General features: G+C 36.4%; 4 protein-coding genes across 6 annotated transcripts in view; all 4 read left to right on the forward strand.

The window, feature by feature from the left end:
• Positions 1-8261, forward strand: part of LOC132641023 (FRIGIDA-like protein 5) — a 10075-nt gene extending 1814 nt beyond the window's left edge. Inside the window, exons 1-5 of one of the 3 annotated variants that reach the window (XM_060357873.1) lie at positions 1-280; positions 5152-5817; positions 5916-6389; positions 7499-7674; positions 7752-8261. The exon at positions 1-280 is cut by the window's left edge and continues 1814 nt beyond it. In XM_060357873.1, the coding sequence (XP_060213856.1) occupies positions 1-280; positions 5152-5817; positions 5916-6389; positions 7499-7674; positions 7752-8126 (1971 nt within the window). In that variant the 3' untranslated portion in view covers positions 8127-8261. Of the gene's footprint in view, positions 281-5151; positions 5818-5915; positions 6390-7498; positions 7675-7751 lie in introns of those variants that run through there. The other 2 variants (XM_060357874.1, XM_060357875.1) reach the window with 2 other exon arrangements.
• Positions 8262-22524: 14263 nt separating this feature from the next.
• On the forward strand, positions 22525-23156 carry LOC132639534 (F-box/kelch-repeat protein At3g23880-like). Its single transcript, XM_060355977.1, has 2 exons — positions 22525-22682; positions 22781-23156. Exons 1-2 carry the CDS (start codon positions 22525-22527, stop codon positions 23154-23156), a joined length of 534 nt encoding a protein of 177 aa, XP_060211960.1.
• Positions 23157-33994: 10838 nt separating this feature from the next.
• On the forward strand, positions 33995-36915 carry LOC132642547 (uncharacterized). The gene is made up of 3 exons (XM_060359684.1): positions 33995-34159; positions 34772-35695; positions 36134-36915. The coding sequence occupies exons 2-3, from the start codon at positions 34814-34816 to the stop codon at positions 36806-36808; spliced, it is 1557 nt and encodes a 518-aa protein (XP_060215667.1). The 5' UTR covers positions 33995-34159; positions 34772-34813; the 3' UTR covers positions 36809-36915.
• A 10306-nt stretch (positions 36916-47221) lies between these two features.
• LOC132641024 (uncharacterized) lies at positions 47222-53151 on the forward strand. Its single transcript, XM_060357877.1, has 2 exons — positions 47222-47777; positions 51625-53151. The coding sequence occupies exon 2, from the start codon at positions 51626-51628 to the stop codon at positions 52805-52807; it is 1182 nt and encodes a 393-aa protein (XP_060213860.1). The 5' UTR covers positions 47222-47777; position 51625; the 3' UTR covers positions 52808-53151.
• The last annotated feature ends 18938 nt before the right edge of the window (positions 53152-72089 follow it).

The raw sequence follows: 72089 nt of genomic DNA on the forward strand, positions 1-72089 counted from the left end.
GCCAGGAAGACCTGCATTCTTCTGTTAGAGCAGTTAATTAGAGTCTCACCAAAGATTCAACCTACTGTGAGTGAAAGAGCAATGAAACTGGCAAGTGAGTGGAAGTTTAAAATGACTGGGAATCAATTAGAGATCTTGGGCTTCTTGTATCTGTTGGCTTCTTTTAATCTGGTCTTTGCTTTTGATGCGGATGAGCTTATGAACCTGCTCGCTGTCGTAGCTGAGCATAACAAGTCAAAGGAGTTGTGTCGCCTTCTTGGTTTCACAGAGAATATTCCTTGTAAGTATAGATTATATTCATATGTTATTCTTTTTGTAGCATTCCCTCTACATCTTCTCTTGCCGAACCTAGGCTACCACGAGGTAAGAAAATTAATGTATTATCTATTATGCATTCATTATTCACATAAATATAGGAAATATGGTGAAAGGATAAGGTCTAGTACGTCGTCAGATGGATATTGATGATCAATTAGATTTTGTTTTGGCAATCTCAATCACTTAGCTATTGATGCAACCGGAATTTGAATTACTAGCATCTAAGGCACACGTGATTTGCAGCTTAAACTCTTGATTGAAAAGTATGACTTTATTAACAAAATGCTATTTTATTGAAACAAAACTGAAGTATCATAATTTAGTACAATATTCCACAAGTAGGGTATGGGGAGGGTAGGATGTATGCAGACCTTACCCCTACCTCTTCAACGAAAAAAATAATAATTTTAGTACAATATTTTTCTTGTCGAAAATGCAAATTTGATGTAGATAAGTAGCTATGCCTGGAAAATTATGTTTGGGACAACACCATGTAATTATTAGAATAGTAATTATCAGTGTTTTAAAAGGCAATTTCAGGACTCGCCTCGGGGCTCGCCCCAAGGCGGGGCACTGCCAAAACGCCTTGGGGCTCACGTGTGGGGCTTAGTTCCTGTGAGACTTACGCCCTAAGCGCCCGACTGTACGCCCTAAACACTCCTAACGCCCAACGCTCGGGGCTCGCCTAACAATTCTTACACAAATTATATGTTAAATTCTTTAATTATAATCGTTGACCCTCATAATTCTTTAACAAATGAATGATACTTAATAGTTTTTCATCTATAGAAATAAGAAAATTAGGTGTAACTCAAATAACAAGTCGTAATATTACATATTTACTGTTTGAGAACGTCGTGAGGGTGAATATCACTTAATATTTCTTTTAAAAATACATAGCCGAATTGTACATTTTCACTTATCTTTGGTCTTTTGTCCTATGTATCAAAATTGTCATATTTTATTATTTCTCTATTTGAAAGTAATTTTATTTTATTCATGAAGGAGTTACATTTTAATTATAATACTGATAAAGCTTTATTGATTGTTTGCTTATAGGGAGATAAAACGGATAGTTTGATAGTAATATTGTTTCAAGAAATTGTGATTTTTCATTGTTTGAAAGTTAAGAAGTTAGAGTTAATTTGCATTTCATAATAGCTTTTATTTCATTGTATTGTTTATACTTGTAAAGTTATGTTATATATAAATACAAATTGTAAGTGGTGTATAATCGATTGCTTTAATTAGTATTTTGTGATCAGGATCAAACACATCTATATATATAATATATATTATTTTTTCATTTATTTACAGTTTTCTTTTATTTTTTATGTAATTTTACCTATTTAAAAATATTTATTGTAATTATATTATTTTATGAAATACTAAAAATTAAATACCCATGAGGCTTACGCCCCGTGCCTTGGGGCTTACGCCTCGTCGAGGCATATGTAAAACGTCCCGCCTTACGCCCCCGCCTCTTAAAACACTGGTAATTATACTATCATTTAATTACATAGTATAGTAAATTCAAGGTTCTACTTTATTTTCCATAAGGTATTACATAATTATTATGTAAGCATCATGTTTGGTTGTACAATTTGAAATTACATAGTTAGATATTTTTTAAATTTAAAATAAATATTAAAAATTGTCATAGAAATTAAATAAGCCTTTTGTTTACATAAAAAGTAAATAAGCTTTAATGGATTATGATTGTAAAGGAATGATTTTGCATTGCCCAACGCTGATTAGTGATTGGCATTTGATTAATGAATATACTTTTGCCTACTAGTCTGAAGTAAAAAGATATTCAATTTGATCAGACAGTCCCATGTTAGGTATCTGATTACGAGATCATAGGGTAATCAAGGGATGCATTGCATTCATTTGTGAAAGTGTACTAGTTTCGTGCAGATCTACCAGAATCAGCCTCTCTATCTCCCAAGGTAGGGTTAAGGAGTAAGGTTCACGTACACTCTACCCTCCCCGTACCCCACTTGTGGGATTCCACTTGGTATGTTGTTGTTGTTGTAGTACTATTTTGGTACAGCTTGTATTGCTCTGTAGCATGAAAAGACAGGGCAGAATGCAGATATCCGTGTAACATTTGGTGTGCAAACTGCCATAGTAGGAGTGTGACGAGGTTTCTTTTACTATTAGCATTGATCTGGGGTCACTAAAGCTTGTTCCAAAATGGTGAGGAACTAATAGATTATGTTGTAACTGGGAAAAAGAAATGCTTGTCTTAATCGAAAAAAGAAAGGAATGGTTTGTCTGAGATTTGACTTTAAGTGGCCAATTCCTCTGGAGGTGTTGAAGTCTCTTAACATCGTACTTTTTTTATTATCTTCAAACAATAGATGCCTTTTTTGATAAATACTGATTGGAGAGCAATAGGAGATGTTTTGATGAATAGTCAACTTCTTTAGGTAGTTTGAAGGCAAGGTGTATTGCCAATCTGTTTAGTTGGTCCAATTTGTATCCTGCCGTTAGTGCAGAACATCTTCAGGACCTTATTAAGTCACTAGTTCTGGCTTAGAGAGTTTGTATAGTCAGCCAAAGATTTTTTGTAAGCTCAAATGCCACATCTTGTAATTCTTGCATCTTCTTGATGCCGTTTATTAATAGCACTTGCTTTATTAAAAATAAAACAGAAAAGGTCCAAAAATATCCCTAACGTATGGGAAATGGCTCACAAATACCCTCCATCCATCTATTGGTCCAAAAATACTCCATCCACCTATTTGGTAAAAAATACCCCCAACCTATTTTTTTGGCTCAAGAATACACCTCAAACTAACACCCTAATTTTGATGGTATTTTTTCAATTTTTAAATGCCACGTGGCTTGTTTTGATTGGCCACATATATTATTTAATTTAAAAATTAATCCTCACCCATTTAATCTAACCCATTTTGTAACTTAACCCTGGGGTCGATCATCCAAGGGAATGGCGAGATTAACGATGATGTCACACATCGTATTGGAGCGGGATGGATGAAATGGAAGCTCGCTTCGGGGGTGTTGTGCGATAAAAAGGTGCCGCCTATACTAAAGGGAAAGTTCTACAAAGCGGTGGTTAGACCGACTATGTTGTATGGGACGGAATGCTGGCCAGTTAAGAAAGCTCATGTCCAGAAGATGAAGGTAGCAGAGATGCGGATGCTGAGATGGATGTGCGGGCATACCAGGAGAGATAGGATTCGGAATGAAGTGATTCAGGACAAGGTGGGTGTGGCCCTTGTGGTGGATAAGATGTGGGAAGGGAGGTTGAGATGGTTCGGCCATGTGTAGCGGAGATGCGTTGATGCACCAGTGAGGAGGTGTGAGAGGCAGGCAGTGGTGGGCTTGAAGAGAGGGAGGGGTAGGCCAAAGAAGGCCTGGGGAGAGGTGATTCGGCAGGATATGGCGCTACTTCAGCTTACCGAGGACATGACCGGTAATAGGAGAGAGTGGAGGTTGAGTATCAGGGTAGAGGGCTAGTGGGGGGCCGCAAGGATTTCTTTCCCGTCTTAGGAGTATTATTATCCTGCTTTTTATGCGTTGGGTCTTGCCTATCCATGCTGTTTTATCATGACTTCTTTGCTTTTGTTATTTCTCATTTTCGCATTGCTTTAATTTGCTTGTCTGTATCTGACTCTTTTCCCTTGTTTTCCTTTGAGCCGATGGTCTTTCGGAAATAGCCTCCCTACCTTCCAAGGTGGGGGTAAGGTCTGCGTACACTTTACCCTCCCCAGACCCCACATTGTGGGATTCAACTCGGTATGTTGTTGTTGATTTAGAGAGTTTGAAGCAATTACAAACAATTGATTGAAAATAATCCTAAAAAATGAAATCACAGGCAATCACTACAATACTGAAGTCGATTCAAAACTACAATACTGAAGTCGATTATTTCATCAAAGATAGTAACTATTAGTAATAAGATATTAACAATTGGTGTTAGTAAAACTAACATGATTTAGCGAGTTTGAAGCAATTAGCAGCTCTATCGAATAAATTTAAAATAAGCATTCTTAATCAGCTCAAACTAGAAAATCTAAAAACAAAAAAAAATAAGTAGAATATTTCATCGAAATAACAATAAAAATAAAAATAACACCAGCAATCGATTATCAATTTAGCTAATAACTTTATCAAACAAATCTAAAGCATCATCGTTTTGAGACAAACTGTCCCCAACCATTGAGTTTTTTCTCTGCTTTTTAAATTTTTTTCTCTGCTTTTTTAACGAATTCTTCTCCTCTAGCCATCTGATCCCCCATTGTGTTTTGTTTTTTGTGTGTTTTTTGTTTGCTTAGCTGAAGAGGATTCTGTAATGGAAAAAGAAGAAGAAAGAATCAAATTAAGGTGGTTGAGATGGTGTTGGGAGTTGATTTTTTAATTAAATGGGTGGGGATTAATTTTTAAATTAAATAATATATGTGGCCAATCAAAATAAGCCACGTAGCATTTTAAAATTGAAAAAATACCATCAAAATTAGGGTGTTAGTTTGTGGGGTATTATTGAGCCAAAAAAATAGGCTGGGGGTATTGTTTTTACCAAATAGGTGGATGGAGGAGTATTTTTGGACCAATAGGTGGATGGAGGGTATTTGTGAGCCATTTCCTATACGTTAGGGGTATTTTTGGACCTTTTCCGTTTAAAAAATACTGAAAAGTTTGATCAAAATACGCTTTCCTTGCACGTTCTTAGCATTCTCAACTATTTTATGGCTGCATTGTGGATATTCATAGAATGGTATGTTGTCGGTGATAGATTAAATGTGAGCAGGTTACTGTCATTCCATTTATTCAAAGGCAGAAAGGATTTTGACAACTAAATAGTTTTGATGACAGGTTTCAAGGCAGATGTAACTGCATCTGTCATTTCTGAGGCTCAAAAACCACAGCAGACTCAGCTGAAACACAAGGAATCAACTAGTCCATCTGGTCGAGCTGATATCAAGGCCCTCAGCTATACCTCATCCACTGGAAAGGCCTCCACTTGCATGTTAGGTCATTCCAATGCTATGGCTGCCATCCTTGTGAGTATGGGCGGAAAGAACTTGCAGACTTTTCTGAACAATCATTGGAAAGAACAGGAGTTGTTGCGGATTGAAATCTCTAGAGCTCTCAAATTGTCATCTGACTCGGGGATGCTTGTGTTGGAAGCACTTGAAGGATTTTATCCTCCAGAACCTCATAATGAAGAAATTTTATTTGATCGTAGTGTCATCCGGAAAAGTTGCATCTTTCTACTGGAACAATTGATGATACTCTCACCAAAACTTAAACCAGAAGCCAAACTGGAAGCTCGCAAGCTTGCATTTGACTGGAAAGAAAAGATGAAAGCTGAAACAGAAGACCATCTGGGAATCTTGGGTTTTCTGCTTCTAGTGGGTGCCTACGGCTTGGCATCTGCCTTCGATAAAGACGAGCTTGAGAGTTTGTGCCACACTGCAGCACAGGATGATAATGCATATCCGATTTTTCATGTACTTGGTATTGCAGGTAAGACTTCTTGTAAGAATTAAAATTTGGTCAGTCTTATGTGTTATTTATTGTTGTGGAATATTAATGACATCGTGTGTTCTATTTAACCTTCTCAGGAGAACATCCCTCTAAAACTGAACCTCTTTCCAACAATGTGGAGATGAAATGCAAGGGATGTGATTTAACCTCTGGTTGTTCATTAAGTTTTATTCATTGTTTATCAGATCCTGCAAAGGTTGTCTTGGATGCATTGCGGAAGTGTCGTTCTACCAATTTGGGGAAGTATAAATATGGCCCATTAGTTATGAAGAGTTTCTCTGATTTGTTGGAACATCTGAGAGAAGTTTCTCCAGAAATAACACCACAGGTTAAAATAGATGCAATTGTGCTTGCTGTTGAGTGGCAAAAAACATTTACCGGATCGCAGCTGAATCCTTCAGAGGTCCTAGGCTTTTTGCAACTTCTAGCTACTTTTGAATTATCATCATCTTTTGATTCAGATGAGCTTCTACCTCTATTGAAGATTGTTTACAATTCTAAAAGAGCAATTAATCTGTTCAAAATCCTAGAGTTAGCAGATAAGATCCCATGTATGCTCTCATTCTCTCTCTCTCTCTCTCTCTCTCTCTCTCTTTTATGCATATGCACATACTGACCAAGCATGATATCAGGTACTGGTTATATGTTGGGTTTCCATTTTTCAACTTTATTCAGCTCTCACATGCATGATGTTATCTTTTGATTGACCAATTCATGTTGTTATGGCCTTTTTGGATGTTTTGTCTATGGTAAATAGTTTAATCATCTTTTGTTCCTTCTCCAAGAGACTTATTAGTTGCAATGCTTTCTAATTTTATTGGGAGAGAAAGTTGGTAATTTCATCAAAGGTATTGGATTAGCATTTGAGCCTGTTTGGATGGGCTTAAAAAAAGCAGCTTATAAGCTGAAAACAGCTTATAAGTTGCTTGATAAGTTAAGCCAAACGGGTTCACTTATTTTTTTGGGCTTATTTTAAGCACAAAATGACTTTAAGCTGGCCAGCCAAACACTCAAAAAAGCTGAAAACAGCTTATAAGCCAATCCGAACGGGCTCTTTATGTTCTACTTGAGTTGTGAAGTATGTTTTCTCTCTGTGAAAATATGCACAATTATGGTTTTATTTATTTGGCAGGACGAAGTGATATTTTTTGACTGGATCTTTAAACAGTAACCTTTTTAGTTGTCTGTTATTGTCCTTTCCATTCTTTCCTTGCAGCATACTTGGCAACTTTCTGAAGTTCTAATCAGAGTGCATAAAGTATAGTTACTTGATATCAACTTTATAGGTGATGAATCTTGTTTGTTTTTGTATGTGTGTGTATATGTATTATTTTTTATTTTACAATCTTTGATTATTGTGAGACTTTGGGGTGCTAGACTGCTAGTATAATTACATCTTCTATTAGTATTCATTATTTTGGATGGAGGGTCATTAGCTACTGTTGATACATGGGTCTTTGTGCTGAAACTTATTTCATCTAATATGTCATTCCTGCACACTGAAGCAGAAAATTTCCACCTATATGCTACAACTAATTATTTTCCATCTCATTCTACTTGACACTTAAATTAATGTCGGAGATTATCTTTCTCTGCCAGTGTCATTCTTCTTATCCTAACTATTCTTTACAACTGACTTCTCTATATTTTTGTTTTATAGGCTTTATTGAAAATCTGATTAAGAGAAAACAGTGGCTGCTGGCAATTAGGTACATCTATGTGTATGAACTTGTTGACTTGTTTCCACCTGTGCCTCTCCTTAAAGACTATGTGCTCTACTCAAAAGAGCAAGCCAAGAAAATACGTGATAATGGACTCGGTTCTCGTGAAGCCCAAGTAAGTACTCATCTCTTTTATCTCTTGAACAGTCAAATTTTGGTTCTGTGCTCATAATGTACCAAACTTGATCACAGGAAAAGGCTATAAATTGTGAAATATCTGTGTTGAGAGCTGCAATTAAATGCATTTTGTCTCGCAACCTTCAATCAGAATACTCACCTGACATTCTTCGAGCTCGTATTGCAAAGCTTCAAAGGCAGATGGCAGACCTAAGGATCCCGAACCAACACTCCGGCAATGACAGAGATGAAGGAACTCTCTGTGCTCCAGCTTCTCAAGTGCAAAAAGCGGCCACAAAGAAACGTCTTGCCTCAGCTACTGAGGGTGTTTCTGTACATGAGTCCCGACTGCAACACTGCGGCGACGACAGAGGTGAAGGAACTCTCTGTGCTCCAATTTGTCAAAGTGCAAAAAGCTGCCACACAAAAACGCCTTGCTTCAGCTACTGAGGGTGTTACTGTACATGAGTCCCGACAGCAACACTCCGGCAACGACAGAGATGAAGGAACTCTCTGTGCTCCAATTTGTCAAGTGCAAAAAGCTGCCACACAAAAACGCCTTGCTTCAGCTACCGAGGGTGTTACTGTACATGAGTCCCGACAGCAACACTCCGGCGATGACAGATGTGAAGGAACTCTTCGTGCTCCAATTTCTCAAGTGCAAAAAGCTGTCACAAAAGAACATCTTGCTTCAGGTACCGAGGATGTTCCTGTACATGAGTCCCGACAGCAACACTCCGGCGACGACAGAGGTGAAGGAGCTCTCTGTGCTCCAATTTGTCAAGTGCAAAAAGCTGCCACAAATAAACGTCGTGCTTCAGCAACTGAGGGTGTTACTGTACATGAGTCCCGACAGCAACACTCCGGCGATGACAGAGGTGAAGGAGCTCTCTGTGCTCCAATTTCTCAAGTGCAAAAAGCTGCCACAAAAGAACTTCTTGCTTCAGCTACTGAGGGTGTTACGGTACCTTACTCTCGGCAGCAACACTCCGGCAACAACAGAGATGAAGGAACTCTCTGTGCTCCAATGTCTCAAGTGCAAAAAGCTGCCACAAATAAACGTCGTGCTTCAGCAACTGAGGATGTTACTGTACATGAGTCCCGACAGCAACACTCCGGCAACGACAGAGATGAAGGAACTCGCTGTGCTCCCATCTCTCAAGTGCAAAAAGCTGCCACAAATAAACGTCGTGCTTCAGCAACTGAGGGTGTTACTGTACATGAGTCCCGACAGCAACACTCCGGCAACAACAGAGATGAAGGAACTCGCTGTGCTCCAATCTCTCAAGGGCAAAAAGCTGCCACAAATAAACGTCGTGCTTCAGCAACTGAGGGTGTGACTGTACATGAGTCCCGACAGCAACACTCTGCCCACGACAGAGATGAAGGAACTCTCTGTGCTCCAATTTCTCTAGTGCAAAAAGCTGCCACAAGAAAACGTCTTGCCTCAGCTACTGAGGGTGTTACTGCACACGAGTCCCGACAGCAACAGCGAAAACATAAGCGCGTCTGCCAGTTACCAATGCAGACAGAAGTTTGTCCAGATTCTATCATTTGCAATGCTTCTCTGTCATCTTCTCAACCCACATCTACAGATGCTCAATTTCGTACTGTGACACCAAACTACTCAAAAGAAGTATTTTCTCAGCCCTTAGAGGGCTACTCTGCAGATGACCAGATTTGTGATTCTGGACAAGCATCTTCCCATCTAATTGGTGGTTCACATGCTTACGATGATGCTAACGTTGAAACTGGAAAACTGGTTCTTCCAGTACAAGCATCGTGTCATACTAATCATAGTGACCACTCCGTGATTACTTCTAGTGTGCCACAATCCTTATCGCTGCCTATATGCCCATTTTATGATCCTGGGGAAAATCTGATGCCAAAACTTGAGGAGCTACTGAGTAAGCTCCAGAATGCTTGTCCAGCTCAGGGAAGACTGAAATGAAATGAACTGAAGATCATGAGAGGACCTAGTGAGAAGACTGCCTAGCAACTGAATTCAATCCTTCTCTGTAAATGTTAGGTATATACATGTATGCATACAAAAAGATACAGTAACTAATATCAACCAGTGGACTAGCTAAGCTAGCTAACTACAGGACCTAACTAGCCATTTCATCAGTTAAACTGATGCTAATTAAAATGCAAGCTAGCTCTTTTTGGCTCGTTATTCACCTGTTGTAAGCGTCCCACAATGTTTGTTGCAGATAAACCCTTATTATTCTACGTCCAAAATCCTTATAACTGATAAATAAGGGTGTACAATGAAAACTGACAAACAACACCAAATTATAATTCGAGTCAAAATCGGACTAGTGATTTGGTTTGATATTGGGAAAAAAAAATCCAATCATAGTTGGTTTTGTTAAGTTTTAACTAAAAGAAGTCAAACCAAATCAACCCAACATTATGTTTATATAATTTTTTAAAATATTTTATAAATAAAAATATTTATTGTAATATAATTTATAAATATTTTTTTTTTATAGTTTTTGAGATAATTTCAGAGTCCTCCCTTCAACGCTTTATTACTCTGACCTCCCTCGTGATTTAATATTATGCGTACCTCCTTTATTTTGATTTTATTGTAACAATTCTTTTTATCTATTTATTACTAATATAAAATTATGACATGACAAATCTACCCCCACTAGCTCTATTAACCTCTTCTAATTAGTAAAAATTAATTGTATGATATTTTATTTAACAATTTTCTTAAAGAATAAAAGCCCTAAATCTCTAGGCCTAGCTAGTTTCTGTTCCAAGTTCTTCCTTTCCAGTCTTATTTGCAAAAATGATTTTCAGTTTTAGAGTAATAAGCCATCATTTCTGCAAAAGAAATCAAATAAGATATTCCTCTGCGAATGTATGATTCCTATATATGCCTTATTTAAGCTTTTAATGAAAGTGTTATAACAGGTTAAATGTTGGAGATTTCTGCAATGCATTACGAATAAATTAGTTGGGATGATCTTTTTTTTTTTTTTTTTTTTTTTTTTTGAGCGGATTGCCTTTCAAATTGGTCGTCTTTAAGGTTTGCCTTTCGCTAGGGACCTCTTGGTCACGGGTTCGAACCCCCGCTGAGTGAAAATTTAAAAAAAAATCGCAAGACAAAAGTTGTAAAAAAAAAAAAAAGGCAGAATTTCTGCCTTAAGGCAGAATTTGTAAATTATGCCCTTTCTGTCTTAAGGCAGAGTTATTTCTGAACTTGTGCCTTGTGAAATTTTTTATAATTTTCGCCTGAATGAGGGGTTTGAACCCGTGACCAAGCGGTCCCTAGCAAAGGGCAAACTTTAGAGACCACCATTTTGAAGGACAAAACTTAAAGACCACCCTGTAATAAGGGCATTCCTGCTAATTGCCCTGGGATGATTACAGTAGACAATGTGTAGGTATTTTGGTAATATTAGTTCTACACTTTTAATTTGCTTTATTGAAATTTGAAGGAGATGTGCAGTTGATAAAATGAATTGCAAAAGCCTTCGGAGTTACAAGTAGCCTTTTGATACATTAGTAATATATAACTTAACCTTATAATTGTTTTAATTTATATATTTAACTCTGTAAAGATTTTATTTTTTAACCTAATGACTGGTTGATTATATTAGTAAGGGTAAAATTGTCATATTTTAATTTTTTATATTAGTAACAATTAGATAAAAAGAATTGTCACAATAAATCAAAATCAGATAAGTAAGCATAATATTTTAAACCACGAGGAAGGTTAGTGTGATAGAGCAAAACTTTAGGGGAGGTCTCTGAAATTATCCCTAATTTTTGTCTTTGGAAAATTGACGTGGGAATACAATGAGGGCAAAATATTGGGTCATTTGCACTTTTCAGCCCTATTTTGTGATGGTCTTTAATTTTTGGCCATCAAGGCATATAGTTTTGTCGTAGGACATAAATTTATTTTTGCATCATAATATCTCATAGGTTATGCTCACACCCTTAAAGAACTTATCACCGCTAGACATAAATTTTGATTTTGAAGGGAAAAATTTAAGACCACTCCATTTGAAGGGAAAACCGTCCAAGTTCTTCTAAAATATTCGCACAAAACATTCCAAGTTTTAACTTTTGGCATCTAATAGCCCAAATACAAAACTCATTCTTAATTTTTTTTGGCATTGTATAGCCAATTAAATAAATATGCAAATTACTCCCTACACTCCAAAATGATTATCTTGATTCACTAAATTAATGTTCGGTGTGAAATCGGACATAAAATCTTTAATTTTTTTGTTTTTTTTAAAAAATTACATATTTAGGTACTACATACATAAAAAGTAATATAAGTCACAATAGTTAACAATTCAAAAAAATTTAGAAAATATGATTATGGTCAAAGAAAATATCCTTTTGATTGTCCAACTACTCCCTCTGTTCCAATTTATGTGATATATTTTCCTTTTTAATCTGTCTAAAAAAGAATGATACAAGACATAATTTAACTTAAACTTCATCTTTTACCCTTAATGAAATAATTCACGGCCAGGGGCGTATCTAGCCTATTAAGTTAGTGTTCAAGTGAAACCCTAACTTTCAACGCGGAGCATAAATTTATGTGTAAGTAATTATAAAACTGTACTATATAGTAGATATGAATTCATAACTTTTAAAATATGAAGGGTTCAATACTAAAAATCTTAAGATTGAACACGCAAGAGTTAAATCCTAGATTCACCTATGTTCACAGCCACACAAATATTATGGCTTATTAAGTTTTAAAAGTTTTATTTCTTTCTTAAAATCCTAGCTGTTGTGAATAAATATGGAGGACATGCGGATGCCATGTTGGCTATCACTGTAGCAACTCCTCTGGCCCAAGTTTCATTAGGCTATAAATAGCTATGCTCTGTAAATGAAAATGACATCCAAAAATAGTGTAGAAAAGTACTACTCCTTGCTTTCTCTTTCTCTCTTGCTTTCTCTTTCTCTCTGTGCCTTTTTGTTGCTTTTTAATTTTACTATATAATTTTATTTTATAATACGCTATCAGCATGAAGCTCTAATCAAATTCCGTCAAAATTAAATTTTATTAAGGTATGTGTTATATCTATTTATTTTTCACAAATCAAGATTTTACTTTAATGGGTAAATGGTGTTCCTTATTCGTAACACAGTATAAACATAGTCATATCTTTTAATTTGTGATTGCTTTGAATTTTCATTCTGTCTTCGTTCATCTGTTCTATTGGTCAATTTTCTTTTTATTCATTAGATAAGTTGACATGGTCTTTTCTAAAGATTAAGCTTGCTATTATTTTCTTATGAAACACTGTTAAAATCTTGATGTCCCTAACGAACAATTATCAAGGAATAGTTTCCACTTTTTGATGCTTGGGGAAAGTTACTGTTCACTCTAAAATTATAGATATACTCCTCTATTGGTATGGTTTTATTAATCTATATATGTAGTCTAAATAATATCTCCAAAGTATTTAACTTATTTTCTATGATAGCTACTATGTCGAACTTATCAACGCTTGAATTTGTGGCACTTGATATCACCGGAAAAAATTATTTATCATGGGTCCTCAATGCTGAAATTCACATTGACACTAAAGGTCTTGGGGATACTATTAAACAAGGAAATAAAGCATCAAGTCAAGATAAAGCCAAGGCTATGATTTTCTTCGTCATCATCTCCATGAAGGATTAAAACCTGAATATTTAACTGTGAAAGATCCAACTGAATTGTGAAATAATTTGAAGGATCGATATGAACACCTAAAACTGATGGTATAACCGAAAGCTTGATATGACTGGATGCATCTTCGGTTCCAAGGTTTTAAAACTGTAACTGAATATATTTCTGCTATCCATCAAGTAAGTTCTGTATTAAAATTGTGTGGAGAAACTATCACTAATGAGGACTTACTGGAGAAAACTTTTACCACTTTTCATGCTTCAAATGTGCAGCTACAACAGCAATACCGTGAAAAAGGGTTCAAAAAGTATGCTGATTTAATTTCATGCCTACTTATGGCTAAGCAAAATAATACTCTATTAATGAAAAATCATGAATTTCGTCCCACTGGGTCTGCTCTATTCCCTGAAGTGAATGCAGCAACAACTTATGATCAGCCTGAAAGAAGGCAAAATAATTATCGTGGTCGTGGCCATGGTCATAGACATGGGCTTGGACGTGGAAAGAGACGTCATAATTATCGTTAGCATGGTGAGAATAAACAAGAGACCAATAAGGGTCCTCAAAATAATCCGTCAAGAGGTAAATTTAATATGTGCAACCGATGTGGTATGAAAGGTCATTGGGCACGTGGTTGTCATACGCCCGATCATTTTGTCAAGCTTTATCAGGCCTCCCTCAAAGGGAGAGAAAATAACGTGGAGGCACACCTAATCTTTCGAAATAATGACGATGAAGCAACTCCCTCAAACAAACATGATGATATTGAGGAAAATCTTGCTTATAAAGATGATGATTTTAAATTCCTCTCAAATATTACTTATTTAGAAGCTTGAGACTTCTATAATGATATTTATTGAAGAACTGATCATTTAACTAGGAATAGTACTATGAGAAAAACTATTGTTTACTTTTATGTCTGTCACTAGTTTGTTTTCCTTAAGTGTATTTCCTAAAACATCACGTTTTACTAGTTTCTACATTTCTAGTGCAGTTTCTTAAAGTTGTTTGTTTTCACATTCCTTATAATGTACCTTTTATTTTTATGAAGAATATGAAAATTCCCCAGTCATCAGTTGGACTTAAGATCAATTACGATGATTTATGTCTTATAAATAGTGCTACAACGCACAATATTTTAAGAGATAAGAAATACTTCTCTTATTTGGTAATGAAAGAAGCCAATCTTAACAATATCTGGAAGTACAAGATTAATTGAAGGCTCCGAAAAAACTAATTTATTATTACCGGGGAACAAATTTGGCAATTAATGAAGCACTATATTGTAGTAAGTCTCAAAGAAACATACTGAGTTTCAAAGACATTCGCCAAAATGGCTATCATATTGAGACTACAAATGATAAAAAGCTTGAATATCGTTATATTACTCCAATGATGTCGGGTCAGAAATATGTGCTCGAACAGTTACCCGCGCTTTCTTCCGGCTTATATTACACAAGTATTTGGATGGTTGAAACGCATGCCATAGTAAACTAGAAGTTTACTAATTCAAATGATTTTATTATTTGGCATGACCGATTGGGCCATCCCGGTTCTAATATGATGCGCAAAATAATTGAGAATTCATACGGGCACTCTTTGGAGAACCAGGAGATTCTTCAATTCAAGGAATTCTCTTGTGCTGCATGTTCTGAAGGCAAATTAATTACTAGACCATCAACAATTAAAGTCGGGGTTGAATCCCCTACATTTCTGGAACATATACAGGGTGATATATGTGGGCCCATTCACCCACCATGTGAACAATTTAAATATTATATGGTTTTAATAGATGCATCTACAAGATGGTCACATGCATTTTTGTTATCAACTCGCAATTTGTCATTTGCGAGATTACTTGCTCAAATAATAAGATTAAGAGCACAATTTCCAGATTATGCAATTAAGACAATTCCCCTCGATAATGCTGGTGAGTTTATATCCCAAACTTTTAATGATTATTGTATATCAGCTGGGATAACAGTTGAGCATCTGGTTTCTCATGTTCATATTCAAAATGGTCTAGCGGAATCATTAATCAAGCGCCTCCAATTAATTGCTAGACCGATGCTTATGAGAACAAAACTTCTCATTTCGGTATGGGGTCATGCTATTTTGCATGTAGCAACTCTTGTGAGGATCAGGCCCACAAGTTATCATAAAGTCTCCCCATTACAATTGGCTTTTGGTCAGGAGCCGAATATTTCCCATCAGAATATTTGGATGTGCAGTATATGTTCTAATAGCTCCACCACAACGCACAAAGTTAGGTCCCCAAAGAAGGTTGGGGATATATGTTGGGTATGAATCTCCTTCTATTATAAAATATTTGGAACCTATGACTGGAGATTTATTTACGGCAAAATTTTACTGATTGCCATTTTGATGAATCAATATACCCAGCATGGGGGAGAAAATAAGCAGCTGAAAAAGGAGATAGATTGGAATGCATTGTCATTATCTCATTTAGATCCTCGTACAAAACAATGTGAACTTGAAGTTCAAAAGATAATCTATTTGCAAAATATTGCAAATCAACTGCCAGATGCATTCAATGACCTATCAAGGATTACTGAATCTCATATTCCAGCTGCTAATGCTCCAATTCGAGTTGATGTTCCCGTAGGACAATCAATTAAGGCAAATGAGTATAAACCACAATTAAAATGTGGTAGACCGATCGGTTCCAAAGATAAAAATCCTCGAAAAAGAAAATGAGCAAATAATCAAAATGATTATAATATGGAGGCAGTTGCTCAAGAAGAGCGACAAGATATAAACCACAATTAAAGTTGCTCAATTAAGGCAAATGAGTATAAACCACAATTAAAATGTGGTAGACCGATCGGTTCCAAAGATAAAAATCCTCGAAAAAGAAAATGAGCAAATAATCAAAATGATTATAATATGGAGGCAGTTGCTCAAGAAGAGCGACAAGATATAACAACTGATAAAACCTCGGAAGAGATTCAGGTACCTGAAATAATGAAAATAAAGAGATCTCAATAAGTTATGTCTCCTCAAGAAAAAATATGAAACCGAAATGATATAATAGTCAATAATGTTTTTTCCTATAATATTGCTGCTAAAATAATGCAACAAAATGAGGATCTTGAACCAAAATTTGTCGATGAATGTAGACAGAAAATGATTGGCCAAAATGGAAAGATGCAATTCAAGCTGAATTAGCTTCACTTGAAAAACAAGAAGTTTTCGGACCTATAATCCGAACACCTGAAGGTGTAAAGCCAGTGGGGTACAAATGGGTTTTTGTGCGAAAACGAAATGAGAAAAATGAAGTCGTAAGATATAAAACATGACTTGTAGCACAAGAATTTTCGCAAAGACCTAGCATTGATTATATGGAGACATATTCTCCTGTGGTGGATGCAATCACCTTCAGATATCTTATAAATCTAGCAGTTCATGAAAAACTTGATATGCATTTGATGGATGTTGTCGCGGCCTATTTATATGGCTCACTGGACAATGATATTTTTATGAAAGTCCATGAAAGATTCAAAATTCCTGAAGCATATAAAGATTCTCGGGAAAATTATTTAATAAAGCTTCAGAAATCTTTATATGGATAACAATCAGGGCGCATGTGGTATAGTCGGCTTATCAAATACCTATTCGAAGAAGGTTATAAAAATGACCCAACTTGTCCTTGTGTCTTTATGAAAAGGTCTGGATCAGAATTGTTATAATAGTCGTATATGTTGATGACTTGAATATTATTGGAGATTGAAGTCATCGACATACTCTCTAACTTGTTCGTGCCCAGTTAGACCCTCCAACTGAGATCCCTACCATCCGAACCCTCCAACACCATTTTTACTGTGCCACTTGGACACAAAATTAATATGCAGTAAACAAATAAAGGGCGTGTAACTCACACGCGGATGAGGTGGCTGAAGGACGAACAGAACAATGACATGTGGCATGTGGGCCCAAAATAATAAATAAATTTTGAATTAAGAAAAAGAAAACTAATATAAAACTTATTTAGAGCCCATTTGGATTGGCTTATAAGTTGCTTATAAGTTGTTTTAAGTTTTTTTGAGTGTTTGGCTGACCAGCTTAAAGTCATTTTGTGCTTAAAATAAGCTCAAAAAAATAATTGGGCCCGTTTGACTTAGCTTATCTAAAGCAGCTTATAAGCTGTAAAAAAATAAAGAGCGTGTAACTCACACGCGGATGGGGTGGCTGAAGGACGAACAGAACAATGACATGTGGCATGTGGGCCCAAAATAATAAATAAATTTTGAATTAAGAAAAAGAAAACTAATATAAAAATTATTTAGTGCCCGTTTGGATTGGCTTATAAGTTGCTTATAAGCTGTTTTAAGTTTTTTTGAGTGTTTGGCTGGCCAGCTTAAAGTCATTTTGTGCTTAAAATAAGCTCAAAATAATAATTGGGCCCGTTTGACTTAGCTTATCTAAAGCAGCTTATAAGCTGAAAACAACTTATAAGCCAAAAAAAATAAGTTGAGCTACCCCAACTTTTTTTTTTTTAGCTTATAAGCTGCAAACAACTTATAAGCTGCTTAAAATAAGCCCATCCAAACAGGCTCTTAACTAATAAAAAAATTATTTGAGAATAAAAAAGTAAAACTTTTTCCTTACACCCCATCCACCCTTGCCCTATCTTCTTCCCCCGTCCCGCCGGCCGACTTTTCACCGGAAAAGTTTAGACCCACCAGGCCATTGAAAAAAAAAAGTTTGTTGATTGTTGCCATTGAAAAGTTTAGACCCACCATGCTACCACCATTAATGACCGCTTGGTATTTCTTCAATTTTAAGTTTTTGAAAAACAATTCGTTTTTGATTCTCAAATTTATGCTTTTTGGAGTTCAATTGTTTTTAGATTTTTGGCTATTCAAGCTTTCTTACTATATTCTTGAGTTTTAGGTTGCCTTGAAATAATGATTTGGATTGATTTTGTTTTAGGGCATTACTCTTCAATTTTTAGGTTTTGGCAGCCATTTTTATGGCATTTGAATGCAAGGTATTATTTCGTGTGCTATTATAACAATTTTTCTCTTCTGGGTTTTGTTTTTCAAAATTGGTGATCGCCGGAGCTCCGGTGAGCTCGTCGAAGAAGCTTGGATCTTGTGGACAAGGCAGTGAGAGAAAAATAAAGGAAAAAATAAAATAAAAAAAGGACAATATTGGCATCTCACGCCCTTTTGGTGCAGTGTAATGCACACACTTTGCTACCTCAACAATTGTGTCCAAGTGGCACAATAAAAATGGTGTTGGAGGGTTCAGATGGTAGGGGTCTCAGTTGAAGGGTCTAAATGGAATACATGGACAAGGTGGAGGGTCTGTCGATGACTTCAGCCTATTATTGGAACTCCTGAAGAGCTTCCAAAGGCAGTAGAATGTTTGAAAAGGGAATTTGAAATGAAAGACATTGGAAAAACGAAATCCTGTCTTGGTCTACAAATTGAACATTTTACAAATGAAATATTTGTCCATCAATCAACATATACTGAAAATATTTTAAAGAGATTTTATATGGATAAATCACATCCATTGAGTACCCCAATGGTTGTGAGATCACTTGATATCAATAAAGATCCATTTCGACCTTATGAAATTGATGAAGAACTTGTTGGTGCTGAAGTACCATATCTTAATGCAATTGGGGCATTAATGTATCTGGCCAATAATTCTAGACCAGATATAGCTTTCTCTGTAAGCTTATTAGCAAGATTTAGTTCTTCCCCAACAAGAATACACTGGAATGGTATTGAGCATATAGTCAGATACCTCCGAGGGACCATTGATAAGGGACTGTTTTATTAAAATGAATCCAATTCACAACTAATTGGTTATGCAGATGCATGATATTTGTCCGATCCACATAAAGGTCGATCCCATACAGGTTATTTATTTACATGTGGAGGTATGGTTATATCATGGCGTTCAACAAAACAAACTATGGTTTCTACTTCTTCAAATCATGCAGAGATAATAGCCATTCACGAAGCAAGTCGAGAATGTGTTTGGTTGAGATCAATAAATCAACATATTCAGGATACATGTGGCCTTTCATTGGAGACAACATTATATGAAGACAATGCTGCATGTATAGCTCAACTAAGAGGAGGATACATTAAAGGAGACAGGACAAAACATATTTCACCAAAATTCTTTTTTACACATGATCTTCAAAAGAACGGTGAAATAGATGTTCAATAAGTTCGCTCAAGTGATAACTTAGCAGATATGTTCACTAAGACATTGCCAACCTCAACATTTGAGAAGCTACTATCTAAGATTGAAATGTGTCATCTTCGAGATATTAAGTGGTTTTTTCATCAGGGGGAGTACTCCTCATTAAGGCATTACTAGTAAAATACGTGCTGCACTCTTTTTTCCTTAATCAAGGTTTTGTCCCATTGAGTTTTTCTGATAAGATTTTTAACGAAGCAGCAACAATGCGTATTACAAATAAATATGTATACTTTTCTTTCAGTATAATTTTTAATTTATATGGACATTCAAGGGGGAGTGTTGTGAATAAATATGAATAACATGTGGATGCCATGTTGGCTATCAATGTAGCAACTCCTCTAGCCCAAGTATCATTAGGCTATAAATAGCCGTGCTCTGTAAATGAAAATGACATCCAAAAAAAAAAAAAAATAGAAAAGTACTACTCCTTGCTTTCTCTTTCTCTACGTGCCTTTTTGTTGCTTTTTAATTTTAGTACACAATTTTATTTTACAATGCTAAGCTATATGTTATTTCTATTTCTATTATATATAAGTGTCATGTGAGGACTAACACATCATTAAAAAGTTGTACCATAAGCATTACAACACAGTAATGAATACTTGTACCAAAAGTTACATAAATTGTATACTTTAATCAATTATTTCTTTATCCCACGTGGACATATATCATAGTACTGAATATGTATTCTCTTCTCATGTATACAAAAGTTGTACCTTAAGCATTACAAATTGTACACTTTAACACAGCAGTGAATACTTGTACCAAAAGTTACATAAATTGTACGCTTTAATCAATTACTTCTTTATCTCACGTGGACATATGTCATAATACTGAATATGTATTCTCTTCTCATGTATACACGTATGCACTTCAATTTTAATTCTCCAACACATTTATTTCCTCTGTGCACTTTTACTTATTCACTTTTGACTTTTCACGTTCTTGCTGAATATTTATTCGCTTCTCATGTATAGACGTATGCAGTTTAATTTTAATTCTCCTACACATATTTATTTCCTCCGTACACTTCTACTTGTTCACTTTTGACTTTCACATTCTTTTCTATTATATATTAGTGTCTTAAGAGCACTAACACAGCATTGAAAAGTTATACCATAAGCTTTACAAATTGTACACTTTAACACAATAATGAATACTTGTACCAAAAGTTACATAAATGGTACACTTTAATCAACTACTTCTTTATCCCACGTGGACATATGTCAAAGTACTGAATGTGTATTCTCTTCTCATTTATACACGTATGCACTTCAATTTTAATTCTCCGACACATTTATTTCCTCTATGCACTTTTACTTGTTCACTTTTGACTTTTCACGCTCTTGCTGAATATTTATTCTCTTCTCATGTATAAACGTATGCAGTTCAATTTTAATTCTCCTACACAAATTTATTTCCTCCGTACACTTTTACTTGTTCACTTTCGACTTTTCACGTTCTTTAAGAATTAATAAATCACACATGAATATATGTCATAGTACTGAATATTTATTCTCTTCTCATATATACACGTATGCACTTCAATTTTAATTCTCCGTCACATTTATTTCCTCCATGCACTTTTAATTGTTCACTTTTGGCTTTTCACGTTCTTTAAGAATTAATAAATCCCACATCGATATATGTCATAGTACTGAATATTCATTCTCTTTTCATGTATACACGTACGCACTTCAATTTTAATTCTCCGATACATATTTATTTTCTCCGTGCAGTTTTAGTTGTTCACTTTTGACTTTTCACGTTCTTTAAGAATTAATAAAAATGAAGTACTCCCTTCGTCCCATATTACTTGGCCACATTACTAAAAATATATGTCTATTTTTTTATTTTTCTTCTTCTTATATATAAACGCCCAAGGCGGACGAACACAATAACAATAAGTTGTATAAAAAGCAACTGGATTTGTACTCTAAGCAGGGACTAACATATGTACATTTCAGAAGTTGAACATTAATTCTACCTCTGGTGTGTTTACTTTTTAAGTCCCCACAGGTCCTCAGTGTCTTAATTGTCCTTTCATTTCCTTCATTTGGCATGTACTCCCTCTGTCTCAATTTAAGTGTCTACGTTTGATTAAACATGGAGTTTAAGAAATAAAGATAGACTTTCAAATCTTGTGGTTCTAGATTAAAAATGTATATAATAGAATAAAATATCCATTGAATCTTGTGATTATAAACTTGACATGTAAGATATTTGAATTGTCAACTTACTAAATATAAAAAGAGGCGGATATAACCAAAATAAGACAATTTTTTTAACAACAAACGCCCAAGTGGACGAACACAACAACAATAAGTGTACAAAAAGCAATTGAAATTGTACTCTAAGCCAAGACTAGCATGTGTACATTTCAGAAGTCTAACATTAATACTACCTCTTGTATGTTTACTTTTTATGTCCCCACGTGTCCGCATGTCTCAATTGTCCTTTCATTTCCCTCATTTGGTATATGCTCCCTCTGTCTCAATTTAAGTATCTACGTTTGACTATACACGGAGTTTAAAGATAGACTATCTTGTGGTTCTAAATTAAAAATATGTATAATATAATAAAATATCCTTTGAATCTTGTGATTATAAATTTGACATGTAAGATACTTGAATTGTCAACTTACTAAATATAAAAAGAGACAGACATAACCAAAATAAGATAAATTTTAACAATAATTGAGAAATTATGGGGAAAAATAAGACGAAAAGAAAAAAAATATGGAGACTCACTAGGAAGAATCGCGGCATCCTTTGCAAAATATACAAATTATAAAGACTAACTAAATTGAGTAACCAAATTAATTATGCTCGGCACCGTGCATCCCGGCATACTTTGCTGGTTAAGTTATAAACGCCGGTTATTTTTTTTTTTCGATTACCTGCCCCAAAAAAGTTGTAACCCACAAACTGTTCCTGCATAGCAATGGAGATCGTGGGAGATGAACTGAGCAAACCCACAAACAGTTCTCATTCTCCATCCACACCAATTCAAGATTCAAGTTTTACAATGCATTATCTTCAACCAGAACTCATTCTTGAAATCCTCTTAAGACTGCCAGTTAAATCCCTCTTGAAATTCAGGTCTGTTTCAAAATCTTGGCTTTCTTTAATCTCCAGCGCTAAATTTATCAAGACTCATCTTAGTTTATTTGCTAATAACAAGTACTAAAACACCATAGACTTATGTTGAAGTTTCATTTACCTAAGTATAATTTGAAGGATCGTTCTCTTAGTTCTTTAGTTTATGATGAGTCTGTTGATACTGAGGAGGCATTTGACTTGTATTATCCTATGAAAAACCAAGATAAGATTATTTGGGTTGTTGTTGGTTCATTTAATGGATTGGTTTGTCTTTCTGATGGGGCTAAAGATGTGTTTTTATGGAATCCGTCGATTAGAGAGTACAAGAAATTGCCTGATTTTGGAAATGATATAAGCGATGATGACCGTTTTGTATATGGTTTTGGATATGACGAGATCCATGATGATTATAAGGTGTTGGGTTGTTCGCGTCTTATTGGGGTCAAGATATATAGTTTAAAGGATGATTCTTGAAGAAGCATCGATTATCCTCCTATGAATGAGGTGGGATTCTTTGGTTCGGGTAAGTTTGTAAATGGGAAGCTTCATTGGGCTAATCATGCTGTTGGTGCTGTTTTGGATAAGTTTTGGAACATTATTTCGATTGATTTGGATGATGGGAAATGGGAAAAGGTGGAGAAACCTTGCTATGGAGATGAAGAAGAAGAAGAAGAAGAAGAAGAAGAAGAAGAGGAGGAGGGTGTTTTGGTGCTGGGAGTGTTGGGAAATAATCTTTCCGTGTTAACTAATGGTAGTAATTTGAGAACTGACATAGATGTGTGGGTTATGAAGGAGTACGGGGTTAAACAATCTTGGACAAAGATGTTTACTGTCAAGTATCATCGTAGTCCTGCGTCGATGGTGCTTAAGCCAGCCCTTTTTATTTCAAATGAAGATAAAATTTTGCTCGTGTTTGGAGAAAATTTGTTTTTGTACAATCTGAAGGATGAATCAATCAGATGTCCAAAGTTTACTAAGTTTGGATCTGGTCTTGTTTATGTGGCGTCAATTTACCTTGAGAGCCTGATTTCTGCCGTTTTACAACACGAACCAAGGATACAACAGGAATGAAGGGCGTAGAAGCTTGGATGGACGCAATTGTGTAAGTAATGACTTGCAAGAGTTCCACTTCATACATTTTTTGCACAAGGGCTGTTCAATAATGTTTCTTCTGTCAAATATGGTAAAAGTCATTGCATATTTAAAGGACACATTTACACCGCATCTGCTTGGAGATATTGTTTGTCCTTTTACTTTTTTCCATTATCCATTATAGTCTTTTGAATTCTTCGATTTTATAGCTAGTTTTGTCTCCAAATGATGTTCTTCTGAATCCTTAAATATTTTGTTTGTTATATTTGAAATTAATATACATTATATAAATTTTAAAATATAATATTTATTTATAATTATACCCTTGAAATTTCTAGATAAATATATTTTAGTTGAGTGATTTTGTCTCTAAGGGAAGAGTCTAGCAAAGAGGAGCATCAACATATCTATTCTTGCTATGTGATAACCTTCAAATTCACTCCTAAAAGAGAAGTGTACACGGTCATATGCAATATAATTTACCCAACTATGAGTCGGGATCGAATCCCACAGAGAATGATATACTAAGCGATCAAGCAAGTAATTATCACTTTCTATGCTAAGCCAAACACTTGATAATATTTTGATTAATGAAATATTTTTAAATAATATAGCTCTATTTTTATTAATTAGTTTGTATTACTTGCATTGAAATATATTTATAAACTTATTATTACTTGTTATTTTTATTTATATAAATACAGATATTAGAGTTTTGGTTATTATTAATAAAAAAAAAATCTTCTCATTTATTTTATAATATATAATAGAACAACATTATATTATAACTATATTTCTACCCTTTAGAAGAGCCAGTTTATGGGCACTTTTTCGTAGTCCGTTTGTGGGCTCAAAAAAATAATAATTGTGAGCCCACATATTTTTAACAACTACTAATATTTAAAAACAACTACTAATATAATAAAATTTTAGATACGGAACACAAACTACAATGTTATATTAATCGTGTTTTGAACATAGTATATGTATATATATTATATGCATAAAAATAGTATAAACTAATAATGTCAAAAAAAAGTGCACCCCGTAAAGGGTGGACTTCATACTAAACAACATCAAGCAATATTACAAAAAAAAAAAGGTGGAACCCACCATCTCCAAATTCACTGTAAAAAAAAAAAGTGGACCCATATTAACAAAATCAAGCAATATAAAAAAAAAAAAAAAGTGAACCCCATATTAAAAAAAAAATAATGTTAAAAAAAAGTGCAGACTTTGTATTCGTAGTAAACACTAATATACTAAAGTTTTAGATAAACTACAATATTATATTAATCGTGTTTTGAACATAGTGTGTGTATATCTATATATATATATATATATATATATATATATATGCATAAAATTAGTGCAAATTAATAATGTCCAAAAAAAAGTGCACTCCATATTAAAAAATCAAACAATATTCATGTAATTTTCAAAGTATCTCATTAAGTCAATAATGATGGATTCATTGCCACGTGCGTATCAATCCATTAGTGGGAGCAAATGAAATTGTTTTTCTTCAAAAAGTTAAGTAGTCAAGCCATACAATTTTCTTTCTTTTTTTATATTAGCCTGAGATCTAATCTAGATATTAAAGTGTTGTATTTGCTATTCCGCCATGTCATTTATTTGTTATGTTCACTAAAATAAATATACTTAAAATATTTATATTTTAAAACAAGATAGAATTTAATTACTTTTTTATTTTTATTCTTACTCTAATAAATGTGAAAAGAGATTAATATCGTAAAACAATATATCAAATTGAGATCAAATAATGAATAAGGTAAATTAGTCAAATTATAATTCTAATCGACGTTTTTTTTAAAAAATCATGCAAAAGACAACATGACAAGTAAAATGAGCTAAACCGAGAATATTTACCAAAAATAAAAAAAATAGTATTTCTTCGTTTAAATGGAAAATCAATTTCTACTTTGTTTCGTTTTAAACATGTAAAATTAATTTAATAATTTTAATTAGAATTATTCAAATTAAAATTTGATAAAAAATAATAAGTATTTTACACCTTTAAATTAATCGAATTAAAATTGAAAGTATCAACCGATGCTTATATATTGCTATTGTTTTATCTCAAAGAGAAGAAAATAGTTTCCTTTTAAACAAGTCTTCTCTTTTAAAAAATATTAATAAATTTGCCAATTTTGTATTCGTAGCAAACATTAATATAATAAAATTTTAGATATGGAGCACAAACTACAATGTTATATTAATCGTGTTTTAAACATAATATATATATATATATATATATAATCACTATTCAAAGACAACTACATACACATAGATGCACTATAATCTAAAGTGTTGGGCCCGTGCGCAGCACGGGCATATGCCGTCTAGTATAAGAGAGAATAGAGAGTTTTTTTGTAGTCCTCACAGGGCTATAATTGTCATTTACTAGAGCTGAATATGAATTTGTGCGCACGGGCATATGCCGTCTAGTATAAGAGAGAATAGAGAGTTTTTTTGTAGTCCTCACAGGGCTATAATTGTCATTTACTAGAGCTGAATATGAATTTCAAGATTTTTATGCTTCCACGTGGCTGCAATAGTTACCTTTGCCTTGGATATTCCCACTTTTCCCCTCATTAATTTCTTAAGACCACCTTCACTTGGACCTTCATAATTGGTGCATTCTTTGACTTTTTGTAATCTCTTGTTGGTCTTTATTAGGTTAATTAATTGTTAGTATATTATTTGTCCTTGCATCACAATTAAACATGTCTATTATATGTGCTTACATCTGTTCTAAAATTAGTTTTAGGTATAGTTTTAAAAAGAATTATTTTATGTATTTGAATTATTACTCCCTCTGTCCTAATTTATATGACGCCGTTGAAATTTTAAAATTCAAACTTCTAAATGTTGAATGTGAATCCGGATATAGAAGCTTTAAGTTTTTTGAAGTAAAATTTATATATTTAAAACTCCGTAAAAGTACTATAAATCATAATAATTAATAACTTAAAATATTTAAAAGGCAGATAAAGAAATTTCGGTCAATGAAAAACTTGATTGACTCTCGAAATTTCAATTATGGCACATAAATTGGGACGGATGGAATATTTATTACTATTCTTATAAAATATTAAGTAATCCCTTTAAGTATTGCACATGATAAATCTATCGAATTCTTATATGATTAGCTTGCTATTAGTAATGACTTTAGGATAGCTAATTAGATTAGTGAATGTAGTTTTGTGTTGTTTATTGATTTCAGTTTAAAGCCGGTGTTTGTATTTATTTTTTCTTCTCAAAATGTCTAGGAAAAAGAATGAACAAACAAACTTGGTTCTGAGCTTTAGAATTAGTTGAGAGATAATTTCAATAGAAGTAAAAATACCCAACGATAAAAGAAAATAAAGAAGAATATTTATAAACAAAACGATCTTCGTCAGTAGACTCCTACTTAGCGCGACATTGTTTCAATTATGTAAGCATTTCTCGAACACCAAAATATCATTTTATGGTAACTTGATTAGTCATACCGATTTAATTCAAGAAAAAATGATTGAAATTAATCCGAAATATAGTAAAGCTTAGTTGAATTATTGAAGATTATATTATCAAAAACTCTGTAAAACAAAAAGAATTTTTTTATATCCTACATTTGCATTTGTTTGGAAATAAAATAAAAAACTCTAAAATAAGAAAAAATTATTTTTAATTGCAAATACTTTTATATGATTAATTTTTAGGAATTTGTAGAAAATTGCTCTTTCAATAACTTAATGCCATAAAGAATGGACCAAAAAATAATTAATAATTTAATTTTTAATGTTGCTTTGGGCCTGGGCTTAGCACGGGCCAAATCACACTAGTTAAGTTATATACTCAATTAGAATTCTTTACTTTTCTTTTTCCGTCTCAAAAATAATATTTATTTTCTTATAGGAAATTAGTTACATAGATTAAGAAGATACAAAAATCGTGATTTTGAAGAAATAAAAGAAAAAAGAAAAGTTGATAATGTAAGGGTGAAATAAGAATTTTAAAAAGTTGATTAGGATAAAGGGGGGAGAATGACTATTGTTTAAAATTGATTTGGGTGTTTGATTTTTAAAGCAAAGTTAGGGGGTGAAATTTTTGAAGGGTCAAACTTTAAAGGCCACCCCATCTAAAGGGAAAACCGTGCAAGTTCTTCCAAAATATTCGCACAAAACAATCCAAGTTTTAACTATTAGACTAGATGGCCTATGCCCGTGCTGCGCACGGGCCCAACACTTCGGATTATAGTATATCTATGTGTATGTAGTTGTGTTTATATATATATATATAGTTTTTTTTTTGACAAAGAGAGGAAAATAGTTTCCTTTTAAACAAGTCTTCTCTTTTAAAAAATATTAATAAATTTTCGTAGCAAACACGAATAAAATAAAGTTCTAGATAAAGTTCTAGATACGGAGCACAAACTACAATGTTGTAGTTTGTGCTCCATTGTAGTTTGTGCTCCGTATCTAGAACTTTATCTAGAACTTTATTTTATTCGTGTTTGCTACGAAAATTTATTAATACTTTTTAAAAGAGAAGACTTGTTTAAAAGGAAACTATTTTCCTCTCTTTGAGATAAAACAATAGCATATTTAAGCATCAGTTGATACTTTCAATTTTAATTCGATTAATTTAAAGGTGTAAAATACTTATTATTTTTTATCAAATTTTGATTTAGATAATTCTAATTCAAATTATTAAATTAATTTTACATGTTTAAAACGAAACAAAGTAGAAATTGATTTTCTAAATTGATTTTCTATTTAAACGAAGAAATACTATTTTTTAATTTTTGGTAAATATTCTCGGTTTAGCTCATTTTACTTGTCATGTTATCTCTTTGGATGGTTTTTTAAGAAAACGTCGATTAGAATTATAATTTGACTAATTTACCTTATTCATTATTTGATCTCCATTTGATATTTTTTTTACGACATTAATCTCTTTTCACATTTATTAGAGTAAGAATAAAAATAAAAAAAGTAATTAAATTCTATCTTATTTTAAAATATAAATATTTTAAGTATATTTATTTTAGTAAACATAACAAATAAATGACATGGCGGAATAACAAATACAACAGCTTAATATCTACATTAGATCTCAGGCTAATATAAGAAAAGAAAGGAAATTGTATGTATTTGCCTACTTAACCTTTTGAAGAAAGGGGCCCATTTTTTATTTTTTTTATATATACTATGTTCAAAACACGATTGATATAACATTGTAATTTGTGTTCCATATCTAAAACTTTATTATATTAGTGTTTGCTAAGAATACAAAGTATGCATTTTTTTTTTTTGACATTGTTTATTTTTTTAATATGGGATTCATTTTTTTATATATATATATTGCTTGATTTTGTTAATATGGGATACTATATTCAAAACACGATTAATATAACATTATAGTTTGTGCTCCGTATTTAAAACTTTATCATATTACTGTTTGCTACGAATACACATGGTGTTTAATATGGGGCCCAATTTTTTTTTTATGGGGGGGTCCACAACGGACGACGAAAAAGGAGCACCAACCGGTGCTTCTTAATAGTAGTAATAGCCCAAATACAAAACTCATTCTTAATTTTTGGCATTGTATAGCCAATTAAATAAATATACAAATTACTCCCTGCCTCCCAAAATGACTGTGTTGATTTAGGTTATGAGGGTCAAACTAATTAATGTTTGGTGTGAAATCAGACATAGACTCTTTAATTCTTTTTGAAATAAAAACTACATATTTAGATACTACATTCATAAAAAGTGATACACAATTCAAAAAAACTTAGAAAGTATATTATGGTCAAAGAAAATATTCTTTTGACTATCCAAATACCCCCTCTGTCCAATTTATGTGAGATATTTCCTTTTTAATCTATCTAAAAGAGAATGATACAAGACACAATTTAACTTAAACTTCATCTTAATGAAATGATTCACGACTACACAAATATTATGACTTATTAAGTTTTAAAAAAATTAATTTCTTTTTTAAACTCCGTCCTTAGGTAACCCATATGTTATTTTACGTTATAAACACGGGTTTTTTTTTTTTCAATTACGTGCCGTAGAGCTGGGTAACCCACCCCATTTTTACTAGGTAGTCCAAAACAGACAACAGTCGTTCCTGCATAGCAATGGAGATCGTGGGAGATGAACTGAGCAAAACCACCAACATTTCTCATTCTCCATCAACACCAATTCAAGATTCAAGTTTTACAATGCATAATCTTCAACCAGAACTCATTCTTGAAGTCCTCTTAACACTACCAGTTAAATCCCTCTTGAAATTCAGGTCTGTTTCAAAATCTTGGCTTTCTTTAATCTCTAGCACTAAATTTAACAAGACCCATCTTAGTATCTGCTAATAACAAGTACTACAACAAACATAGGCTTATGTTGAAGTTTCATTTACCTAAGTATAATTTGAAGGGTTGTTCTCTTAGTTCTTTAGTTTATGATGAGTCCGTTGTTAATGAGGAGGCATTTGACTTGTATTATCCTATGAAAACCCAAGATAAGATTATTTGGGTTGTTGTTGTTTCATTTAATGGATTGGTTTGTCTTTCTGATGGGGCTAAAGATGTGTTTTTATGGAATCCGTCGATTACAGAGTACAAGAAATTTCCTGATTTTGGAACTGATTTAAGGGATGATGACCGTTTTGTATATAGTTTTGGATATGATGAGCAAAATGATGATTATAAGGTGTTGGGTTGTTCGCGTCTTATTGGGGGTCAAGATATATAGTTTAAAGGATGATTCTTGGAGAAGCATCGATTATCCTCCTATGAATGAGGTGGGATTCTTTGGTTTGGGTAAGTTTGTAAATGGGAAGCTTCGTTAGGCTAATCATGTTGTTGGTGCTGTTTTGGATAAGTTTTGGAACATTATTTCGATTGATTTTAGATGATGGGAAATGGGAAAAGGTGGAGAAACCTTGCTCTGGAGAAGAAGAAGAAGAAGAAGAAGAAGAAGAAGAAGAAGAAGAAGAAGAAGAGGGTGTTTTGGTGCTAGGAGTGTTGGGAAATAATCTTTCCGAGTTAACTAATGGTAGTCATCTGAGAAATGACATAGATGTGTGGGTTATGAAGGAGTATGGGGTTAAACAATCTTGGAAAAAGATGTTTACTGTCAAGTGTCATCATAGTCTTGCGTCGATGGTGCTTAAGCCAGCCTTTTTTATTTCAAATGAAGATAAAATTTTGCTCGTGTTTGGAGAAAATTTGTTGTTGTACAATCTGAAGGATGAATCAATCAGATGTCCAAAGTTTACTAAGTTTGGATCTGGTCTTGTTTATGTGGCGTCAATTTACCTTGAGAGCCTAATTTCTCCCGTTTTACAACACGAACCAAGGATACAACAGGAATGAAGGGTGTAGAAGCTTGGAACATTTAACTTGTGGTGACAAAAAAGTCTTGTAATTAGAAATGGTGACGAGTTTGAACAGCCAAGGTCAAACTTGTCTTAAAAATGTGATTAACTTAAATTGGGACCGAATTATAATTTTTAAAACTTATAATCTTTTACAAAATACACAAAAGCCCATACACATTATACAAAAACTTCTTCCAACCCACACACATTATACAAAAACTACTTCCAACCCACTTCCCCCACGACCCCAACTACTTCATTTTATTTTAAAAAAAAAAGAGCAGTTCTTCAGTTCATCTCGTCTCTCTCTCTCTCTCTCTCTCTCTCTCTCTCTCTCTCTCTCTCTCTCTCTCCGTTGCTGCTGTTCAAAACCGGCGACCAGTGACCACCATTGTTGTTGCTCGTTCCTCTCTCTCCATTGCTGCTGCTGCTGCTCATTTTTCTCTCTCTCCATTGCTGTCGCTTGTCTATTCATTCTCAGGTAAACTTTTTTTTTCCACTTGGTTCAAAAGTTAGGGTTTTGAAATCAGAGTATGAAAATGATGATTTTGGTTAGAGAAGATGAAGAAGAGCATGGGTTTTTCTTGAATGTTGTTTGTTTTGTTGTAGTTTCGGGTATTTGTTGCACTTGTTGGGGTTTGTGAGTTTGTAAATAGTGGTTGTGGTTGTGAAATTATGGTTTTTGGTGTTGTTTTTGTTCTTTTTCTCCTTGTTATTTCGAAAAAAAAAGGCTTGCAATTTTGTTGATGTTTTCCAACAACCGAGGTTACCTGTTGCAGCAAATTCAGCACTTGTTTGACAGTTGCAAACATCTGCTGAGGTTGCATGGTTTTGGTGTATTTTGTTTAAGTTGTGAGTGAGATTTGTGATGGTTGTGTGTTTGTAGTGAAATATAGATGTTTTGTAGTTAAATTTAGATGTTTTTGTTGTTGTTGTTGTTGCTGTTGCAGCAAATTCAGCACTTGTTTGACAGTTGCAAACATCTGCTGAGGTTGCATGGTTTAAAAAAATCCTATTTGGTGTATTTTGTTTAAGTTGTGAGTGAGATTTGTGATGGTTGTGTGTTTGTAGTGAAATATAGATGTTTTGTAGTTAAATTTAGATGTTTTTGCTGTTATTGTTGCTGTCATGCTATGGTTTAGGAAAAATTTTCATTTTATCCAACAGCTGCTGGATAAAATCAAAACAATTGTTGAGGTTTTGCAGCAACTGAAGCAGTTGTTGTAGCATATTAACAAGCTGTTGTAAAAAATCAAAACAGTTGCTAAGCTGTTGCAACTGTTTTTCTATTTCCAACATATTAAGATTCTGCTGCAACAAGTAATAAGTTGTTGCAACAACTTCGTATTTTGTTGCAACATATTATTAATCTGTTGCAAAAACTGAGTACTTGTTGCAACATATTTCTTCTCCCTTTTTACTTTGAATGTTGCACTAACCAATTTTTTTTTTCTATCTCCTGTGTGTAGATAAAATGGCTCCAGTTAAAAGAAAAGGAGAGAAACCAACTGAGGGAGAAATTAGTAAAAGAGCTAAGGTGCAAACACCATTAGATAAACATGTGACTGCTATTTGTCAATCAACAAATGAGGAAAGAGTTAGTGAAAGTGGGGCTTCAGAAAGAGAGGAAACCCACGAAACCTTTGTTGGGCATGAAGAAGAAAGTGATAAAAATGAACAAAGTGAAGAAACTAGAGAAGAAAGTGAAAAAGATGATGAAAAATCTGCTGAAGGAGATGAAGAAGAAGGAGATGAAAAAGAAGTAAGTGAAGAAGAAGGAGATGAAGAAGAAGGAGATGAAGGGGATGAAGGAGCTGAAGGGGATGAAGGAGGTGAAGAAGAAGCAGAAACTAAAAATGGTAATGAAGAAGAAGAAGAAGAATCAACAGATCAGATCTTGGCTGAGTTAAGAAGAAAAAGGAAACATAATGTGGATGCCAATCTTGTTGAGTCTTCTAGTATTGCCATAGATCCCAATAGACCTTCGATTGAGGAGGTCGTCAAGAGTTTCAGCATTGAAAAGGACGGCGTGACGATGCCGCTGAATGGAAATAAGGATTTGTCTGGTGATTTTGTGGTTAGATCAACCATGGGCAAGGGCTTTGACACCTTCAGGGGCATTCTCCGGCAGCAGGGGTTGGAGAATTTCTTTAGGGATAGCTGCTTTGGGCTCTATTTAGATTTTCCTGAAGATACCAGTGCCCGATTTCAAATGACAATGGTTTATGAGCTTTTGAAGCTTAAGATTATTTGTGATAGAAAGGATGAGATTTGGATAAATTACTGTGGCATGCCGGTTTGCTTTGGCATGAAGGAGTTTTCCATAGTTACCGGATTGAAATGTTATCCTTATGAGCCTCTTCCTACTGTTGTATTAACCAAGCCAGCCGGGACGCCCAAGGCAGACAAGAAAGCGAAGGGGTCCAAAGCTAAGAATAATGTCTCTTTGGTAAACTTAGTGGGAAAGAGCTACACTCAAAAGAAATTATTGCAAGACTTGGAGTCCAAAACTTTCTCAAAAAAGCACAAGGAGGCACTGTGCTTAGTTTGGTTTGTGCATAGTGTTCTTTGGGCAAGAGACGTAAACTACAACATACCGCTTGGATTGATTAAACTTGCTGAGGACTATGATGCCTTCAACAGCTATGCCTGGGGTTTTCAAAGCTTTAGCTTGACTGTTGAATATTTGATGAAGGATTTGAAGCCAACGGGGAAGACACAAAACCTATATGGCTTCCCTTGGGCTTTCATGGTAAATTTTCTTTAATGTTTTACCTTTTTTTTTATTTTTTTTAATTTCAATCACTATTTTGATGTTTGATGGCATCTTTTTTTTCTAGGTTTGGGCATTTGAAGCCATTCCTCACCTCAGGCATCAAGTCAAGGAATACTCCAAAGAAGTTACCTATCCAAGAATTCTTAGATGGCTCACTGCCAGGAACAACACAAAATTGAGTGTTGATCTTTTCAACCCCCCTAAGGAAGCTGTAAGCATTAGAACACAACAGATGACTAGGTGTTGCAACAACTTTTATAATCTGCTGCAACAACACATTCATCTGTTGCAACAAGTTATGCATCTGTTGGACAACAGATAATTAACCTGTTGCAACAAGTTACCCAACTGATGAATCTGTTATAACATGCAACTAGTTTTTTACAACAGATGAGTAACCTGCTGAAACAAGTTACCCATCTGTTGGAAAATGTCCAACAAATGATAAACCTGCTGCAACAAGTTGACAATCTGTTGGACAATTTCCAACAAGTACCACAGCTGTTGCAACATATCACTTTATTTACTAATTTGATAACTTCTGAATCTGTTACAGTAAGTTTTTACAACAAGTACAATAATATGTTGCAACAAATTACTAATCTGTTGTACAATATCCAACAGATGAGAAACCTGCTGCAACAAGTTACCCATCTGTTGGAAATTTTCCAACAGATGAGATACCTGCGGCAACAAGTTACCTATCTGTTGGACATTGCCCAACAGATGTGTAACCTTTTGCAACAACCTGTTAACTTGTTTTAAATAGGTTTTGCTTTTTATGATTTAGCACCATTATGATATATCTACTTTTTTGTTGTAGGTTGTGAACCCATGGCTTGTCCCAACAATAAGAGAGTTGGAGATGCCATGCCTTGTCACCTTTGTGCCCATAGAATCTGTGCCTGACAGACTGATTGATGGGTTCAAAGGGGAATTGGCTGGAGTGACAGCCATCACTAGGGTTGATGATGTTGTAGCTGGTGGTGGTGGTGATGTTGCTGGTAGTCATGTTGTTGTTGGTGCTGGTGGTGATGTTGCTGTTGATGCTGTTGGTGGTGCTGATGCTGTTGGTGGTGGTGTTCATCCTGTTGATGTTATTGGTGGTGGTGGTGGTGATGATGTCCCAGCAAGTATTGCTGGGGAAAAATTAAGAGATGATGATGATAATATTGGTGGATTTACCCCAGTTCCTGGATTGAGTGATTTTTCCGGATTTGGTGGTAATTTTAGTAGTGGTGGATTGAGTGGTAGAAGATTTGTTGATGTTGGTGCCGGTACTTCTAAGGTGCCCTCATGTGCTTGTGAGTGCACCACTTGCAAGGACAAAATGGATAATTTGATTAGAAAGGTGGAGGAATTGGTGCAGGCCCAAGAAGCCACAAACACTTCTATGCAGAGGTTGATATCCAAGAGGGGTATCAAACCATCAAAGAATCTTTCCTCACCTTATACTCCTGTTCATGCTCGGAGGAGGGGCAAAGCAATTGCCAAGGCACTTGCATCAGTTAGATCAAGAAGATCTGTTGCTACTCCTAGTAAGTCAATTGAGACTCCTCTTCTTGATGTTGGGCCAAAAGTGCTAAAAAAGGTGGACATTTTCAAGCCTGTACATGCCCAAAGAAAGAAAAAGGTTGAGACTGCAATCAAGTCCAAAAAGAGTGGGAGAACCATGTACTCAATGCATGAATTTGGAGCAGCAGACTTCAAGGCTCTGACAAGCATGGAAATATGGTGGGAGGATTGGGTAAGTTTCAACACTTGTATATATCTATCTAATTCAGTATGTTGTTGCAACAAGTAGATAATCTGTTGCAACAAGTTAACTAGCTGTTGCAACAGTTCGTTTATTTTGTTGAATCTGCTGCACCAAGTTAACTAGCTGTTGCAACAAGTAGATAATCTGTTGCAACAAGTTAACTAGCTGTTGCAACAAGTAGATAATTTGTTGCAACAAGTTAACTAGCTGTTGCAACAGTTCCTTTATTTTGTTGAATCTGTTGCACCAAGTTAACTAGCTCTTGCAACAAGTAGATAATCTGTTGCAACAAGTTAACTAGCTGTTGCAACAGTTCCTTTATTTTGTTGAATCTGCTGCACCAAGTTAACTAGCTTTTGCAACAAGTAGATAATCTGTTGAATCTGTTGCACCAAGTAACTAACTGTTTTACTACTTTTACTTTAGTATGTAGATGAAGTCCTGCTTCTAATGCGTATGAGGCAAATCAATTTTCCCGAGTACTATGATTCCACTGACATAATCCTGGACCTCAACTTTTACAACAACATGTCCAAGAGGTACGCAGAATTGACAAAAGAGAGTACAGTTCCAAATGTCGTGTCTCTGAAGGTTAGACTTGCTGAATTCAAGTGGGATGATGATATGGTCGATTATTGTAGGGGTGTCAGACCCTACCCGGGAGGCTGCTCGTGGGCTGGTGCAAAGAGGGTTTTAACAGTGATGAATATTAATGCCACACATTTTGTCATTCTCGAGTTCATGATTGAAGAGAGAGTGGTAAATGTGTATGACTGCAACGTTCCTGTCTATGAAGAATCTGATTTCTTTTGTTTCATGGAGCCGGTAATGGAATTGTGGCCCAAGTTATTGCAACAGAGTGGAATGTTCGCACACTTGCCTGCAAAGTTACTCAATGAATCGTGGGAATTCAATAGGCTACAGAATCTCCCCCGCAATGTCACTGGTAAGGCATGTGGTTCGTGGTCAATTGCTTTTATGGAGGCTTCGCTTACCGGCACAACTGTGACAAAACCCGAAAGTCTAATCAGCGACAACTCTGTAGGGAGGATGCAATGGAGATGGGCATTAGGTGTCATTGAAAAGGTGTTAGAGCCTTAAGATGGGTTGATAAACAGTTCATTGATTTTGCATTTTTTGGAGCCAAAATGTGGCCTGTTGAACAATTTAAGTATATATTAGGAGTTTTTTTATGACATTATGTAATTTAAGTATATATTAGGTGTTCAGTACTTTTCTAAGACATTTTGTTAAGTATATATTAGGCGTTCATTATTTAAGTTGTGTTCAATACATTATGTTCAGTGGTTTCAGTAGTTTTAAACAAGTCACAAAATCTAACAGTTGTTGAAGAAGCTGCAACGACTGACCCATTTGTTGCAATAAGTTTTTAATATGTTGCAACAGATGAGTAAGTTGTTGCAATAAGTTTGTAATTTGTTGCAACAGATGGTTCAGTTGTTGCAACATATGGGTCAGTTGTTGCGACAAATCTAACTGATGTTGAAGAAGTTGCAACAAGTTGATAATCTGTTGCAACAAGTTTGTGATCTGTTGCAACAGATGCGTCAGTTGTTGCAACAAGATGTAAATTTGTTGCAACAGATGGTTCAGTTGTTGCAACATATGGGTCAGTTGTTGCGACAAATCTAACTGATGTTGAAGAAGTTGCAACAAGTTGATAATCTGTTGCAACAAGTTTGTGATCTGTTGCAACAGATGCATCAGTTGTTGCAACAAGATGTAAATTTGTTGCAACAGATGGTTCAGTTGTTGCAACATATGGGTTAGTTGTTGCGATAAATCTAACTGTTGTTTTAGAAGTTGCAACAAGTTGATAATCTGTTGCAACAAGTTTGTGATCTGTTGCAACAGATGAGTCAGTTGTTGCAACAAATCTTTTAATTGTTGATGAAATTGCAATAACTAACCCTTCTGTTGCAACAAGTTTGTTATCTGTTGCAACAGATTGGTTAGTTGTTGCAACAAGTTACGAATATGTTGCAACAAGTGCATTATCTGTTGTAACGGATGAGTAACCTGTTTAAAAGATTCACATTTAGTAAACAATAAGTATCATTGGTTTTCGTTGTTTACACCTAAATATGGGTGAATCAAGTAGTTCTAATCAAATTACACCAACGATCGCTCGATTTGGGAAGTATACGCTTAGTTGATCATATGTCCTGACTCAGAATACCATCAAATTGGTTAGGAACATTTAATAAACAATAAATATCATTGGATTTTCGATGTTTACACCTAAATATGGGTGAATCAATTAGTTCTCATCAAATTACACCAACGATCGCTCGATTTGGGAAGTATACGCTTAGTTGATCATATGTCCTGACTCAGAATACCATCAAATTGGTTAGGAACATTTAGTAAACAATAAATATCATTGTATTTTCGTTGTTTACACCTAAATATGGGTAAATCAAGTAGTTCTCATCAAATTACACTAACGATCGCTCGATTTGGGAAGTATACGCTTAGTTGATCATATGTCCTGACTCAGGATACCATCAAATTGGTTAGGAACATTTAGTAAACAATAAATATCATTGGTTTTCGTTGTTTACACCTAAATATGGGTGAATCAAGTAATTCGCATCAAATTACACCAACGATCGCTCGATTTGGGAAGTATACGCTTAGTTGATCATATGTCCTGACTCAGAATACCATCAAATTGGTTAGGAACATTTAATAAACAATAAATATCATTGGTTTTCGTTGTTTACACCTAAATATGGGTGAATCAAGTAGTTCTCATCAAATTACACCAACGATCGCTCGATTTGGGAAGTATACGCTTAGAATTTCCCATCAAATCAATGAAATTACTGTCTAATCCATTAAGGATGTTAGTAGATAAATATATTGATCACTAAATATCATTGAATCCCTTTGTTTAACACTAAATATCATTGGTTCCCTCTGTTAATAAATAAACATATGTGACTTATATCCTAGTTGTTGCAGCAATTTCATGATCTGTTGCAGCAATTACATAATCTGCTGCAACAATTGCATAATTTGTTGCAGCAATTACATAACATAGCTGTTGAACAAGTCATATCACTTGTTGGATGAAACAACTCATTCTATTTGTTGGATGAAACAAGTTAAGGACTTTCTGCAACAACTCATTCCATTTGTTCTAAAAACTCAAAACACTATAGGAACTTACTGTAACAAGTCATGTCACTTGTTGGAAAACCAAGTTAAGTTATTTGCTGCAACAAGTACATAATCTGGTTGGCAAAATCCCAACAAGTTACACAGCTGTTGCAACAGAATTTTTACTTGGTGAAAACTGTTCAGAAATTGCAAAACCACATAACATACATTGGTGATTTGAGCAAGATCAACATATCATTTAAACCAATTTTACTAACAGAAACAACATAAAAATGTCATAAAGTCCAATTTCACAAACACAAAAAATAGTAATTATTATTACAAGACATTGCAAATTTAACAACTAGGGAACAATTCGGTTTGGGCATGTAGTTTTTTTATGGCCAGCTGTTTTGCATATGGAGCATTTGTTTTTCCTCATTGCAAGTGATTCCCCGATTCCACGCCTCCTCTTTGTCCGTCTTCTTCCCGGTTTGCTCGGATCAACATGTGGAGGAGGTATTTCTCTCTCTAAAATCTCCATAGGAACTTCCCAAGATTCTTCAGAAGGCACGGGATTCATTTCCTCACAGTATGCAATTATGTAATTCTCCACCCTGTAATATGGAGATGAGTAGTCATAAATCCGCCTTCCAAAGTCTTCACCATATTGGACTCGAAGCGCTGCCATAGCATGTGGGCAAGGTATTTTGTCCAGGTCAAAAACTCTACAAGTACAAGATCTTATTTGCAGATCGACTATTGCAACTAAACCGTGGCCGATGACGCTGAACTTGTAGTTGACAATTTGATGGGCCAATAACTTATTACCCAAGTTGACAAATTTTGATATTTTTTTTTCCATTAAGGGAACAAAGATGGTTGGTGAGTCGATGAACTCCATACGCCTCTCATGAAATTTCTCAGTAAACCTCCTGTTTATGGAATCAAATAGAGCAGTAATGGGAAATTCTCTTTCAACATTGAACATTGAGTTTACCGACTCAGCAGCGTTTGTCGTCATAAAATCATACCTGACAAAATAAACATATTAGTGTTGGAACATGTGGCTGAGGCTCAGCTGTGTCAAAAATCACAACAAGTACAATATCTGCCGCAACAAGTTACCTATTAGTTGCAGCAGATACGTTACTTGTTGGAAACAAAAATATGAAAATACCTATTTCCGGGGCAGAATGCCCTGCTCCATCTGTGGAATCCAGCACGTTCAAGATGTTCGGCGGCCCCAGGAATCAAATCTCTGATTTGATTGAAATGGTCATTGAAGACATCAATATTGTACGCTTTTGCTGCTTTATAAAATTAAGATACGACCGCCCCATTGTGAAAGGTGGTTCTCAGATTTTCCCCTAGGTACCTCATGCAAAAACCATAATGACATGTAGGGAAGACAATTGAAACCGCCTTTTTGATACTTGGATGTCTATAAAAAATTATGCACAACTCAGGGGTATCCTCTATATAGCTTCTCTTTTGTTCAAAAAAATATTTGTACGAAGCATCACACTCCTTGTCCACCACACAAAATGCCACTGGAAAAATATGATTCTCCGCATCTTGTGCAACTGCTGACAACAACACTCCTTCGTACTTGCTCCTCAAGAATGTCCCATCGATAGCTATGACTTTTTTCATTTGCGCAAAACCAAGCATCCAAGCCTTATAGGCTACAAAAAAGTACTTGAACTTCCCATTTTCATCAACCTTCAATGCCGTCTTACTTCCTGGATTTGCAGAACGAAGCATATAACGGTACGCATCAAGCACCGTATACCCGTGCTCATGTGTCCCCCTTGTCAAAGCCTTTGCAATCTCCATGCCCTTCCAGACCTTCCAATAACTTACCTTACAACCCAAATCTGTACGGATTGATTGACTCATATCTTTTGTAGATAGGCCTTTACCGTAAGGAAACTTATCTTTGAAGTATTCACCAATGACGTTCGCAGTAGCGTGTGGATTATGGCTCGTAATGTGCTCAGAACCACATGTGTGATGCTTTATGTAAGTTCTGATACAAAATATGTCAGAACTTAAAACCTTCACAGCCCTAAGCCACCACTTGCACTCCGGATGTACATATCTGAAGCAATACACAGTCGCGAATTAATCACCTTCTTGATTCTAAAATCTTTCTTCAAGCAAGCAAGTTTCAACCAAGTGGCTAGTTCTTCCTTGTTCTTGAATGACATTCCTTTATAAAAACCTGTTTCATCATCTTGAACATGGCTAGATTGTATTGATTGTGTAGTGCCCAATGTATTGCTCGCAACTTCGGGTATAGGAATCGGGTCAGCCCCACTTCCATTATCTGGGATATGCACATCCACCCCATCTAATTCATCATTTAACACATCTTGTTGGTCTTGAGATAAATTGTGGTTCTCTACCGGGCTTCCAAAAACGTATACCCTTAAAATGGGCCTAGCTACATCATTCAAATAAGCACGCAAACGAACCTGATCAGTTATCTTAAATGGCAAGACCCTCTGATTTTCAAAAAAGCTGTGCATGTAAGTGATGGCAAGATCTTTTGGTTCACAAGTTAATTCGCAATAGGTGATGATTAGGTTCACAAAATCATCGAACATAACATCTCTTTGGACAGTCATCGCTATCGTCTCTAATGTGTCACTACCCTTCCATCGCCAAATATATCGATTGTTCTTCTCGATCCATTCACTATGAAAATCAACCCCTGTTGTTATTGAGTCCCCCATTAGTGGTGTTCGAGGTACCTGAAGATATTTTTTTTAACAAAAAATTGGTCATGAGAGTACTATAACAAAATGAAACAGCTGCAGCAGTTGTTCCAACAGATTATTGACTTGTTGGAACAAGTGGACTACTTGTTGCAACAAGTAATAAAATTGTTGCAACAAGTCACTAATCTGTTGGAGTCAGCTTCAGTTTTTTGGGTTCTGTTTCAGACAAAAATTGAAGCTGACTCCAACAGATAGTTGAGTTGTTGCAACAAGTGGAACACCTGTTGCAACAACTATACAACTTGTTGCAGCAAGTCAATAATCTGTTCGAAGCAGCTTCAGTTTTTTGGGTTCTGTTTCAGACAAAAACTGAAGCTGACTCCAACAGATAGTTGAGTTGTTGCAACAAGTGGAATACCTGTTGCAACAACTATACAAATTGTTGCAGCAAGTCAATAATCTGTTCGAAGCAGCTTCAATTTTTTGGGTTCAGTTTCGGACAAAAACTGAAGCTGAATCCAACAGATAGTTGAGTTGTTGCAACAAGTGGAACACCTGTTGCAACAACTATACAACTTGTTGCAGCAAGTCAATAATCTGTTGGAAGTAGCTTCAGTTTTTTAGGTTACGTTTCAGACAAAAATTGAAGCTGACTCCAACAGATAGTTGAGTTGTTGCAACAAGTGGAACACCTGTTGCAACAACTATACAACTTGTTGCAGGAAGTCAATAATCTGTTCGAAGCGGCTTCAGTTTTTTGGGTTCTGTTTCAGACAAAAACTGAAGCTGATTCCAACAGATCGTTGAGTTGTTGCAACAAGTGTAATACCTGTTGCAACAACTCACTCAGTTGTTGCAGGTTATTTATTTAACAATTACAACAACTTCATAATCTGTTGTAGAAGTTGCAACAACCACATTATATGTTGCAACAACTACAACAGCTACTGTAAGTTGTTGGAAAATCAGTAGATTTTTACCCAGGTGAAAAATTGAAATAAAACAATGTTGTTGTACTTACCAAATGAGCGGAAAACACTTATGAAGTAATTGTCATTGCTACACCAACAAAATCCAGTCAAAATATTGTAAAATCGGGTGGTCACAGTTTTTTCTTTCTTGAGCAACAATGGCGGACGAAGAAGAAGAAGAAGAAGAAGAAGAAGAAGAAGAAGAAGAAGAAGAAAGCAAAACAATGGAATGAGTTATGAAGTAATTCCCGGTGCTACACGAATGAAATCCAGTCAAAAAATTGCAAAATCAGGTGGTCTTGTTTTTTTCTTTCTTGAGCAAAATCCAGTCAAGAAGAAGAAGTAGAAGAAGAAGAAGAAGAAGAAACGAGCATAAGAAGAAGCAAGAAGAAGTAGCAAGAAGAAGAAGAAACGAAGCAAAAAAGAAGAGCCAAAAATGGTGGAAACGGCGCAGACAAACAGAAAATTTGGCGCGTTATTTTGGCTCTGTAGGGTTTATATGGGTTGGGTCAAAGTGTTAAAAATAAAATTTGGGGGCAAAGTGTAAAAAATAAAGCTTGGGGTTAAAGTGTTAAAAATATAACTTTAGGGTGAGTCAAAATTCTCTAATCACTAATCCAAAGTTTATCACCTTTACTCAATTAAAAAAACTAGAGTTACCCAACTCAATTTTAAAACCCATTTGTCACCTATAATTAAAAGGCCCTAGAAGCTTGGATGGACACAATTGTGCAAGTAATGACTTGTAAGAGTTCCACTTTATACATTTTTTGCACAAGGGCGGTCAAATATGGAAAAAAGTCATTGCATGTTTAAAGGACACATTTACACCGTATCTGCTTGGAGATCTTGTTTGTCCTTTTACTTTTTGCATATTTTCATGAAAAAGTAACTTTTGTGTGAGCAATTATTTGGTTGTAACGTTTGGTGTGTTCAACACTCAAAATTAAATGGTGTTGGACAATTTTTCTCTTGTTTTGAGCAGCGTTTTAAGGGGATGTGTGGTGCCTCTAGACGGAGTAAGAATAACGCCAGGGACGTGAAAATCATGGGAAGTGAATGGCCCTATCGGCTTTAACATATAGGCATATCCCTTGCCATGATTATCATTTGATTAGGGTCCTCATTGATAGTCCTCTTTAAAGTAAAACTCAATAGGAAAAAAGGAATCATGGAATAAGGGTTATGGTCTGATATAGTTTTGGAGGTTTTGCTTGTTGCTAATAGGCTGAATCTACCTTCATTTTGGCAGTAATATTGACATCAGGAAAAATGGGTTGAATGAGGAGAATGCAGTTGAGGAAATATTTGGCTGCTACGATCAAGAGAGTAGATTGCTCATACCTGTGAACACGGGGTGTTCTAGACGAAATAGATTGGGCGTGAAGCTTTGTTTACTGGGGTCCTGTCTACTCTAGAGTACATGAAAGTGCAAAATTTTGTCATCTTTAATCTTTGTCATTTCAAACAGGAAGGTTCCTACTATAATGAATTCTCTTATCTTGTTTTTTGATAGAGCTAATATATCTAAGTTGGCTATTTTATAGAATCTTTATACATTCTGTTAGATCTTTCATAATATTAATTAATAGTTCAAAAAGAACTAGGCTATTGTTAGGTTATGTATCACGAAGTGAGATGAAAAGCCTTGTCAAGTAAAACTCTACTTCGTTATGGTATCAACTAGTTATTGTGGCATTGTGAAAATTTGGTTTAAGTCAAATATAACCAAGCAAATGCAGACGAGCACAAAGTCATTACATGTACGAAAACAATGTCAATAGTTTCTTCTCAATAAACAATGTCAATACTTTGACGCACATGTTGTTGTGGTTCTATTTGTTGATTTGCATCCTATGTGAGACATTAAATTGAGGGAAAAAAGGGAAATGAGATGTAGCCCAAGGTAATTTATTTGTTCAATTTAGTTGGAGGTTACGAAGGAAAAAAGTAAGAAGGAATGCATGTGGAAATTCTTGCAACGTAGATTTGGTATAGCTAGAGGGGGTTGCATACCTTCTATAAAAAGGACCCGCTTTAAATCAACTTTTACTACCCATTTTGAGCAGCAGAATACGTTTTGACGCGGATCAATATGAGTACAGCTTGTTACTTTAGTCTTAATCTTTAATTTGTTTTGGTATTTATAATTATGATAGATTACATATACTGCCTGAAGTGCATCGTCATGATCTAGCCATCATATGGAGTATTTATCTACCCCTTTTTTTGGATGAAGCAGTGTTAACTATCTTACTTTTGTTAATGTTCACAGCTTAGAACGGAAGCACCTTAAAGACATGTGATACAGGAACGGATACGCGGAAGCAATAAAATAACAAGGAAAGTAAAGGATAGATAGATTGACACAAGAAAATGGAATTAAAAGCAACCTAAAGGTATATTAAACCTAAAGACCTCAATTAATTAACATTAACAAACACCAAACTCTTAGGAAGACCTCAAGGGAATTAGATTCCCTTGCCACCAACCTCTCAACAAATCTCAAATCAACAAGAGCTTAAATCCATAAGACTCTCAATTGTTTCTCTCTCTACAGACAACACAGACATACTAACATTTTCATCAATTCATCAAAAAACCCCTAATGAAATAAAAGACTACCTATTTATGCTAACTGAATAAAAGAAGACCATATTATTACATAAATGCCATTAATGAGGCAAGAGCCTTGTTTGGCTAGTCTTGTGGAGATGAAAATCTTGAATTTGCGAATGTGGTCTCTTGCAAACATAGCATTCCTTGCTCGTTTGACCACTTTAATGCTCTTCCATCTCCAATCCGTCCTCCCATGCTATCATCCAAACTTTGACTCCACGGGACGGTCCTCGAAATATCCTTGAGGCAACTCGGCTTGCATCATTCTCTCCTTCTTGAAAAAGATTCGTCCTTGAATCTAAACTTTGCAAAACCATAAGGGAGACAGACAACAACCAAGTCCTCAAAGGATGAGAGTTAGTATTAGGGTGGTCCAATATACCACCATGCCAAGTAAGCATGAAGTTGTGATATAGCCAAGTATCAACAGTGTTCAAGAAAAATAAGCTCTCAAGTGGAGCTCTAAGGACTTGTCTATTCCAAAGATCAAGAAATTAGAATATTCTAAAGGAACCAATGGTTTCAAGAAACCAAGTTGGCACAACACACAAATGATCCTCAATTGCAAAATGATACCATTCACACAAAGTTAAGACCTCACCAGGGTCAAAAGGGAAAGATACCCACATATCATGGTCAAGGCAACAACTACATACCCCAATAGGACCTCACCCAACATAAGGTGCACTCCCAACGATAGCATGAATGTCATCATATGCAAATAGATAATAAAGAGAGGTGTCACTTAAGACAACTTCCTCATCTATGTCACCCTCCAATGTAGCCTCATTATTAGGTATGAGAATAAGATCATCCAATAGGCTATTATGAAGTTGAACATGAAAGGAAGAATTTGCAATTTCTAGACAAGAATCACCTTCTTTTGTAACACTTTCCTTTCTCACAAACTGATCACAACTCCTTCAAGGAAGATCTCCATCGTGGGAAAGAGTGTCATCATTCCATAGTGGGTTGCAGATCACATTATAGTCTCCAAAGGAAACCAAATGTTGAACATTACCAAACATCCCACTAGGTTCATCATTCACAATAGTCATGTCAATATCAAATATCGCATTATCTATAAAGAGAGAAGAATCAATGAACAATGAAGGATCAAAGCATGCAATCTCACTCTCAAAAAGACAAAGATCATTCTTCAAAGCATTTTCAATCTCATGACTATCTACTTGACACATAACACCTTTAGAATCTTGAGTCTCAACAAATGACAAAAAATCAATGTCGGGAGACTCATCTCCATAAGTGTCAAATACGGGTGGTGTGTCATATTCAAATTCACTATCAACTTTGTTGACACCCAATTTTGTCCCGCCTTTCTTCCAAAATATTTATTTGCGTTTCTAATATTTTTGACAACTTAAGAATAGTTATTTATACTTTACTACAATTATTAGCTTTCTATTAATATCGTCGTTTTTCATTATCCTACTATAGTCATTAGCTATTATCATTTTTATTACCGTTATTACTATTACTATTACTATTATTATTATTATTATTATTATTATTATTATTATTATTATTATTATTATTATTATGATTATTATTATTATTTTCGTTATATTGCATCACTTTTAACATCTTACGCACCACATTTATTTTATATATCTAGACGATAGCATTACTTACTGTTGAACTTTAAAAAGAAAAATATTATCGCGCGGCTATTCCGATATCGTATAATTTTGTTTGAGTACTAATAAATATATTTTTCATATTAGGTAATACTTTACCACGCGTTAATATGTAATTAACTAAAGAAGTGTCTTTCATCTTGATTTAGGAACCCAAATAACTATAAGGAAGAAAGCATGTTAAGTCCAAGACAAATAGGCTTCATACTAGCCCAAGTCATATAAAATATGATCCTAATTTGGTCAATAATGGCCCAAAATGAGTAGCCCATTCGGCCAAATAAATGGCCCACCTGAACATTTCTTAAAAAATAGGTCCAATATACAGCCCACTACCCTTTAAACCGACCCGACCCGACCCGACCCGTTCATCTAAAACCAACTAGGGTTGCATTCATCACCCATCAGCTGCGCCTCCCTCTCCCTCTCCATTTTTGGCTAAACCTTCCACTTTCTTTAGCCACGGACAGAGATTGTTCATCCCATTTCCGTGCAAACTTTCACTGATTCAGAACCTTTTCCATTCCTTTGGTGAATATAGACGCATCAAAATCTTTAAGGACCAGAGAAGATCTATCCATTTTGAGCAAAGTCTGAATCAATCACGTGAAGAAACCTCAAACGTTCGGATTTGCACGAGTTTTGACTCAACTTTGAATTATTTTTTTTATTTCGAATTCCCGCTCGTTAGAGCCCTAACCCTAGAATTCTTCTCCTATAAATGCATCTTAAACCTTGAGCCGCAGAGGGGAGGAGACACGAAATTTACCTTGGCTTCATGATCTAAACTGTGGTTTTCAAAGTTTTGGAGCAGTCAATGTGTCTCATTAAAAAAAAAATTGAAACTTCGCTCGTCGTGTTTTGAGTTTGAAAGTTTGAAACTTTTTGTTAATCGAAGCGGGTTTGGGTTCGTCGTGTTTTGAGTGTGGATCCGGGGCCTGAAAGCTCTAGTTCGCTACACACGAAATAGGTCAGTCACCTTATTCTTTTTATATTTACACGAAATCTGGATGAAGTTGTGTTTCAATGTGTGCGACGCACTGTTAGTTTCATGTTAATTGCTTTCGTCTTTCGACGTTACGAAATAAAAAATACATAGTAGAACCTTAGGGAAATCTGCGTTTACATTTGAAGGTCTCTTTCTCTTCAGGTGCTTGGATGATGAAGTGTTATAACATTTAATTTCTACTTAAAGTCATGTTGACTACTTAGATATTGAATAAGTAGTTGCTTTTAGTCTGTACCTGGTGGTTCCATTACACAATTTATAGTTGTTGTTCCTAGAAATGCCATACTCTTTGTGCTTTTCATCAATGAAGCATGCCTTTCGCTTACTTGCTGGATCAGTCTACTCCCCTTTAGCTTTTTAAATTGGACAAGATAAGAGTAAATATTTCCTTATCCCCCCATTTTCTGCTAGATTTTTGTGTGGGCAAACTAATCCATGAATTAATGACATATAGGAGCAGACTTAGTAGTTTAGTTTAAACCAAAAGAATGATTGTTTGAATTGTCATTAAGAAGTCAGAGCTTCTACATGTGACTAAGTTTCCTGCATCTTTTTTTTTTTTAACTAATTAAGCATTAACATTGGTCTTAATCATTCATTAAGTGTTTTAAATAATGAAGTTACTGATTAATGGCTTATTTTTTGTATAATCATACTTCTTTAGTTCAGTAACCTCTTCTTATTCTTGTTGAGTGTTTCTTTTCTGTTTATGGCTTTATTTAGGTCCCTTTAGATCATTATTGTGCTCCAAAATTGTGTGTTTGAACTCTTGGAAGTGGACTGACATGAGTATTAAGTAGCTAGTTGTTTGTTGAACCAGACCTATTTTTTTTTAGTTCAAAATTGGGTCAAAGAATGTGTATTAAAATCCAGTTATACTACCTAAACCTCTCAAGTGAAGTTTGATTTCAAATGAGTAAGTTTCTTGTCAAAAGGATAGAAAAGTTTCAGGGAATAATGTGCGCTCACTGTTTTGTTAGTAAAAGATGATTTGAATAGGCTCTCTTTTGGTATTCTTAAAAAACGAGGTAGAACAGGGAGTTGATAATGGTTTTCACTTAAGATTCAGCTTCAAATATGTAATGTTACCTAAACTGATGCTTTTTATGTGCTTAAGGACAAAATATGTCTTCCTAGGTAATGAGTAGTAACTTCTGCAGCTAACTTATGTGTTATGAGATTGTTACTTAGCTTCAAGACAATGCTAATTCCTAGAATGATTTGTCACTCTTTTCTTAGAGTAATTGAAGTTGTCTTAGTTTAAGCACTATCCTTTTTGAAAGTTTTCTGTCCATTGCAATTGATATTCACTTATAAATTCTGTTGAGTTTTAGAATATTTTCAGCATCTTTAAAACTATCCCTTTGAATGATTTCCTTACTTGCATCTTCACTGCCTTTGGTCGTTATCTTACTGGTTGAAATACATAGACTGAGAATTAAAATGCTGAAATCTTTGCTTTTACCCTCAAATATGCTGACAAAGAATTCCATGAATGTCATGTTGAGATTTCTTCCTCTTCCAATTAGCTGTTGCTTGTATGATTAAAATAGTAGTAAAATAGCTCTAAATCCCACCTCATCTTTTTGGTCCTCGTTAGTTATTGAGTGCTGGTCACCTGTCCTCTATTATAATAATTGAACCTGAGTAGTGCATCTGATGTCTGATTTGGTTCTCTTAAGAGTCCTGTTTTTCTCTAATGAGGTCACTGTTTTAGTCATTTGGAAGATTCACGTTTTGTTCATCTTTCTCATATGGTTAAGGGACTTATCTTGCCAGTGCCTTTGTTTTGGTTTAAATTAGTTTGAGGAGTTGGAAAGATAGAAATACAAGTTATGTGGTCTTCTTTGTTTATCATCTACTGGTATATGAGTTTCCAGCTTTAACTTGTTTAGAGGTCAAAATACTTTCCATGCATAAAATTAGAACTGTGGCCTAAATCAGTGTTCCTAGCCCTCTTACTTTACTTAACTGTCTTAGACCTGTGAGGTGTCCGAATGATTTTTAAGATCTGCTGCAACTTCCTTTATACCTACTGTTAACGTATGTATTCGGAAGTTTAACATCATACGTGTTTCGCCTTATTTAACAGTTACGTACGTTTCTAATCCTTATTATATTTTCCGTTTACATGTACACTTTGGAGCAAATGGAGTCATAAATCGGGACTCTCTCAAAACGGAGTTTCAAAATGAGACTCGGCGCTATTATCATACTCGTGCATGGAGTCTACACATTCTATATTTCCTGAATCACACCAGACAAGCAAAATCCGTGCATTGGAGTCGCCTGTGGCGACTTCTCTTTTTATATGTTCACTTTGTTTCCTTTTCTTCTTGTTATTTTTGTTTATGTGATTTGGGCTGTTTTGGTCGGACATATTGCTTAACATAGGATTAATCAGGAATATTTCACTTAACCCCTTTAGAATTTCCACTCTTATTATTAATGGAGAATTTATTCTATTTTATGGAGTATTTACCTCATACATTTATGTCTTTAAAGAATTAGCCAAATATTTGCGGGTGGGTGCGTATATATATATAAAAAATGATTTGTGCAAACTGTTTTTAGTGCATCTTTGAAATTAGATTTTAACTATATTTCTTATCTTATGAAGCTTTTTTTTTTTACCAAGTCTGGACCCATTATTTTTAACGAAAGGGATTTTAAAGCTATTTTGCGAATTAATATTAGCTAGTTGGTCACTTAGTATTATTTTCATTAGTTAAACAAATTGATACTTTAACAGTGAGGTATTTTAGATTTTAAAGATCTTGACTGGCGCTAAAATCATTTTCTGCATATACTACCTTAATTAACTTAACTACTATTATCCTTATAAATCTCCCTTCGTAACATTATTAATATCAGCATATAGTTGCTAGTTATTTTCTTAAATACCTAAAAGGCTATATCTACATTTCCTTAGCTTTAATTTCATTAACTTAAGTTTGGCCGGTTAACCGTATTTAAGCGGATCTTAAAGGATGTTTTACCCCTTCCCTTTAGGATAACTAAGAACCCTTACCTAGAATCATTAAGTTAAATAGACTATTAATCGGAGTTAATTTTTAGCACTTACTTAGTTAAATAGGTGTCCTAATTCACCGTTAAAATAATTAGGTGGTGACTCCTTAAATTAAATAATTAGGAATCACCAATATGTTGTACTCCGCTTTGACCCGATTAAAATGGGGTATAACAGCTTAACCATAGCAAACTTAGGTTAATTAAGTTATTGTGCTTTAGTTGTTCCTCTTATGTAGGTTGTTTTTTAAATTTTATGTGATATTTTTGTTATTTGCTTTAACTATTTCTTTTATGTGAATTCTTGTAATTATGTGTTACCGCTTTCTTTAACTGTCATTCCGTTCATATTTTCTCCACTTCTGGAAACTCACACTCTCACACGTACACGCGAGGTGTCTTTTGCGCACCCGCAAATTTCTTTCAAAATCCCAAAATTTAGGAGAGTTGGCATATGCGCGGGGTGTCCGAATTCCCGGTGACCGCGTAGCCTTCTCACTCGAGTAGTCTGCTCGGAAGCCTTGTGTCTAGTAAGCCAAATCTTAGAAAACTTAAGATAGAGCCATGCCACCAATTCTATTTAAGTCATGCATGCATAAACCTTAGGTGGGTCGGTCCTTGGTATCGACTCCATAATTAGGAAACCTACCAAATTGTCGACGGGTTTCATAACCCAACAACCAACAAGCATATTATGTGTAACGTGATAATGATAGAAGGATCCAAGCCTAACCTTGACGTGCCGAGTTTGGAAATCATTTCTTTTTCTTTTTTGTAGGATGGATTTCGTCCCTCAGATCCCCAAGGTTAAGATGGTCAGTGGTGTCCCAAGCAAGCTGAGGATATGGTGGGAAGATTTGGACCTGGGTAGTAGACTGGCTGTCACGAGGAGGTTGAGGTTCCTCACTTCACTGTTCCAAATTACTCCCGACAAACAAGTGATTAGAGCGTTACTTCAATTCTGGGATCCAGATCGAGTTGTCTTCAAATTTAAGGATTTTGAACTCACATCCACATTGGAAGAAATAAGTTATTTTACAAATTTGGAATACCAAGGGAGAGGTCAGATTATCCCACACAGTCAATCAGGGAAGAAATTTCTCCGCTACTTAGGGTTGAAGAACACTAAAGAACTCCGATGCTTCGAGAATAATTGGGTCTCTTTGGATTATTTGTATGAGAGGTACGGTCGTCAAGATGGTTACAAGCTATTCAAAAAGGAATTCTCATGCACTCCCGCCCATTGGCAAGTTAGACGTCCCATTGTATTTGTTGTTGCCTTACTTGGGACTTTGGTATTCCCACGTGAATACGGGAAGATCAGTACTTGCATATGTTCGGTTGCTCGAGCACTTTTTGAAGGAGTTGACGGTGCGCAACTTACCTTAGTCCCCATGATTTTGGCAGAAATACTTCGGGCTCTAGGAAAATGTAAGAGAGGTGAAACAAATTTCTTTGAAGGTTGGAATCTTCTCCTCCAGATGTGGGCAATGGAGCATTTTTACCAACGTCCAAATATGGCAGACATATGCTTCAGTGAATCAAACAAAATTGGTAGTTTTTATGAAAGAACGAAACTGTTTGTATCTCCAGTTGGCACTAATGATTGGTATGAGTTCTTGGCGTCCCGAACTGGTGATCAAATCCAATGGAAGTACCCCTTGCTATCACGTACCACGGCCTACATAAGAGGTAGGAGGCTTTACTATATTGAGCTTATTGGGTTGAAAGGACTTCAGGCATACGCTCTGGTACGCGTACTTCGACAGTTCGGTATAGATCAAGTAATCCATCTCCAAGCTAATATGAGTGGTTCTGAAATCCTTTTTGGGCCAGACTTCAAAGTTCCTAGAGCTGGCCAAATTCTCGATGAATGGGATAATATTGATCCGATAAGTATTGGGGCTGGACCGGCAGGAGGTATCCTAGAATATCATGCATGGCTGCAAGAAGACTGGTAACGTAGATCCTAGCCCAGCAGGTGAATCGGGCTTCGAGGATATTGGGAAGACAATTTGGATAAGATAGTCTCGCTTAGGGACCATGGTTTTCACTCCCGAGATGTGGGCTCAAATGGCTAATATAATGCAGTATTTGGGGAATGCGGGAGCAGGGCCTAGCAATGACGGAGCATCATCTTCAGTTCAGCCGCCAGCATGATCATGTGCGAAAGATCTAGGCCAAGTCTTAGGATTGTCTTTACATTATGTCACCTTTTATGTATTTTGGTTTATTGTATCATCAATGTACTCACTTTTGTTATTTCAATGAAACTTGGCCTTTTATTTCCAAACTCGAGTGTCTCAATTTAACGGTTTGGATCACTCTATCATAATCTCGAATATTTGGCGTTAGGCCTACCTCTGGCACAAAGGAGGTCCCGTGCATAATAGGTCGTGCTATGATTGCTACATTTCTCTTTTACTATGTGATTTGTTTGCTATGTAATATACGTATCTTTCAACATTATTTGTCAAATGTTGACATTATTTTATTTAAAGTAGCAATCATTCACACTATACTAACGTAGTTTTCTTCAATTTTGAAGGTTTTCTTTTATTTTGATTATTGCCCCCAAAGGTTGATTCGTGTTGACTGCGAACTGGCGGATCACCCATACTTCACAAGATTAAAAGCACGTGCAACCAACAACATGAATGATTCAGGTGCATCTGAACAGACTGTCTTGGGACTTATCACCGTTCCGAGAGACGAACCTGAGGCTTCGGAGGGAAGGAATGCTGATGAACTCATCGCCCAATTGATGCAACAAATGGCCAACATGCAAAGTGAAATTGAGCGACTGCGAAATCTCACCAACCTGTCCATTACCCTCAACACTCCTCATCATGAACAGAAAACAAGTGCGACAATCCCACCATCTTTTTAGCCTGTTGACTCGCCCGCCCTTCAACCCTTTCCCTCAAACCCTCCACTTCACACAATCAATCCAAGCGCTATTAATTCGCCCCCCATCCCACAACAAACTAACCTACAACAAACCATCTCACAACAATCTAATCCACAACAAGCCATCCTACAACCAACTAACTCACAACAAGCCATCCCGCAACAAAATAACCCGCAACAAGCTAACCCACAACAAGTCAACTTTCAACAAGCCAATCCATTACCCTTTACCACTCCGTATGTTCCTCAGCATTCAGTTATCCGAACTATCCCACTCAGCCAGACCACCCCACTTACCCAAAGCTACCAAGCAACCCAACACATACCGTTGGCACACGCTGCTAACCATAACACGCAGTATGTGCCACCGGTATATGTAACGGAAGCTCAACCTTTCACTACCCAATTTCAGGTCGTGCAGCATCCAGAGGCTGATCCTTATGAGGAGATGGAAAGGGAAGCTAGGGCGAAATCAGACGAGAATGTTGCAAATGAGATTCGTAGTCTGAAGGAAGCATTTAGAAGCATCCAAACCCACAAGGGATGTGAAGGACTTGAATACGAGGATCTGTGTATTCATCCCGATGTTGAGTTGCCTGCTGGATATAAGGTGCCAAAATTTGATATGTTTGATGGGAAAGGAAATCCTCGGGCTTATTTGAGATCGTACTGTGATAAGCTTGTTGGAGTGGGGAAAGATCAAGCCATTAGGATGAAGCTGTTTATAAGGAGCTTGAAAGGAGAAACACTTGATTAGTACACATGCCAAGATCAACAGAAATGGCGTAGTTGGGGAGAGATGGCGCAAGAATTCATGGATAGGTTCAGGTTTAACACTGAGACTGTCCCAGACAGATTCGATTTGATGAAGTTGGAAAGGAAGTCAACAAAAACTTTCAGAGAATATGCTATGCGTTGGAGAGTATAAGCCGTGAAAGTCCAGCCCCCAATGGCGGAAAGTGAGATGACGACGCTTTTTGTACAATCCCTAAAAGATGCAACATACTATGAAAGGCTAATAAGTGTCATCAGGCAAAAGTTTTCTAAAGTTATTAGGATGGGAGACTTCATAGAAGAAGGTATCAAGACGGGAAGAATCACAAATTTGGCAGCCTTGCCAGCAACAAATAAGGCCATTCAATCAGATTCAATCGGGGGAGCAGCTAAGAAGAAGAAGGACGGAGTGTCCGCGGTCATGACCATCCAGGAACGTTGACCAAACCAGATGTTAACCTACCAATACCCTTCATCCCAGCCTTCATATTACAGCCAATACGCCCAAGACATTCAGTCTTATTATCAACCTCCACCCACTCCCTATCCTGTTTACCACACCTAGCCAACATATTACCCACCTCGAGCACCTGCCTATCAAAGCCCATCACAATACCAGCCAACCTACCCGCCTCAACCCCAATACCATCCACAAAATCGTCCGCAAAATGCACCCAGACCTTGCCCAAACTTTGAAAGAAAACCAGCCAAAACTTATACACCATTAGCCGAACCTTTAGCACAATTATACGAAAGGTTGAGAACCGCAGGGATACTCCAGCCGATTCAAGGAAGAGTTCCTAACCCCCTTCCAGGATGGTATGATGGGACTAAGCATTGTGCATATCATTCAGGAGTTGCCGGACATGATACTGAAAATTGCCTTACTCTCAAAGATAAAACCGAGGCATTAATCAAAGAAGGAGTCATCCAGCTCAAATAAGCTCCCCCAAATATAAACAACAATCCTCTACCCAATAATGGTGATGCAAATGTGAACAGGATTACCATTGATGAAGATTGTAACTTGGAAGGGACTATTGTATCGGTCAAAAAAGAGGAAAGGGTTGAATCGTCAGCCTTTATTGCTCCCGTAATAATAGTCCAAATGAGGGCACCAATTGAAGTGGAAGTGCTTACTCCAAGACCTAGGATCACAACCTTAGTTGCCCAGGCACCTTCTTTCAACACCAAAGCAGTTCCTTGGAATTATTCGTCTGATGAAAGGAACAAAGAAAAGGAAAAATTAGTTGTAGAAACTGTTGCTGCTGGAATAATAAGATCTGGGCGGTGTTATGCCCCCGAAGAGGTAGCACGAGGAGCACCGAATAAAAAAAACAGCCAAAAGAAGACTGTGACTGAGGCTGAAGTAGAAGAATTCTGGAGGAAAATGCCAACTAAGGAATATTCCATTGTAGAACAACTAAAGAAAAGACCAGCCCAAATTTCTTTATTGTCATTGTTGATGAATTCTGAAACTCACAGGAGCGCTTTAGTGAAGGTACTAAATGAAGCTTATGTTCCAGCCGAGACCTCTAGCGAGAAATTTCAGCCATGGTTGGAGAAGTCCTAGAAGCCCACAAAGTCTCTTTTCATGACGATGAGTTGCCACCTGAAGCCCTGGGGCACAACAAGGCATTGAACATTATAGTCAAATGCAGGGATAAATTCATTTCTAAAGTATTGATTGATGGGGGTTCAGCTGTTAACATATGTCCTGTCATTACTCTTCGAGCTTTAGGAATTGATATCGGGAAACTTCGTGACAGTCACGTGAGGGTTAAAGGTTTAGATGGAGCTCAAAGAAGTGTCGTAGGGAAAATTGACTTAGCATTGGAAATTGGACCCGTGGAGTTCACAGTGGAATTTCAAGTGATGGATATATCCGCCAGTTACAACTTGCTAATAGGAAGGCCATGGATCCATATGGCTGGTGCAGTCCCTTCTACCCCGCATCAAAATTTGAAATTTGTCTGGAATCATCAAGAAATTGTGATCCATGGAGAAGGCAACAATTCGATCTATCCCGAAAACTCAATTCCTGTTATTGAAAGTGTAGAAAGGCTAGATGGATCTGTTTTCCATATTAAGGAAACCATGTGTACTACTCAAGCTGAAAGGGTAAAATTGCCACGTGTGCTTATGATGGTGCCTTGGGAAATGTTGAAGAATGGTTTTAAGCCTGGTCGAGGTCTCGAAGTAAACTTGGATGGAATAGTAGAACTAATTCAATTACCCGGTCAGAAGGATACTTTTGGTCTTGGATACGAACCCACTCTTGAAGAAATCTCATTGGCTAGTCTAAAAAAAAGGTGATATTCCCTTGCCAAAGCCTGTCCCTCTCCTGAATCAGTCATTTTTCAAGGCATCCGTCACCCAAGTATCAGAGGAAGCTGCTGAAGACAACCTCGTGGAAGGTCTCAAGAATCTATTCATTGCCGAGGAAGAAGTTGAATGCAATATGATTCTGGATGATTGCCCTGAAACTCCAACTATCTGGGATGCTGAGCCTGGAGATGCTTTAAACAATTGGACTTGTACCCCGCCCCCGGTTCTCAGGGAGTCTTGGTAGATGATTTGTATTAGTATTTAATGAAATAATGCGATTCAAAATTGAGGCCTGAATCGCGTTTATGCTTTTGTTGTGTTTTGCCTCCACCTTTTGAAAGCTTAAATGCCAAATCCAAACTATGTTTTTCTATTTCTTATTCCGTCTTTATTTAATTAATTTCTCTTTTATTTTTTCAGTAATCAAACTAGTAAATCTGCTGATACTGTGAATGTGACACGTAATGAAACAAGCGAGCCCATCGTAAATGCCGAACAAGACTCTGAAGAATATGAAGAGGACATGCAACCTGAAGAGTTAACTAAAGATTTTGAACATTTTGAGGATACGCAAAAACCAAATTTGGATGAAACAGAGGCCTTAAACTTGGGAGATTCAGAAACAATGAGGGAAACAAGAATTAGCGTCCATTTAACTCCGCCACAAAGGGAAGAATTTATCAACCTTTTGAGACAATATATAGACATGTTCGCTTGGTCTTATGATGATATGCCGGGTCTAAGCACAAACATTGTTTCTCATAAGTTGCCTATTGATCCATATTGTCCTCCGGTGAAACAAAAGAAAAGAAATATTAAACCAGATTTGAGTTTAAAAGTCAAGGAAGAAGTCTCCAAGAAATTTAATGCAAAGGTCATTCGAGCTATAAGGTATCCCACTTGGCTAGCCAATATCATGCCTGTACCAAAGAAGGATGGCAAAGTCAGGGTATGCGTGGATTATCGGGATCTCAACAAAGCTAGCCCGAAAGATGATTTCCCCCTCCCAAATATTCACATACTTATTGCTAACTGTGAGAAGCATGAGTTGCAGTCATTCATTGATTGCTTCGCAGGATATCACCAAATTCTGATGGATGAAGAAGATGCTGAGAAAACGGCATTCATCATACCTTAGGGAGTATACTATTATCGAGTGATGCCTTTTGGACTCAAGAATGCAGGTGCCACCTATATGAGAGCCATGACTACCATTTTTATGACATGATCCATAAGGAGATTGAAGTCTATGTGGACGATTTCATCATCAAGTCACGAAAGAGTTCAGATCACTTGACGGATTTGAAGAAGTTCTTTGACAGGTTGAGGCGATACAATTTGAAATTAAATCCCGCAAAGTGTGCATTTGGTGTTCCTGCTGGGAAGCTGTTAGGTTTTATTGTGAGCAGGAGGGGTATAGAATTGGATCCTTCAAAGATAAAGGCTATTCAAGACTTGCCTGCCCCAAAGAGTCGAAAGGACATGATGAGTTTCCTCGGTCGTCTCAACTACATTAGTCGGTTCATAGCACAATCGATAGTAATATGTGAGCCAATAATCAAGTTATTGAAGAAGGATGCTGCTACCAAATGGACGGAAGATTGCCAACGAGCTTTTGATAGAATAAAAGAGTATTTGTCTAATCCGCCGGTTTTGGTGCCTCCAGAAGCCGGAAGACCTTTGTTATTATATTTGTCTGTGTTAGCGAATGCATTTGGATGCGTGTTGGGACAACATGATGAAATGGGAAAGAAGGAGCAAGCGATATACTATTTGAGCAAGAAGTTCACGCCTTATGAGGCCCGATATACTTTGTTGGAATGCACCTGCTGTGCTTTGACTTGGGTTGCACAAAAGTTGAGACATTACCTGTCTGCATATACTACTTATCTCATCTTAAGGATGGATCCACACAAGTATATCTTTCAGAAGCCTATGCCTACTGGGAAGTTAGCCAAATGGCAAATTTTGCTAAGCGAGTTTGATATTGTATATGTTACCCAAAAGGCTATCAAAGGGAAGGCAATAGCCGATCATCTTGCTGAAAATCCCGTAGATGAAGAATACATGCCCCTTAAGACTTATTTCCCGGATGAAGAGGTGTTATTTGTCGGAGAAGATATCTCAGAGGAATATCCAGGGTGGAGAATGTTCTTTGATGGGGCTGCAAACTCCAAAGGAGTTGGCGTTGGAGCAGTCTTAGTTTCGGAGTCAGGCCAGCATTATCCAATTTCAAGTTTCCGTGCACCAACAATATGGCAGAGTATGAGGCGTGTATTCTTGGACGCAGAATGGCCGTTGATATGAACATACAAGAATTATTGGTTATAGGTGATTCTGACTTATTGGTTCATCAAGTACAAGGCGAATGGACTACTAAGAACGTGAAGATACTTCCGTACCTGCATTGCGTGAAGGATTTTTGTAAGAGATTTATCCAGGTGGAATTCAAACATGTCCCAAGGGCTCATCATGAGTTCGCTGATGCTTTGGCAACCTTGTCCTCTATGATTCAGCACCCGGACAAGAATTACGTAGATCCTATCAAGGTGAATGTGCAAGATCAGCATGCTTATTGTTTCCATGTAGATGAAGAACCTGATGGAGAGCCTTGGTACTATGACATTATGAAGTATCTCAAGGCAGGAGACTATCCAGAAGGCATAACCGGTGTTCAGAAGAGAACACTTCGAAGATTAGCAAATCACTTTTTCTTAAATGGAGAAATCCTTTATAAGAGGACTCCGGATTTAGGATTGTTAAGGTGTGTTGATGCCAAAGAAGTGGTCAAGTTGATTGAAGACGTGCATGGCGTTACGTGTGGGCCTCATATGAATGGTTTTACTCTAGCTAAGAAAATTCTACGAGCTGGCTATTTCTGGATGACTATGGAAATAGACTGCATTCGTTTTGTGCAAAAGTGTCACCAATGTCAGATTCATGGCGATTTGATTCGAGTCCCACCAAATGAGTTAAATGTGACGAGTTATCCTTGGCCATTCGCAGCTTGGGGCATGGATGTCATTGGTCTTATCGATCCTGCCGCGTCAAATGGACATAGGTTCATTTTGGTAGCCATCGACTACTTCACAAAATGGGTAAAAGCATCTTCGTACAAGTCAGTGACGAAGAAGGTAGTGGTTGACTTTGTTCGCAATAGAATCATTTGTCGATTCGGAATCCCTGAGTCAATTATAACAGATAATAGAGCTAATCTTAATAGTGGTCTGATGCGAGAGATTTGCGAAACATTTAAGATTATTCACCGCAATTCCATCCCATACAGACCTCAGATGAATGGAGCAGTTGAAGCAGCCAACAAAAACATCAAGAGAATATTGCGGAAGATGATTGATAATTACAGACATTGGCACGAAAAATTTCCATTGGCCCTTCTCGGTTATCGCACCACTCTTAGGATTTCAACTGGGGCAACGCCTTATCTTTTAGTCTATGGGACAGAGGCTGTGTTACCTGCAGAGGTAGAGATACCATCTTTGAGAATTATCCAAGAAGCTGAGTTGAGTGATGCCAAGTGGATACAAAATCGATATGAACAATTGATGCTCATTGATGAAAAAAGGATGAATGCAGTTTGTCATGGACAACTTTATCAAAACAGAATGGCCAAAGCTTTCAATAAGAAGGTAAGACCGAGACAATTCAAACAAGGGAAATTGGTGCTGAAGCGCATATTCCCACACCAAAATGAAGCTAAGGGAAAATTTGCACCTAACTGGAAAGGGCCTTACATGGTTCATCGAGTACTAACTGGAGGAGCGCTAATTCTAGCAGAAATGGATGGCGAAGTGTGGCCGAAAGATATCAATGCAGATGCCGTCAAGAGATACTACATTTAGGAGCTTTTCGTTTATTTTATATGTAATATCCTGTAATGTCTTTCTATGTAATGAAAACTACGTTCCCTCGGTGGGATACGTAAGAAACCTATATCGGGTTTGGTCTTTTAAGATAGAAATTTCTAAAAATTTCCATTTGTATGTTATGAACTACGCCTCACCTGATTCCCATGGTGGGATACGTAGGCGGCCTACACAGGCTTCGGTCACATTATTAGAAAACCCCAAATTTTATTTTTCCTTGTATGTTTCGAACTACGCTTGACCTGATTCCCTTGGTGGGATACGTAGGCAGCCTATATAAGGCTCGGTCTCGCCATGTTAAAAGTTCAATATCCTTCTATGCCAAAAACTGGGACAATTTTTAAGGGCATCATTGCAAAACGACATCGAGAGACATGTGGTCAACAGAGTCATCAGACAAAGGAAGGACTTTGGAGAAAGGACGTTCGCTTTGTTTCATGACGTGTCACGGTTCAAAGTTCCGCAGAAATTATTTATTACTATATACATATTTACCATAAACTTATGCATATTTCCTTTTGAATTAATATGATTTTTAATCAAATAGTTTTATTAGTTGGCCAAGACTTAGAAATAGGCGAAGGTTACAAGTCCAGACAAAGCTGGAAGCACGAAGCATCAAGAACTGGATCTTCAAAGTCAACGCGAATCAACCTCCCCCCGAAACTTACAAATTTTCTTTGAGTGCAGGTTTTCAAATTGCAGAAGCTGAAAATATGTAATGTTTGCAGCCTTGCAAAGACTATGTGTCGAACGGTTTGAGTTTTTTTATAACATTTAGGAGAAAATATGCCTCTGAAGTGTCAATAATTCTCGAAATTTACGATAAATTAATGCTTAAGTCTTACAAAAGATTTTCAAATGTATCGATGCACAAATATTTTCTACTGCTTTCAAATGCTCTGCATAAATGCACTGCACATGCACTATTGCTTTCAAATGCTCTGCATAAATGCTTTCAAACGCATTGCACATGAATCGCACTATTGTTTTCAAATGCACTGCACACGCATAGAACTACCGCTTCAAATGCTCTGTATAAATGCTTTCAAATGCAATGCACATGCATTGTACCACTGCTTTCAAATGTTCTGCATAAATTCTTTCAAATGCATTGCATATATATTGCAATACTGCTTTCAAATACACTGCACATGCATTGCATAACTGCTTTCAAAAATGCTTTGCATGCCTGGTTTAAGAAACACTGCACACGCACTGCACAAATGCTTTCCACCGCTTCGCGTAAATGCTTTCAAATGCACATGCCCCACACAAATGCTTTAAAATTCACTGCATAAATGTTTTACACCATGAATCATGTTGGTTTGAAAAATCTCATTTTCATCAATCATTGGGTTTAAAGAAAAACCTCATTATGGCGGCTTATAAAGCCTCATTTTCATAAATCATTCGGTTTAAATAGCCTCATCTTCATATCTGGTTTAAAGCCTCATTTTCATCAATCATCGCCAAAGGCATCATTCTCGTGAATCATCGACAACCTCATTTGCATTAGCCTTAGCTAAGGCTATTTTACATCGCTTTACTTCCGATATTTATTTACTAATTATTTTATCTAGTTTAAGTTTCGCAGGAGCTTTAGCGCAACGTGGAACTATTTCTTCGGCAGTGAACTGGGGCAATTTGTTGGGAAGGGTAATCAAACTTCCCGACAAATTTCAAAGGTCTACCTCGAAAGCTCGTCGCCACCCCCACATATTCCGCTTACATCCATAACCGATCATCGAGTTCACACATTCCAAAATTCTCAAGTTCGATATATTTCCTCAATCATAATACCCAATGTCATCATAATTCAAAACTGGGGAAATATTTTTAAAAGATTTGCATCAGTCATGATTGCTCATTCGCAAGTGTCGTAGCTTCCCAGAACTACACACGACCTGATTCTCGTGCAACCCGAGATATGTAGGCAGCTCGGAGACCGGAGTTCGGCCGCGATTCTCTCAAATTTCCTTTACCCTTATAGTCTCCCAAATTCTTTTAGTCGGGACAAAATGGGCTACTAAGTCAACGTCTTTGCCCGAAAATTCTTTCATCATTACCGGCCAAAGAGGGACAAATTGTTGACACCCAATTTTGTCCCGCCTTTCTTCCAAAGTATTTATTTACGTTTCTAATATTTTTGACAACTTAAGAATAGTTATTTATACTTTACTACAATTATTAGCTTTCTAATAATATCGTCGTTTTTCATTATCCTACTATAGTATTAGCTATTATCATTTTTATTACCGTTATTACTATTACTACTATTATTATTATTATTATTATTATTATTATTATGATTATTATTATGATTATTATTATTTTCGTTATATTGCATCACTTTTAACATCTTACGCATTGCATTTATTTTATATATCTAGACGATAGCATTACTTACTGTTGAACTTTAAAAGAAAAATATTATCGCGCGGCTATTCCGATATCGTATAATTTTGTTTGAGTACTAATAAATATATTTTTCATATTAGGTAATACTTTACCACGCGTTAATATGTAATTAACTAAAGAAGTATCTTTCATCTTGATTTAGGAACCCAAATAACTATAAGGAAGAAAGCATGTTAAGTCCAAGACAAATAGGCTTCATACTAGCCCAATTCATATAAAATATGATCCTAATTTGGTCAATAATGGCCCAAAATAAGTAGCCCATTCGGCCAAATAAATGGCCTATCTGAACATCTCTTAAAACATAGGTCCAATATACAGCCCACTACCCTTTAAACCGACCCGACCCGACCCGTTCATCTAAAACCAACTAGGGTTGCATTCATCACCCATCAGCTGCGCCTCCCTTTCCCTCTCCATTTTTGGCTAAACCTTCCCCTTTCTTTAGCCACCGACAGAGATTGTTCATCCCATTTCCGTGCAAACTTTCACTGGTTCAGAACCTTTTCCATTCCTTTGGTGAATATAGATGCATCAAAATCTTCTAGGACCAAAGAAGATCTATCCATTTTGAGAAAAGTCTGAATCAATCACGTGAAGAAACCTCAAACGTTCGGATTTGCACGAGTTTTGACTCAACTTTGAATTGTTTTTTTTATTTTGAATTCCTGCTCGTTAGAGCCCTAACCCTAGCATTCTTCTCCTATAAATGCATCTTAAACCTTGAGCCGCAGAGGGGTGCTTTTTAACTATAAGTTTTACTTGTTTTTAAGTAAGTCTATGTCATTTTACGTAGTTTTTGTCATGTTTCAGGTAATACGAGGTCCCTAGAGCCTAAGTGTGGAAAACAAGCAAAAAAGTTGCAAAACTGGAAATAACTGGAAGTTCTGGAAAATACCGTGGAAAAATACTCTACGCGATCGCGCAGAGTACCCACGCGATCGCGCCCACGCGGGAATTGCACTCCACGCGTTCGCGCTGTAATGTAACGCGACCGCGCCCACGCGCGTTGTTAATGACACGCGATCGCGCAGGCTCGACACGCGATCGCGATTAAGGGAGCAGGGGAGCTGACGTCATCCACGCGATCGCGCAGACACATGGCGCGATCGCGTTGAAGGATTTTCGGAAATTTCGACCAGAACTCGAATTTTGACGATTTCTTCCATTCCAGTTCATATAAATAGAAAATTAGGGCAAAAACATTATTATCTTTGGCAGCTCCCACAAGTTGGAGGCTAGGGTTCCTACAAAAATGTTCTCTCTTCTTTTTAATCCTTGTTGATGGAAATCTCTTGGTGACAATTAAGATTGATACTCTTGTTGTGCTTATTTATTCATTTGCATTGTTCTTAATCAAGTAAGTTTTTGCTATTTTAATTATTCTTGTTCATGAATGTTTTCAAGGGATTAGCTAACCTTTGAACTCGCCCATTTACTTTGTTTGAAACTCGGAAGAGGAAACACGGAGTTGGGATAGGATAATTAACATGAATTTGGGGTGTTAACCCTCATCTAATGGAAGTTGACCTAGGAATAGGCAATACCACTTGTAGCCATATTCGGGTGTTCTTAATGCTCCTAATTGCTTGAGGGATCTTCAATTGGGTAGTCTAGTTAATCTTCGGAAGAAGTTAATTTAGAGTCATTATCCGAGGCTAAATAACATAAACTTGCTATTATTTACAATTCGTGAAATAGATTGGATCGTTACTTGAGAAGTAGTTTCCCTCCTTCCATTCTTGTTGCCATTGATCAATTTACTTGCTTTCTAGAGTAGAATTTATATTTCCGTATTTTATCAAAACCTTATAAAAAACCACCATTGATGCGTTCGGGCATAGCTATTGTTAGTGATAATTCCTAATCTGCTTAAATCACCTACATATTGTTCTCTGTGGGATTCGACCCCGACTCATAGTTGGGTAAATTATATTTGCATACGACCGTGCCCATTCTAATTAATAGGGTGGATTTGGACGTTATCAAAAATGGCGCCGTTGCCGGGGAACAATTGGTGTATTTTGGCTAATCTAGGAAATAAGCTAACTTGCTTTGATCCGAACCCGTAAATATTTGTGTTGTTGTTTTCTGTGTTTTATTTTATATAAAAAAAAAATAAAAAAAAATGGCATCTTTCCATGAAAACTTGTTTAGTAATGACTTTTATTGTGAGCATGGCCAAATTGGTGAGTTCAAATTCATGATGGAGTGTCTACTAGGTGAGGGTAATGAAAACCAAAAAACTTTTGAAGAGTACTTGGAAACTAGTCTCCAACTTGGTTTGATGAAAGAAGAAGAAAATCCTCCACGGGCAAATCATTATGAACTACCCAATGCTCAAGATAAAAGGGTAAATCATGAAGATGAGTTTATTGGGAATGCCAAAGAAAAAAATGAATGGGAGTCAACCATTGTTCTGAACAATATGGTTGGTGTTGACCCCAATCTGGGGGAAAAAGAGGATGTCATAGTTCAAAAAGTTCAAGAGCCTTATATTCTGCAATTTGAAAATTCAACAAGAAAAAATGACATTCCTCACTTGAAAGCCAAGAAGTGTAGAATGAACAATATTTTACATGGCGTGATCAGATATTTACCACCCCCCACTGCTCGTGGTCACAAACTTGATTCCAAGTTAGGTGCCCAATTCATAAGCTCCAAATGGCGAGAAAAGCGGTAAAGTTGGTATCCGTCGTGCCGCGACGTTAACTTAAGCGCTTGGTGGGAGGCAACCCATCGTTTTTAAATTTTTTAATCATTTTTGAAATTTGCTTTTTTTTAGAATTGTTTAGTTTATGATTTGTGACTAATCTGCAAAATTTCACAATTTTTGGAGTTGTTTTGAATAGGTTGAGTTTTCAGAACAGCCAAAAATCAGTAGCTGCTGGTTTTTCTGCTTATGTTCTGAATCTGGAAAAACAGGGCCGAATTTTACCCTTCGCGATCGCGCCTCGACACCACGCGATCGCGTTACAAAAAAAAAAAAAAAAAAGAGAGAGTAAATTACTCTGCGCGATCGTGCCACATCATCACGCGATCGCGCAGAGGCGCGTTTTTAAGGAACTAAACAAACCTGGGGGTTAAAATCCCCCATTTTCCTCCCATTGTCTTTCCATTCCCCTAATTCTCTCTCAAACCAACTTCAAATTTTAAGAAAAATTCTTCAACTTGCAACCACAAGGTATGTGATTCCTTCATTGTCTTGTTCTAGGGTTGTTTTTATCATCATTCCATGTTAGAAATTGTGAAAGAATTTTTTTTTCTTTTCTTTCTTTCTTCTTTTACTTGTTTAAGCATGAATATATGATAAAATTGTTGAATTTCTTGTTATATAAATGGTTGTTTGTTGTTGAGTGATGTGAGTTGAGAGATGGGTGCTGATATATGAAAAAAAACAAATGGGGCAAAATACGTGCTTAAAATCATTGAATTGAAGCCCCAAAAATGATGCCCATAACCTGTTTGTGAAAATGTTTCTGAGAATCTGAAATGACTCAGCGCGATCGCGCTGATCATAGACGCGATCGCGCTGAATAAATGGCTCAAATTTGCGCGATCGCGCCAGTTCCTTACGCGATCGCGCTAAAGGAATATCTCGAATTGGCGCAATCGCGCCTGGTTGCCACGCGATCGCGCTGAAGGAAAAATGGCAGTGCCCAAACAGAATGTTCGCGCAGAGCTGCTCAAAACTTGGGGGACCAATTTCCTTAACCCAACTCCTCATTATACATCATTGTAGGTGTTCATATGCATTGTGTTTGTTTTGTAGGTACTTAAACTTAAAAAATGGCTTCATCATCCAGTGCTGCCCAAGTACCCTTGATTGAATATTATGACACCACCACCTTCCAGTCAGCAAAATGTTCGAAGCTGTATGATAGGCTGCTGGGAAAGAGCTTCATTGAAAAGAGGGGCTTTGTAACAGAAAATTTGGAAGAAAAGATGCCCGAGTTCTATGGAAGGTTGGTAACAAGCGGCTGGATACGCTTTGCAGATGAACCAATCAGGGCAAACCATACCCTTGTGCGGGAATTCTACGCAAATGCTGCAGAGGCAGACATTACACATAGGGCAATTGTCAAAGTCAGAGGTGTGGATGTCCTGTGCAATGCCTCAAGAATAAATGCCTATTACAATCTGCAGGATGGTGACAACAGCGAGATGACACAGATGTATGAACAACTGCGGCAACAATGGTTTGTGACCCACCTCCACGGTGGGGAGCAACCAAAGTGGCTGACAACAATGCAGAGAAAGATTGACTCTGCAGAGTTCACTGCTGAGGCCAAAACTTGGCTTGATATTGTCGCATCCAGGGTGTTGCCTTCCAAACATGAGTCAGACGTGCCCATTGAGAGGGCCAAATTAATTTGTACTGTGATGGAAGGGTTGCCTGTCGACGTGGGGAGGCTCATTATGCAAGAAATCCGGGAGGTGGTGCTTGAACGGACTAAGAGTCTATTCTTCCCGTCATTGATCACTTACCTGTGCTCCACTGATGGAGTGCCCACAAGGCCAGGTGACAAAGAAAAGGGGCCTGGGGGACCAATTCATCATTTGAAAAAGAAAGGATCTGTTGCTATACAAAAGAAAAGGAAGATTGATATAGCAGCCTCGTCATTTGGGCAGTTTACATCTACTGCATCAGATTCTACTGGTGGGGCATCTGCTCCTCCTATGGCTATACCAATCCTACCACCAATACAAGAAGCAGCCAGGCCTTTCCAATATATCTCCACCCAGGTCCATGGGATGGACAATCGGCTTCAGCAGCTAGTGGCTAGTCTCCCTGCGGGCCCACATGGAGAAGGCACATCTACAGCTCCCTCTGTTCCTATTGGTCCAACATTAGCAGGTATTGTGGAGGACATGAAGCATATCAAAGAAAAGCAGGGAAAAATAGAGAGGAGGCAGAAAAAGGCAAGGGAGCACGCCAAGAAGCAAAGCAAATTCCTGAACAAAATGATGAGCATTCTGAGGAGTGTATGCGGCGCACAGCATGAAGAGGAGGAAAATGAGGACGATTTTGTCCTGCCAGAGCCCAGCAGCTCCAGTTCAGAGGGTGAGCAGAGATGACCATAGCACGCAGTGCTAGGAGGTATGAAAAAAAAATATTTTGTGTTGATGTACTGCAGTGAGGACACTGCAAGTTTTTTGGTTAGGGGTAGGAACCTCCTCGGCTTTTCTTTGCCAGAGTTCTTTTCCTGAGGGGGGTTTTATTTTGTTGAAACTGGCATGTTTAGGATGTTACTTAGGTTGAATAGAGTAATTTTGTTTTATTTGGTACTACTTGGCAACTAATGGCATGTATTGTGTTTTGTTGAAATTTTTGGACCCCTCGAAATTTTGAAAAATGCATACTTAGAACAGTTATTGTCTGACATGATTGATTCTTTATATGACATTGTGATTATTGGGGTGTTGTGTGTGATGAATTACTACTTAGGAGGTCACAAGTGTAAAAATTATTGTCCTTATGCCGATGTGTGTGTGAAGTGTTAGTTTGATTCTGTTTATGCATGTATAATCTAGAACTTGCCCGGTTGGTCTTGTTTGAAATGCGAAAGTTAGTTTGGTTGTGAAATGATCTTAGGCTTTCTTTGTTGAAATAGTCACTTTGCCTAAATAAGTCTTACCAAAAGTGTTAAATACCCTTAGTTTCCCTTTTGAGCATTTTTGACCTTTTTCTTGGCTAGCAAATTATGAAACCTTACCCTTTGTGAAATTAATCCATCTTCGCACCCGTTCCCTCCTTGATGCTACTAGTTAGATGAGGCAAAATGCATAAGTTGGGGGTGAATTAAATGTGGAGTACATGTTAAAAACATAAGTTGGGGGTGGTGGAGTTTGCTAGTGGAGATTCGATGTGGTAGTTGCGTATATATATATATATATATATATAATATAAAAAAAAAAAAAAAAACAGAAAATTGTAACGCAAAAAGAATTGTAAGTTGGTTAGAAGTAAAACCACATCGAGGTCGAAAACTGAAAGAAAATAAAGGGGTGGAAAGAAAAGAGGCGAATTAAGGTGACAAGATGTTGTAGTGTTCAAGGAGGGTGAGTCACTAATTTCCAAAAAGTATCCGACCCGTCCCTAAACCTACATTACAAGCCGAAACAAGTCCTAATGTGATCACAACCGAACGAGCCTAGGATGAAAACATAGAAAATAAGGGCAAGCCTATGGTATTTGCATGTGTAGATATGAATTTCTTTGTGAGTGTGAGTGTTTTTCCCTTCTCTTTCGTCTTCGTCCCATTCTTGTCGTATATATGTGTGTTGGGACATTCTTTGGTCTATGTGAGGGCATAAGGATGAGAATTGAACAAAATAAAGTGACCGCCTAAAGTAGCATTTGTGTGCACCATAATATGTTCGATAATGTAATGTCATTCATTGAAGCTTCATTGTTAGTCGTAGTGTTCTTGAGTTGTGCATATTGCTTTAAAGTAGGAAGTTGGGGTGGTCGTTTAAAGGAAAACATGCATGCCGGTAGTTCAGAGTCAAAACCAATGTAGACATTGTTATTCTATAATATCTAGGTGTTAGATTGAGTCATGGTTTCGTATGGCTTGCTTGAGGACAAGCAAATACTTTAAGTTGGGGGTATTGATGTGGCGTGATTTTACGCCACAATCGATGCTTTTTAACTATAAGTTTTACTTGTTTTTAAGTAAGTCTATGTCATTTTACGTAGTTTTTGTCATGTTTCAGGTAATACGAGGTCCCTAGAGCCTAAGTGTGGAAAACAAGCAAAAAAGTTGCAAAACTGGAAATAACTGGAAGTTCTGGAAAATACCGTGGAAAAATACTCTACGCGATCGCGCAGAGTACCCACGCGATCGCGCCCACGCGGGAATTGCACTCCACGCGTTCGCGCTGTAATGTAACGCGACCGCGCCCACGCGCTTTGTTAATGACACGCGATCGCGCAGGCTCGCCACGCGATCGCGATTAAGGGAGCAGGGGAGCTGACGTCATCCACGCGATCGCGCAGACACATGGCGCGATCGCGTTGAAGGATTTTCGGAAATTTCGACCAGAACTCGAATTTTGACGATTTCTTCCATTCCAGTTCATATAAATAGAAAATTAGGGCAAAAACATTATTATCTTTGGCAGCTCCCACAAGTTGGAGGCTAGGGTTCCTACAAAAATGTTCTCTCTTCTTTTTAATCCTTGTTGATGGAAATCTCTTGGTGACAATTAAGATTGATACTCTTGTTGTGCTTATTTATTCATTTGCATTGTTCTTAATCAAGTAAGTTTTTGCTATTTTAATTATTCTTGTTCATGAATGTTTTCAAGGGATTAGCTAACCTTTGAACTCGCCCATTTACTTTGTTTGAAACTCGGAAGAGGAAAAACGGAGTTGGGATAGGATAATTAACATGAATTTGGGGTGTTAACCCTCATCTAATGGAAGTTGACCTAGGAATAGGCAATACCACTTGTAGCCATATTCGGGTGTTCTTAATGCTCCTAATTGCTTGAGGGATCTTCAATTGGGTAGTCTAGTTAATCTTCGGAAGAAGTTAATTTAGAGTCATTATCCGAGGCTAAATAACATAAACTTGCTATTATTTACAATTCGTGAAATAGATTGGATCGTTACTTGAGAAGTAGTTTCCCTCCTTCCATTCTTGTTGCCATTGATCAATTTACTTGCTTTCTAGAGTAGAATTTATATTTCCGTATTTTATCAAAACCTTATAAAAAACCACCATTGATGCGTTCGGGCATAGCTATTGTTAGTGATAATTCCTAATCTGCTTAAATCACCTACATATTGTTCTCTGTGGGATTCGACCCCGACTCATAGTTGGGTAAATTATATTTGCATACGACCGTGCCCATTCTAATTAATAGGGTGGATTTGGACGTTATCAAGGGGAGACACGAAATTTACCTTGGCTTCATGATCTAAACTGTGGTTTTCAAAGTTTTGGAGCAGTCACTGTGTCTCATCAAAAAAAAAAAAATTGAAACTTCGCTCGTCGTGTTTTGAGTTTGAAAGTTTGAAACTTTTTGTTAATCGAAGCGGGTTCGGGTTCGTCGTGTTTTGAGTGTGGATCCGGGGCCTGAAAGCTCTAGTTCGCTGCACACGAAATAGGCCAGTCACCTTATTCTTTTTATATTTACACGAAATCTTGATGAAGTTGTGTTTCAATGTGTGTTGTGGACGCACTGTTAGTTTCATGTTCATTGCTTTCGTGTTTCGACGTTACGAAAAAAAATACATAGTAGAACCTTAGGGAAATCTGCGTTTACATTTGAAGGTATTTTTCTCTTCAGGTGCTTGGATGATGTAGTGTTATAACCTTTAATTTCTACTTAAAGTCATGTTGACTGCTTAGATATTGAATAAGTAGTTGCTTTTAGTCTGTACTTGGTGGTTCCATTACACAATTTATAGTTGTTGTTCCTAGAAATGCCATACTCTTTGTCCTTTTCATCATGAAGCATGCCTTCCGCTTACTTGCTGGATCAGTCTACTCCCCTTTAGCTTTTAAATTGGACACGATAAGAGTAAATATTTCCTTATCCCCCCTTTTTTGCTAGATTTTTGTGTGGGCAAACTAATCCATGAATTAATGACATATAGGAGCAGACTTAGTAGTTTAGTTTAAACCAAAAGAATGATTGTTTGAATTGTCATTAAGAAGTCAGAGCTTCTACATGTGACTAAGTTTCCTGCATCTCATTTTTTTTTTAACTAATTAAGCATTAACATTGGTCTAGTCTTAATCATTCATTAAGTGTTTTAAACAATGAAGTTACTGATTAATGGCATATTTTTTAGTATAATCATACTTCTTTAGTTCAGTAACCTCTTCTTATTCTTGTTGAGTGTTTTTTTTCTGTTTATGGCTTTATTTAGGTCCCTTTAGATCAGTATTGTGCTCCAAAATTGTGTGTT

Source organism: Lycium barbarum, chromosome 5 (genome assembly GCF_019175385.1).
Source record: "Lycium barbarum isolate Lr01 chromosome 5, ASM1917538v2, whole genome shotgun sequence".
Taxonomy (NCBI): Eukaryota; Viridiplantae; Streptophyta; class Magnoliopsida; order Solanales; family Solanaceae; genus Lycium; species Lycium barbarum.

Excerpts from the sequence above, each read along its gene's own strand:
- LOC132639534 (XM_060355977.1), top strand. The coding sequence starts at position 22,525 with ATGGAGATCGTGGGAGATGAACTGAGCAAACCCACAAACAGTTCTCAT. Across the intron at positions 22,683-22,780 it reads AAATCCCTCTTGAAATTCAG|ACTTATGTTGAAGTTTCATT; the intron begins GTCTGTTTCAAA and ends AAAACACCATAG.
- LOC132642547 (XM_060359684.1), top strand. The coding sequence starts at position 34,814 with ATGCCATGCCTTGTCACCTTTGTGCCCATAGAATCTGTGCCTGACAGA. Across the intron at positions 35,696-36,133 it reads AAATATGGTGGGAGGATTGG|TATGTAGATGAAGTCCTGCT; the intron begins GTAAGTTTCAAC and ends CTTTTACTTTAG.
- LOC132641024 (XM_060357877.1), top strand. The coding sequence starts at position 51,626 with ATGGATTTCGTCCCTCAGATCCCCAAGGTTAAGATGGTCAGTGGTGTC.